The 71,189-nt window shown below is 33.9% G+C and overlaps 7 protein-coding genes across 9 annotated transcripts in view; 1 reads left to right on the forward strand and 6 right to left on the reverse strand.

Moving 5' to 3' along the window:
* The first annotated feature begins 3,166 nt into the window (after window positions 1-3,166).
* On the forward strand, window positions 3,167-9,024 carry LOC115953358 (ubiquinone biosynthesis O-methyltransferase, mitochondrial-like). Its single transcript, XM_031070981.1, has 7 exons — window positions 3,167-3,640; window positions 3,768-3,858; window positions 5,844-5,892; window positions 6,143-6,192; window positions 7,489-7,638; window positions 8,574-8,654; window positions 8,764-9,024. The coding sequence occupies exons 2-7, from the start codon at window positions 3,805-3,807 to the stop codon at window positions 8,869-8,871; spliced, it is 492 nt and encodes a 163-aa protein (XP_030926841.1). The 5' UTR covers window positions 3,167-3,640; window positions 3,768-3,804; the 3' UTR covers window positions 8,872-9,024.
* Window positions 9,025-18,496: 9,472 nt separating this feature from the next.
* On the reverse strand, window positions 18,497-20,838 carry LOC115952427 (protein FAR-RED ELONGATED HYPOCOTYL 1-like). 2 transcript variants are annotated; one of them, XM_031069603.1, is made up of 4 exons: window positions 20,575-20,837; window positions 19,158-19,537; window positions 18,912-19,019; window positions 18,497-18,700 (listed from the first exon to the last, which is right to left on the reverse strand). In XM_031069603.1, the coding sequence occupies exons 1-4, from the start codon at window positions 20,610-20,612 to the stop codon at window positions 18,627-18,629; spliced, it is 600 nt and encodes a 199-aa protein (XP_030925463.1). In that variant the 5' UTR covers window positions 20,613-20,837; the 3' UTR covers window positions 18,497-18,626. The 2 variants fall into 2 exon arrangements, with proteins under 2 accessions (XP_030925463.1, XP_030925462.1); XM_031069602.1 differs by having other exon boundaries at window positions 18,912-19,537; window positions 20,575-20,838.
* Window positions 20,839-27,117: 6,279 nt separating this feature from the next.
* LOC115953967 (probable protein S-acyltransferase 16) lies at window positions 27,118-32,761 on the reverse strand. 2 transcript variants are annotated; one of them, XM_031071805.1, is made up of 7 exons: window positions 32,290-32,760; window positions 30,272-30,364; window positions 30,087-30,188; window positions 29,749-29,826; window positions 29,535-29,633; window positions 29,350-29,445; window positions 27,118-27,880 (listed from the first exon to the last, which is right to left on the reverse strand). In XM_031071805.1, exons 1-7 carry the CDS (start codon window positions 32,560-32,562, stop codon window positions 27,761-27,763), a joined length of 861 nt encoding a protein of 286 aa, XP_030927665.1. In that variant the 5' UTR covers window positions 32,563-32,760; the 3' UTR covers window positions 27,118-27,760. The 2 variants fall into 2 exon arrangements, with proteins under 2 accessions (XP_030927665.1, XP_030927666.1); XM_031071806.1 differs by lacking the exon at window positions 30,087-30,188 and having other exon boundaries at window positions 32,290-32,761.
* A 3,040-nt stretch (window positions 32,762-35,801) lies between these two features.
* On the reverse strand, window positions 35,802-39,155 carry LOC115951188 (laccase-17-like). Its single transcript, XM_031068372.1, has 6 exons — window positions 38,931-39,155; window positions 38,682-38,833; window positions 38,295-38,539; window positions 38,005-38,133; window positions 36,894-37,856; window positions 35,802-36,145 (listed from the first exon to the last, which is right to left on the reverse strand). Exons 1-6 carry the CDS (start codon window positions 39,057-39,059, stop codon window positions 36,015-36,017), a joined length of 1,749 nt encoding a protein of 582 aa, XP_030924232.1. The 5' UTR covers window positions 39,060-39,155; the 3' UTR covers window positions 35,802-36,014.
* Window positions 39,156-43,138: 3,983 nt separating this feature from the next.
* LOC115953593 (laccase-17-like) lies at window positions 43,139-48,446 on the reverse strand. Its single transcript, XM_031071327.1, has 6 exons — window positions 48,273-48,446; window positions 47,858-48,009; window positions 47,521-47,765; window positions 47,141-47,269; window positions 45,852-46,832; window positions 43,139-43,443 (listed from the first exon to the last, which is right to left on the reverse strand). Exons 1-6 carry the CDS (start codon window positions 48,399-48,401, stop codon window positions 43,313-43,315), a joined length of 1,767 nt encoding a protein of 588 aa, XP_030927187.1. The 5' UTR covers window positions 48,402-48,446; the 3' UTR covers window positions 43,139-43,312.
* Window positions 48,447-59,937: 11,491 nt separating this feature from the next.
* On the reverse strand, window positions 59,938-61,690 carry LOC115952190 (aspartic proteinase PCS1). Its single transcript, XM_031069267.1, has one exon. It carries the CDS (start codon window positions 61,408-61,410, stop codon window positions 60,064-60,066), a length of 1,347 nt encoding a protein of 448 aa, XP_030925127.1. The 5' UTR covers window positions 61,411-61,690; the 3' UTR covers window positions 59,938-60,063.
* An 8,748-nt stretch (window positions 61,691-70,438) lies between these two features.
* LOC115952189 (amino acid transporter AVT1D-like) overlaps window positions 70,439-71,189 on the reverse strand; it is a 4,966-nt gene continuing 4,215 nt past the window's right edge. The window contains exon 11 of the mRNA XM_031069266.1: window positions 70,439-71,117. Coding sequence (XP_030925126.1) covers window positions 71,022-71,117 — 96 coding nt within the window. The 3' untranslated portion in view covers window positions 70,439-71,021. The remainder of the gene's footprint in view (window positions 71,118-71,189) is intronic.

Consider the following 71,189-nt stretch of genomic DNA (forward strand, 5'->3'; position numbering starts at 1 on the left):
TTGACGACTAAGGCCTAGCTTTTCAAACCCACGCTCTACAAATGATGTTGTTTGGGCCTTTTTACGTGCGAACACAACACTGTTACGGTCCGTCACGAATCGTGTCCTTACATATATATATATATATATTATCACAACACCCTTTAACAAATGTGCCAGAATTTTGATTGTATTTTAAAAAAATAAATATTCTACACTGCCATAATATCCTTTCTAAGGCTTTTTGAAAATAAACCACATAGTTAAAAATAAAAGCAAAGGCAAAAGGAAGATGCAAGTACGGAGCCAAAATTCTTAACTTGGGGGGCTAACCTCTAGGACCAAAATAAAATTATAAAAAATTCAAATCACACGCACGTATACACACATAAACACACACACATACACGCAAGGACATAAATAATTGTGTGTTTACTATTCACCTAAAAATTTGAGCAAAATTTTCATATTTGGTAAGAGATAACTAAACTAAAATTATTGAGAATTTCTTAGTCTAATTTCTTCTTTTTAATTTCTATAATATTATATGTTTTATTTAGATACTATCTTTCATTTCTCAAAAAAAAAAAAAAACTATCTTTCAAATTAAATTGTATAAGTTTTGATTATATATATATAATATCAACAAATTTTATATAAAAAATTGAATATAAATAAAGTATTTATATGTTATTTGTAATATATTTTTAACTTATTATGAGATAATTTTTTCTTTGCTTAAAATTTTGGAGTTTAATTTCAAAAAAAAAAAAAAAAATTTATTTACCACTCACAATTCTACAAACTTGTAGAATATACTAAAGGATTAACACACTCTAAAAATGATATATATAAAAAAAAATCAATTTTCTTTTCAACCGATATCTTATGTGACTGTGCGCTCTTTTCTATCCCATAAATCAATTAAATACTATAAAAGTAAGAAACATAACAAGAAATTGAAGAAAATAAAATTTAAGTACTCAAGAAAATTATAAAAACTAAACATATTAAAAACATAATTCAAAGTGACAAAAAATAGAACTCTCTAGACAATATTTATTTATCATACCAAATAAATATTTTATTTTGGATTTAACAATAAATTTATTTCCCTGCATGCCTTAAATAGAATTATATTATAATCACTTAATAATTTCCATGTATTATTTTCACAAAAATAAGAAATTTGAGTGGGAGATTTATTAAAATTACCATCTATTTGTTTTTAATTATATTAAAACACTTTAAAATTTTCATACATTATTAAAAAAAAAAAATTTGAATAGAGCTTTTTATTAAAAAAAAAATATATATATATATATATATATATTCTATTTGTTTCTTTTTTTTGGGGGGGTGGGGGGGCGCATGGCTCCCGTTGGCCCTAGTGTAACTCAGTCCCTGAAAGGGTGTTGAATGTTGTGGATTTTGATTTGTGTGGGAAGGGGTTGGTTTGATTTGGTTTTGATCCGGGTTCTTTTGGTTTAGTTGTAAAAATAGATAAAAGAGAGAGCTCTTTGGATGATGCATGAATTTAGAATAGAAAAATTATTATATTCCCATATTTTGGTTGAAGTGTAGAGTTGTTGCAGGTGAATGGATTTCCAATTGCTTTTATGTTTGTATTCTAACACCATTTGCAAAATCTGTTGCATATAATAATGTCTCACTATTGTATAGTTTTTAAGACACTTATTCCTCTAACTAGGTTGGGTCTTTTTTGGTGACAATCAATCTGAGGAAAATGTATTTAGTATTTTGGAAAAATTCTTGGCTATTTTTGGAGCACGAAAAAATTGTGCTCATTACTCTCACATTCGTAATGAAACCCAACATAAATTTAATGAGTGAACTATACTATAAATGTAAGGTGAGAGAACACAATTCTCTATACTTGGGAAGTATTTAAAAATTAATCAATATTTAGACTTATATCTAGGCTTTTTGGATTTTGAACCTTGGGTGCTTTTTTATTTTCTTTTTTCTTTTAAACTTTCCTTTGTTATTTTTTAGCAAGATTTATTGTATATTGTTGGAGCAATTTTTTTTTTTTTTTTTTGTTGTTGTTGTAAGATTTGTTATGTATTCTTTAATGCAAATAGATTTGATTTATGAACTTTACATAGAGAGATAAAGTATAGTTTTCATAAGATTCTTCAAGCAACTTTCACAAATACCATTTTTAGATCTTTATTTTTCTAATTTTTTTGTCATAAATGTTTTTGCTGAATAAAGAATATTTGCAATAGTGTATAGCTATATAGGTATTTTAGTTACACCAAAACACAAAAAAAGATGGCTGCAGCAGGGGAGTTATAGCCAAAAAATTTGGCTTCTCCGGTGCATATCTAAAGAATATATTATTTTATTTTGTGTTCACACTGATGGTTATAATATTTTATTTTATTTTTTTCTTTCTCCTCCTTCCCCATTTCTATCCGTTGCAAGCTTCAATTCCTTCACTCACCGTCGACCCAAGCCCCTGCCCAGCGTTGACAATGCTGATTGATCTCTTCGTTCTCCGCTTCTATCTCTTTGCTATCTCATTTTTCCTTTACTCTGTCTCTCAATCTCTCTTCGTCTTAAACACCAAGACCCATGATCGCTGATTGTGGTTGGGTTCGGTGCCGAAACATTTTGTGGGTGGTCTCAGTGTCGAAACGGTTGAGGCTCTTCTTCCCTCACCTCCACTCTGCTGTTGGGTTCGTGGGTGGGCTATTGGGGTCGTGGTGTATGGTTGTTGTGTGGGTCTCTTTGGATTGCATATCTAGGTTTTAAGATTTCTAATTGTGTGGATTGTGTGCTCTTGGCTTGGGTATCTTGAGGGTGAGATTTATGGGGTTTTTTTTTTTCAATTGGTTGCTAGTTTTTTGGTTGAGCTTGAGGCTACTGTGATGGTGGTTGTGGTTTGGTTGTGCTGCGATGGTAGAGGTGGATTTTGTTGTGGTTTGGTTATTTTGTTCGGTTTGGGTTGAGGAAAAAGATCGGGGATTTGGGTTGGTGGGTTTTTTTTTTTTTTTTTTCCCTACTGTGTACTACTGGTGGTGATGGTGATTGTGGGTGTGATTGTCGCTGATGGTGGAGGTGGTTATGATTGGTAAGTTCCGGTTGTTGGAGTAGGTCTTGAACGAGTCGGGTCCGCCGAGCCGATCGGTGCCGTAGTTGGTGAAGTTCTGGTCCGCGTACCCAGCAAAGTTTGAGTCTTTGTCGTGCTTCTCGAGACTCGGCGCTAAATCGGGGAAGCAGAGGAGGTTCGCGGAGGAGCAGAAGGCCGGGAGGTGAGTCAGAGCGAGTTCTGGGCGGCGAGTTTGGAGAAACTCGCTGAGTCGACGGTGCTCAATGGGGACGCCTTGGATAACAAAAAACCCGGGTTGGACTTGAGTTTTCTTCCCCAAAACCAAAATTCATTCCTTCAAGCTTCATTCAGACATGGCTTCTAAGCTCGTAAGGCATAGCCATCTCAGAGCCCTAAGCTCCTCCATCTCCATCAACAATCACATTCGCTCTCTCACTTCTCTAACCCTAACCGAGCTCCCCTCAGCTTCAGCTATAAGCTCTTCTCCAATGCCTCTTCTTCTTCCTCTACTGGAGGATTCCAACGAGCTTCCTCTTTGAAAGACCTCGAGCTCGCTAAATTCGCCTCCATTGCCGAAACCTGGTCAGCCTTTTTATTTCCTCTTTTTTTTTTAATCCTCTGTTTGGTTGGTGAGAAAAAGAGGAAGAGGAAAATGGAAGAAATTTCAACTCGAAATTTTGAATTAACTTAGCTTCGGTGTTATGAATAGGTGGGATTCTGAAGGGCCATTTAAGCCATTGCATGTGATGAATCCTACAAGACTTGCTTTCATTCGCTCCACTCTTTGTCGACATTTTCGGGTAAATTTTTCTGCTTTACATTACACGTATTATGTATATAATTTTTTTACTCCACCAAGTTTCTGTTGGAAATATAAATTATTGGTTTTATATTGGGTTTTGTAGTTCATTGGGTACTCTTAGAGGTAGAGGAAGACTTAAATCTAGGATGCACGGACACAGTATGGTACAATATGGTGACACGGGCAATTTTTGAAATATTATAACATGATAAAATAGATAGGACACCGTTACTTCATGGCTACGGCACTCCAAATGAAGTGTTGGTGCATCTAGCTTAAAATAACACTAGTCAAAGTGATATAAAAGGAACATGTTTATTAAGGAGGTTGTAGGAAGTATGATTTCTGATAGAATAGAATGGTGGAGATATATGCAGTTGACCCTGATTAGTTTGTTGAGGATTTATTGCCGACACTAAAAGTTTTGGGACTAAGGTTTTGTTGCTGTTGTAGTTCATTGGGTATTCCTCGCCTCTCTATTCTCGTATTTAGGTAGGCTTACTGGATTAGGTTCATCAAGTACTTGTCTTGCTAGTTGTATGATTGCTTATTAAGCTGTAGTTTAAATTTGGGTATACAATGTGGTTACCCTGCAAATTGTTGTTTAAATGGTGACTGATGTGGGAGTTAAATTTGTCTTATAAGTAAGGGGCAGAGGGTTTTAAATATGTAGAGAACATATGCCATTGGGCTTTCGATAATTTACAATTTTAGTTATTGGAAACCTGGAGATACTGCATTAGTTCAATCAGCTCTTATTGTCTTTCTCTCTTCATCATGTCTTTGTTTTTTTCTAGCCCTTTTTTCACCCCTTCTTTTCGCAAATCTCTCACCTTCTTTTAATTGGACTAGGGTTTCTGAGAGAGGAATTTAGTTAATTCTTTTTTCTGTTTTAATTTTCCTATTATATCTCTATGTTTTATTCTTAAGTCCTACATTTGGATAAGAATATAGCGACCCTTGTTAGGACTGTATATGACTAGACTAGATAAAGAAAATGACCCTTATTAGGACATTTATAAAAAACCAGGCCATAGAATCTGACGCTGATAGTTGTCATTTTAGTTTCATCAAGCATGTAAATTGCACTTATCTATGAGTATGCACTTTCATTGCAGCCTATAATAAAAGATTGTCCTTTAGCTTTTTATAAGTATTAAGATATTCATGCTAGGGCTTTCATTGGAAATATGCTGTCCTCCACAGCTCTCTCTTTTATTGTTATGTGTGTATGTGATGGTACAACAACAATTTCACTTCCACCTCCCCCACAAATAAATTCTGATTAGTTACCGGAGGTTTATTCCAGGACTTTTCTTTTCTGGAAATATTTGTGTACGGTATTTTTTTGACATCGTAATATGCACAAATTCTGAAATTATTTGATAATGTGAACATGGTTTCCAATTTTTGCAACAATCTCTTATAATCCACTGTATTGTTTTGTACTTATGTGGGCCAAAGATGACTAGTAAAGATTTTTTCAATTTTTTTAACCCTTAATTCCCAACTAATTGAGGTCAGCTTGTCATCCCAGATTCTAAATCTATATTTTCTTGAAGCTTATGGCCTTTTTATTTTTTTTTTATTTTTTTATTTTTTTGTATTTTAAATGGTGTATGAAATTTTTTTAGTGGATTGAGAATATCTTGAATGATTATTCTATAACGTTCGGAACTATCTTTTGGTGCTACCCTCTCTCTCTCTTTGCTTCTTTTTACTTGTTGTATATTCTTGAATTCTTCCGAGCAGAATATATTATGATAATGTATTTCTGAATTATTTCCAATAATTTCCTGATTAATTCTTGGATTGCTAATTGCTAACAGAAATAACTTTTGGAGATCTTAACAACTTGGTTAAAATGTATCGTTCATCTATGAGAAAAATCTTAATAAATTGCAATTTGGGTTTTCAAGGATTACATTTGTTTTGTTCTTCTAGATTGTATAGACTTTAACATGGAAATTTGTTAACACGCAGGATTTGGATCCAGTGACTTCAACTATTGAGTACTGTTGCACAACAGCTGGTATGTGCCCAATCTTGTTTACTACCTCTGTAGGACAGGCTTTATGGTAATGTCATTCCCATGGAGCATTCAAATTGCATTGCTTCTCTGTTGTAAGCTGTGTCATCTTTTACAATGGATGGTTACATCCCTTTTCAAGTGGGACTAAGTGGCTATGTGACATAGACTAAGTAACATAATTGACATTGTTTTGTTGTGTCATATTATTGCAATCTGGTATAAAGTTTTTCTGAATTTGATTTTTGGACAGAAAAGCTAGTAGAGGAAGACAGGAAGTTTGATGCTGTGATTGCTCTAGAAGTATGCTCTCTCTTTCTCTCTCTCATTCTTTCATATATATGTACACGTGCTTGTATGTATAAATATTATTATGTAGTTCGTTATTCATACTGATTACAGATACCCTATGTAATTGTCTTACTTATTTTATGTTGGATCTAAAATCAAGTTCGTTTTACCTAGCACATTTGCTTCTTTTTGAAACATTTAAGTGATATTGCATATTATGTGTACTTCTACCATATATTTGCCCTGCTATAGTTATGATATGGCCAAATGATTGGTTGATATCCATTTATTTCTGGTTTTGCATATAATCTTGGACTTCTTCCCTTCATTTACTTATCATGATGAGCATACAAGAGTATTGAAGTTGAAACTTGAAACTCAAAATTCATGAGTTGCTGGTTTCAAGAGATTTAAAAATACAAAAATGAGATTTTAATATTAGATGGCAAAGTCCTCTCATAAGAAATTTTTTGTTGTTAAGTCTTCTCTCAAGACCTTTTGAAAGACTATTATGCTAGGATTCAAGTTATTAAAGGTGATCAAAGAATAAAGCAAAAGAATACTGTAAACAAATAGCAAGAGGATTTAAGATCTATCTCTTTTTTTCTTTTTTTTTTGGACCATGCAATAGTATTTCTGGGATTCAAGAAAATAAGAACGCAAATCTGAAATTTTACCATTGGATGGAAAAGTTTCTAGAAAAAGACTCTTCAAAGATATCGCCCCCACTTTTCTCCTTGATTGGTAAGTTACTCACACACCTAATGGGTCTTGATCCCCAGGCCTCATCCACCATCTCATTAATATGGTAGGAACAAGTGCCAGTTAAGCTATAGCTCATTGGCAACTCTTCAAAGACTATATATGCTACATTTTGAGATACTTCATGATACTAACCTTAATAGTTGATAGTACTTGATACATATAGCCTTTTAACATTTGACCTTGAAGCTCAATAAACGTCAAGCTTGTTACATGATTCAATGCTCCTGCATTATCAAATTGGATCCCGTTTGGAAGTCCTCTGTAAATACAGGACAGTTAAACATAAATTATGCAAGATAAATTTAGATTTCCGCTAAAGATAATATGAGTATCCACCTATGAAATTGAAATTGAAGGTATATTTGTGATGATTAATGGAAAGGTTTAACAAAGGTATAAATATAATGGTGTTCCCAAAACTTTGGGTTTTTCTTAGTACACTTTTCTTCATGCTTCTCTAGAGTGTATTCAAACTGTTTTTAAGTTATGTGTTACCTATTTTTGACCATATCCAATTTGTTTGCAATTGGAATTTTACTTAAGGTAATTGAGCACGTAGCAAATCCTGCTGAATTCTGCAAGTCTCTGGCAGCATTAACTGTTCCTGATGGAGCTACTATAATTTCAACAATTAACCGTTCTATGAGATCATATGCAACTGCCATTGTTGCAGCAGAGTACCTCCTCCATTGGGTATAGTTATTTCCATCATTCTACAGCTTAATATAGCTTCTTGATTATCTATGTAGCACCTCTTGCACTGCTGGATATGCCTTATTTTGAAACTTGGTGACATGCTTTGAAATTTACTTGTGTCTATTTGAGATCCACCTTGATCTCTATATATGTTGATTATCTATTTCAGAAATAGGTGTTATCCTTAAATCATACTACAGGATACATGCCATAGTGGTAAACTGGTTCTTTATACTTGGCAACAAGTTTGTTTTCCTTAAACAGTTGAGGTTTTGTTTTTAACAAGTTGGTTCACGTTGATTTTTTTGAGTGTATTCTAGATGACAAGAACTTGATACATATGAGCGTAACGTGGATGATTCAATGAAATGAATCTTTTCTTCTAAAGATTTGAATATTTTCATACAAAGCGTTCTCATCTATGGGTCTGCCGAGGTCATCCACTTTTCAGTTTGATCTAGATTAAGTTAGAATTGATCCATACTATTAAGGAATGTTACAATGCCCATGGAATTTAGATTGTTCCATTTTCATTGCCTTCACAGCAACAATTAATAGAATTTCAATTAGTCAAATCTGGAGGTGAACTCCACTTGCAAACGGAAAAGTAGATAATTTTTAGCTGGAATTGATAGTCCGCTATCAGATTATCATGAATTTCATGTAATTTGGTTTTTCAAAAATAAGGCTAAGAAAACGATGAAGCATGTTTTCCTAATGCTGCAGAAACATTTCACGTAGACTATCTGTAAAAGTTTGAGATGCTTCTTGGGTTAACTTGGAACTGTGGTTACCTTATGAAATTGTTAGTACAGTCAAACGCGTTCAATATACATTGGTTTAATACCTTAGTTAACTGATCAAGTTGTTTATATTTAAATTCTGGATTTCGCTCCTATTGGCACCATTTTGATAAACTTAATATTTTACAGCTTCCTAAAGGTACACATGAATGGTCAAGTTTTCTCACTCCTGAAGAACTAGTCCTGATCCTTCAACGTGCCAATATCACTGAGTAAAATATGTTCATGATGTTTCATGAACATCTGCCTCATGTTTTAGCCTTACTAACCTCTGCACATTTTAGTAAAGCTTGTTTGCTGTCTGGTTGGCTTTTTGCAGGTCAGGGAAATGGCTGGATTTGTTTACAGCCCCTTGACTGGAAGATGGTCTCTATCTGATGATATTAGTGTAAATTTAATTGCTTTTGGTACAAAAAACTGCCAATAGATAAGAATATACCATTATAATTTTCCTAGTTTGTTCTCTTCTTTTTTGGTTTTTTGTTTTGGTTTTGGTGGGGGAGTGGATGAAATTTTTGTACTTGTTCATACAAATAATGATGGGTAGATCCAACACATTTACGACAAATATTGATTTTTATACGGGCCATTATTTTATCATGAATAATGCTAAAGATAATGCAACTTTTATTACAAGCAGTGGTGACTCTATCAATTTTTTTCATGATGTTTGTTGAGAAACTTAAATTTTAAAATAATAATAATAATAAAACTTAAACTTAAATTTTTTTTTAAATTAATAAAAATAAAACTTGAACTTAATTTTTTTTTAAATTAATAAAAATAAAATATGAATATATTGGCATCGCAAAAAAAAAAAAAAAAAAACATGTAAATACATAAAGTATAAAATTTTTCATTCTACAGTTTTCATATTTTGAAATTATTGTGTAATAGTTTTATTATCAATGTTATCAATTACATCTTTTTCAATATGCATAACCGATCAATCATTCATCTACTTCTACTAATCTCCTATTCAATTATCAACATCTTATTTAAATAAATAACAATATAAACAAAATATGTTCCAACCAATTTTTATATTCTTTAAACCAATCAAGATTAAACAGATGCAACGCTCCACTATTTTTATTTTTTTTTGGTTGGGAAATCATGGCTAAAAGGTACACAAGAACCTATTTGTAAATATACTCTTCTTATTTCATCCTAATCATTAAGATGAAAATATGAGACATTTTCTTATATCCTAAGATCTAAAAGAAGATTATTCAAGTTAATATGAATTCGCTTAGAAGATTAATCTTGCAATACAAGTGATTTTCTTAACCATGACATTAATTATATTCAATAAAGCATTCAGACATTATTTTAGTGCATATATGTATGTACAAAATGAATTACATAAATTCAACAAATCTAATAATAATAATAATAATAATAATAATAATAGGTAAAGCTAAGAGAAACTCAAATAAGAATTCCAAATTAGAGTTTCAATTTTGCGCCATGTGTCCTAAATATTTATTCTTAAAGAGTTTTATTTCTTAATTTTAGAATCAAACGTGGGACAACGTTATAAATATTCATCCAAATGAGTTATTAAGTACAAAAACCAAAGAGTCTAGAATAAATGAATTGTAAAAAATTGTAAAAAAAAAAAAGTGCTTCACAATAATAAATAAATAAATAAACATGGACAATTTACATTTTATACCTAATAATATCCTTACAAAATTTTTTAATGAGTTAACAAAATATAAAAATGACTATCAATAGTATTTAAATTATATATATAAGAATTATATTATGCATCTTGTTGTATATTTTTAAGTGTATCCATGTATATACATGGGGTTACAAACTAGTTTAGTTAAAGACTAAAGCAAGTACTAATAAACTAGATATTTGAAAAATGTGTGTGTGTGTGTTTATTTTTTTTATATAAAAATAAATAGCAATTTTAAAATATGCCTTTTGAAAACAAAATTTTAAAAATCACAATTAAACTTTGATAAAATTGCAGTTTGACAATTGAACTATTGACCTAAATTTGCTGTTTCAATGCAAATTACTAAAATTAACCTTCAAGCTCAACAGACCAAAATTTTGGAGAGGTTAAATTTTATTTTGAATGAGTTCAAATTTTTGTTTAGAGTGTTCAAAGTTTGTTTTAGGGTGGTCAAGTTTTTTATTTATTTATTTATTTACTATTCTGGGGTGTTCAACAACTCATTAATTTTTTTTTTTTTTAGAAGAACTCATATTAATTTAAAATCAATTTTTAAAGGTCTTGTGAGTGACCGCAAAATGGGGTGTCTATAGGAATGTAAATTTTTTTTCACCAAAACAGAGCCATCCCTGATTACATAGAGTTTACAAATTGATGTATTACCAATCACCAAAATATATTTTAAATATTCATTTATTATATTTGAAGTCCACCAATCATTATCACATAAATTACCGTATTAGTTTTGAAGATTTTAAAGTAGTTAAACCTTTGTTTTATATATAAACTAGTCATCATCCCATGCGATGCACGGGATAGTTAAACAAAATTTATACACATTCACTTTTATTGGTATACGCTCATTTGAAAAAGCAATTCTAACTAATACCCAAATGTAAGAAACGCATTGACTCACTATTTAAAGTAGCCTTCTGAAAAACATGATTGGCTATACAAATCTCATTGTTGTCATGCAAAGGATTTATAAACTATTAATCCCAAAAATATGGGCTTATTATGTCATTAGAATTTATACATATTGTGCAACTAAGCCTTAATTTCTCATGAATGGTTAAAAATATAAACTGAAATATATAAATAAAGACCAACCATGAATATATAAATAAAGACCATGACTTGAGGGGGACACATTAAACTTCAAATTAGAGTAATAATATCACTTTCTCAATCTTTACTCAGTTGTAAAAATAATATAGAGAAAATTCAAAACATGGAAAGAAAATAAAAATTATAACAATTAATTCCATTATCTTTTATGCAATACTTTGCAATTGTATGACATTAAGTCAACTAACTCAACTCAATTTAAGTAGTTGTAATAAAGTTGGCTTCTACCATTCCCTATTCTATAGCAATATGAACATATCGGATTTCTTAAATAATTACTAGTATTGCAGTAAAATGATTTATTATTGACAATAAGAAACAATCAAGCTCATCCCTTAAAAATTTATCTCTTGCACTTGTATGATATGGTTTTTTCTATTCAAACTTTAAAATAGATTATGTGTCTTACCTGAATGTTTTCCTTGTGGTGAGGACAAATAAAATGAGACAGGTGCTTCATGACCTTCAAAGCAAAAAATCTTTCTTCTAATCAAATACAAAACTCATCAAGAGGAATAAGAGAGAGAAATTACTCAATGAAAAACCATGGTGAATGAAAGAAAAGAATTCTAAGCTTCCAAAGATCCACGCAAATTTCAGCCATAGGTGCAAAATGCCAAGTTAAGAAATATAAATATTGATCTACAGGTGCAATTTTTTAATAGACAATAGCAATTTCATGGACAATAGAAATTTTTTAATACTTATTGAGAAAAAATATATTCTGAGATTTTTCTTAAATTTTTTTTATAAGTAATGTAATTTTTTTCCTAGATTAATGGAATTATATCACAAACAAAAACTCTAGAAACCAATGCCATACTTTCTTTTCTGCTTTAAAAAAAAAAAAAAAAACAAATAAGCAAATAATTTTTTGGACCAAATAAAAAAACTATAACCTTGATTTGATTTCTCATTTATCAATGATGGTGACTGGAGAATTATTTAATTTGGTCTATAAGAGTGGCTTGAGTAATTGCCAATGGCAAGTGCCAAAGATAGTGAGTAAATCAATTCAAAGAAGGAGAGTATAAACTACTTCACGAAATCAAAGATCTCTTTACATCCCATAAAATTTAAAATATAAAAAAAATCTCTTTATAGCTTAAGAAACACAATATACTAAAATTAAAGAGATAGAAAATTTACTGAGAACAAAATATTATAAATAATTTAAAAGAATTTTGGTTTAAATCTTAAACATCACAACTCCATAAAATTCACACCAATAATAGTATTTTTATGATTGCACAGTTAGAATTTTGGTTTAATTTTTGAACACTGACTTGGAAATTGATTATAAATATATTAAGTGCTGAACAATGTACTACTATGTTTGATTTATAAACAAAACTAACCTTATAAAAACTGAACTTTATAAGTTAAAATCTATTTCCTTTTTTTTTCTTTCCTGAATTTGATGCAAAGCATGACATGTTAAAATTAACCTAGTAATAAATTTTTTTTTTTTTTTTTTTTTTTTTCACAATTATTGAAGTGTTTTTTTTTTTTTTTTTTTAACAATTATTGACCTAACTTACATAACATGTTGCTTTCGGAATGAAGATTGCCCAGCATGTGGCCGTTCATCTCAGCGACTCTAAGTCTGAGTGAGGGATGAACGAATTCATTTGCTCTTTTTGATGTGTCTTTGGTTTTCCCCTTTTGCTACAGAAAGAGTGTGTGGCATCTCCATCTATTTATAATTTTATATAGAGATAGGTGGTCTATGACTCTTTGCAAGGACTAATGGATGCATAGCTAATGTACGTGGGTGGTGGGTGGAGGGACCATCCTCCAACCAATTGCCCCTCCCTAGAGGGGTAAGGTTGCTAGGGTTTTGAGGTGGGAAGAGAGGAGTTATAACATGAGTCTTTGTCTCTTCTCTTTTGAATCCTTACGCAAGTCTTTTTTGTGTTTTAATCCTAACGTGAGTCTTTTTAATATTTTAGTCTACTTAATTGAATCCAAACACGAGTTTTATATATATAGATTAATTAATTAGTATTATATTTATTTAAGTAATGCTGACGTGAAAAATTGTGGAGAGGTCAGGAGCTTCGGTTATATATATATATATATATATATTGACAAGTAGTTAAAATTAGAGTAATAATTTTAACATTATCTATTATTATCCCTATCACATTTAGATGTCAAGCAAAAAAAAAAAAAAAATACATTCAAATGTGAATTTGGTTGGGTCAATACTTACTGTTATTGGAAACAAAAATTGTAAAGTGGAAGGCGTCGGTCATGGCATTATCCTATGCCTTATTTAGAGCATCCACAGTAGTAGAGCTAAAAATTTAGTTTTTTAACTCTACCAAAAGTTACTTTTTCTATTTTACTTACACACATGCTGTAGCAGTTGATCTATTTCAGCTTTCAACACAATAAAATAATATAAACATCACAATAAAATAATATATCCATTACAATAAACAACAATCACAACCACCTGCAACCGCCACCACTACCGCCGCTGCCGCTGCCACCGCCACTAGGACATAAAACTAGGACAAAAACTTCTATTACAAGAAAACCACACAACAAATTCCTGCAAACATAAAATTCCCAATACATTCCAATACAAATACATTCTGTCCATTCATGGAAGCTCTGAATCAAAACGAATGGATGCTCTGAGATCAAATGACAGAACTTTTCATTGAGCAAGAATAGCAAAAAAATTATTGCATCTAAAATAATAAACTGAAAGAACAAGAAAAAGAAATTATTGAACACGTTCTTTGATGTTATACCCAAATAAAAAATCCCCCATTCTTTGATCATATACCCATTCTTTGTGTTATACCCAAATCAAAAATCTCAAGCATCCACTACAAAATGACAGAGAGAACTCACTTGAAGTGGATTGGCAGAAGAGAAGTGGGTTTAAGGCAATCGGCGGTGTGGGTCTGAGGCGGATGGTGGCGTGGGTCTAAGGCTGATCGGCGACTTGGGATGGCTGGTGGGTCGGTAACGTCGAGCTTTGGTGGGAGTTGAAAGAGTGAATTGAGAGACCGGAGTTGAGAGAGTTTAATCACCGGAGTTGAGAGAGTGAATTGAGAGAGATGAGATGAGAGTGAATGAGAGAGAGAGAGAGAGGCACGGATAAAAGAATGAAAAAAAAAATGTGCAAGTGGAATTATTTTAATCACCGGTAGAATAAAATAGTATTTTTTTTAGCTCTCATGAATTGTGCACATCTATAAATAGATGTGCACTGTAGCAATGAAACAAAAAAAAAATAGATTTAGCTCTACTGCTGGAGCATCATTTTGGTGTTTGAGGAGCTAAAATATAGCAATATAGTAATATAGCACCACTGCTGTGAGTGCTCTATAATTATATCTATATCCCCATGCATTGAACCTTGAGCTTCTGGAAATTGACTAATCGCCGCGTCACGTTGGGCCCCACTTCACAGCTCTCTCTTTCCAGCCAATCCAATTCCAAATCCTAAGGCCCATTTGGTAGCTTATTTTGAGCATTTCAAACACACTTATACACATTTTCACACACATTTTCACCCACACATATATTAAAAACACTCAAACAATATTATTCAAACTCCTCTACCAAAGAAATTCTGAATTACGTTGCGCCCTTTGGTCCTTCGGGCAGACCTACATTGCACCTCATTTTCGCCCAATCTAGACCGTTTGTTGCATTTATGACTGTCTCACGTTGATCAACAATAGAGCCGTAAACGCCAAACAGGCCAAGTTTTTTTGAATAATGCATGTTCAAGATTGGCTCGTTAGAAAAAATCAAAAGCTCAAATTTGATTCGAGTATGTGGCAAGCTTAAAAATGATGTTTGAGCTTGAGTTTGTGGGAAAGCCAAAAAGTTTGAGCTTGACTTGGCTTGATTAATTAGTCAAGCCAAGTTCAAACTTAATATCAAGCTCAAACTCGAGCTCAGGTCAAACTTTTGAGCTTAAAATTTAAAAAAATTACATTATCAATTGCTTAAATCTCTAAAATTAAGAAGGAAAAAAATAGTTTACTCATTTTATCAAGTGTCTAATCCTACTAATGAATAGCTATTATTTAAGTTAAAAATATGCACAATTAAATTCATTTATTCATCCTTTCTTGTCTAGAGTTTTAGTAATTGTTCAAAATACAATTTTTACATTCATGTTAGATGGTGAAGAGCTAGAAAATACTTGATTTTAACTATTATGAGTGGGAAAATATTAACATGTTTCATGACATTATATTAGATGATTGATGGGGAAGAATCATATGTGGAACACTTAATTAATTAATTTATTTTTAAATATAACTAAAGTCTAAAGTGGTTCTTGGTGAGTCTAGAAGGAATGAAAAAATTAAGGTAATGGGTAGTGGTCTCATGTTGGCCATGTCATTATTAAGATATGTGTAATGCGTATATTTAGCTAACACATATAAACTCATAAATAAGTCTATACTTGAATTGTTTTGTATCAAGCCTTATAGCTAGGGTTGTCCACGGGTCGGGTTTGTGCCTAACCCAGAACCGACCCGCTGGAATCGGGTGGAGAAAAAAGGCACCCGCTGCCGACCTGCCAGAGTAATCTGGTCGGGCGGTTCAGAACATCAATGGGTGGCGAGCGAGTCGGTCGGATTTGGGACGACGAGAAAATGGTGGAAAAAACACAGATTCAGCGAAAATCTCAACGGATTCTATGAGATTTCGCTAGATATAGCGAAAATCTCATCGGATTCGATAAGATTTTGCCAGATCCGGTCAAAATCTCATCGGATCTAAGGGAAATAGCGCCGAAATCTGGAAAAATATCACCGAAATTTGGGTTTTTTCGCCGGATTCTGGAAATTTTGGGCCGGAATCTAGAAATATTTCGATCGGTTCGGGTTTTTCGGTTTTAAGGGAGGAAAACTGAAACCCGACCCGCCAGAATCGGTTTTTGGTGATGAAGACCCGCCGCCGACCCGCCGGAGTAGTCGGGTCGACCGGTTCTTCGGGTGGGTCAGGTACTTGGATGAATCTAGACAGCCCTAATTGCATGCTTCTTCTTAAAATTTTAAAACAAAACAATTTTACGACACACTTTTCATACCATATTTGGAATAGGAAGGAATTTAGTGTATCCAGCATGTCAAATTGCTCAATTCCAAATTGTATAATTTATTTTTTCTAAGTAGAAAGGTTAACAAATGCTGACATTAATTTAGGAAATATTTCTAGAAATTTTTTATGAAGGAAAAAAGTAATTAATTTTTTTTATACAATTTTTATACTTCTCATAAAAGTTGTATTAATTTTTTTTTTCCTAAAATAGTTTGTTAGTAGGAAAAGACCGGACACAAAAAATGGGCCCACCATATGAATATATTTACAAAAATGCCACCATCACTCTGTTTTCATAACTCAAAAATACCTAAAAGTTGTTTTCAGTTTTGCTAACTTATCACTCAAAAATCAGAGAATTGAGTGATGGAAACAAAACTTGAAAACACAGCCAAACAAACTCTCTCTGTGGAACCCACCAATTCTGAGTTATAGGTGATGAAACAGAGTTATGAGCGATGAAAACTTGCAAATCCAAACAGCCCCTTATAAGTCATAATTTCAATGTAAATGAACTTCCACTTAGCTATTTGGACCCTCTAGATAAAAATGTATACATATAGGTGCAAAAATTAAATAAATAAAAAATCGTGTATTTTTCTTCTTTAAGAACAACCAAATTTATGTCCAAAACATAGAACCACTAGAGAGAAATTAGACACTAATAAGTCACAGGCCCAAATGACTTCCATATTGCTTTGCCAGCAAATTTTTAATCATGGAATCAACAATAATTAACTCAATAGTTATACACTCAATTATCATAGAAAATCTTGTAAAGGCTGCAGTACATAATCTACCCCCTTAAAACATACCCATAATGCTTCTTTTATAACTTCATAGTATATAGGATGCCTTATGTAACAACTCAAATCACTTGTAGCAAGTGCAATATCATCTACATATAAGACTAGGAAAATATAATTACTCCCACTAACCTTAAGGTGATATATAGTATCAGAGCATATAATATATTTATTGCTTTGAGGTTTGTTAGTAGCAATAAGTCATTGTATGGGTTGAAGCAAGAATCTCGACAATGGTTCTCCAAATTCTCATCCACTATTTTGAGGTTCACTAAGATTGCAGGGACCTTCATTGCTAATAACAATCCTCAAGCAATAACTGCCTTAAAATCTCTTTAGTCTGCTCCGATACCAAGTCAAAAAATAGAGAGTGATAAATAAACTTCTTAGTATTATTAATGTGTATTAATTACATCAATTTTTATATATATCTTTCTCAAAAAAGAAAAAGAAAAAGCATTCTTATATATAAAAGAGGTAGCCTAAGAAAATATGATTAACAATCAAGAAAATATCACTAACAAACTAACTAATTCTAACTAATTATAAATCACATGTGGAAAATATAAAAACATATGGAAAATGTGTAGAGAAAATTACAATCTACAAAATACAAAAACTAAACTAACAATACAAATTCTGATAAGAATTTCTCTCTCAAACTAAAATTAGAGAACAATAAAGTTTGAAGGAAGCTCAAATATCACAATGTAAGAAAAATTCATACAGAATAAACATAGCGGGATAGTGGAACATTTGTTCAGCCATAATTGTTCAAGTGCTTGAAGAACAAACCCAAATTTAGAGAGAATTCTTCTTATCTCTATTTTAATGTTAGTCCTTTGTAAGCTTCTTCCATCAAGGGATTAGTTATTGACACTTATTTAATGTGACTTTTCACAAATAATTGTTCACCACACAATTGTTCCTAATAGGATGAATCATGGATCTTTATTTATCACTCATCATGATTCATGACTAAGCATGAATCTCCAAATAGAGATATTTACATTGGCAACAAAATGACTGAGCAAGAAACAAAAAAAATTATTTAGATGATTTTTACCTCCTTGAAGTGCACCCCAAGGGACCAGCATTGTTGATGTTCACTTTTACAGCTTCGGTGAGAAGACATTCCTCATTGGAGGAAATAAGTGGACTAGCCCAGGGCTTTGAGTTTGTAGGTGTTTTCTTTTATCAACCTCTAATCTTAAGGAGAAAAGGGATTCTTGGGAAAGATACCTACATAAAGAAATTACGCAAGTACTGGGACACAAAAAAAAGAGTTTCCTATACTGTAACACATGCAAGCAAGATCTAGGATGAGTAAGGCAGGGGGAGGGGAAAATGTAAGAGTAGTCTAACATTGATCATTTGGAATGACCAAAAATAGCAAGCTGTTTACATATTTTTGTCAGTCACAAAATTTATATACAGCAGATGCATATAATTATTTCAACATAATTGCTGCTACAGCATAAGCATGGAAAAGTACTGCTCGAATTCTTGATCAATGGTTGGTTTCCTAGTGCCTGATTGAGCATCTGCATTCAAAAAACGAAATTATTTCTCCACACCCTAAAAAGTATAATATAGATCCTTTATGCAACAAATTACATATAAATACTAGCAGACATGACTGACAGGAAGAAGATGGGATGGTATGAACCCCCATACAAATGCACATCACAGGCATGATCACATATATTGAGCTCCAAGCCACACAAATACACTTCCTGTTGAATCCTAAATTACCTTGGTTTAGGTTCCATCTTCCAGATGAAAGAACATACTTATTTGGGTTAGCCCCATTGGAGTAGAGAATATCTTCAATACTTTCTCCATATTCCAAGCAATTGTAATCTGCATCATAGTTACCAAATTCTAGGAGGTCATCCTCGGCATTCTGAAATGCTTGTAATCCATCGTGATGGGAAGAAGGATTCCCTCCACTCAGAAATGCTACTTTGTCTTTTCTGGAACCCAAAGAGTAGTACTTACCACAATTGCTCGGACAATTAACAGATGAAGTGGATGGCCCATCGGATAGATGTGTGTTTGCATACTCTGGTTGAAGTCTAGCTTCATCATATGTAGACATGGCAGAAACCAAATCTTCAGCAAAGCTATTGCTACCTTCCCCTGATTCAGGTTCTGACTCATTGTTGACCATGGTTGCTCCCCCTGTTTTCCTGTTGATTATGTTTGTACATAAGCTCTCTGCTTTAGGAATTTTTTCAAACACAGTGACATCTTCGGAAGCGAAGCTGTGATCCCAGCATCCATGCTTTGGTATGGGTAACCCCAATTGCTCCGCATGTAATTTTCTTTTCTTGTTGAAGCTAATAACGTTATTCTTGAAAGCTTTATTGACTTGGAAGCTGAAGATTGATAAGCAAGTATTAAAAAAGATAACAAGAGGCCCGTGCTGAAAGCTATATGTAGCAATAATTTAGTCAAGTAAAAATAGGCAATGCACATAATATAACTCACTTTAGTCTTCACAAGCTCAAAATAGAAGAGAGAAATTGAAGCTTGGTTTGTTCTTCATTGACATGCTTATCCCAATCTTAGGTTTGGAAACTAGACCAAAAAACCCATGCTAGATAACATTTAGGAAACAATCACTATATGTGAACCCAATCACACTGGCCTAGAATTAGTGATGCTCTTTGTTGCAAAAGGAGGTAAAATTTTCAACCAAAAAAAAAAAAAACACGAGGTATATAAATAACGTGAGGCCTTTAGTTATAAGCACCAGTAAACTCATTGGTAAATAAATGCAGGACCCTAATACAAAATTTTAAGAATATTAATTTGAACCAAATACAGAATGAGAAAAATTATCTTCAGTTCGTGCGGAAGAACCCTGATAAACTATCATTTGTCCCAAAAACTTAAAGTCATTAGGAAAGGGTTAATTGAGTCGCTTAATCGTTATTCTAACGCTTCCCTTTATGTGTAGACTCAAAACTCATACATACCTATTCTGATAGTCCCTTGTTGTTAAGTTAAAAATTAATCCCACATATATAGTCCTTTTGACAAGGTATCAATTGATAAGTATCATAGTTTGTTGATCAAAATAGGTTTTACTTATAGAAAATGTGAAACGGCCTGAGCACATGGCATAGAATCAACCATATAAATTCTTTTTCTGAACTAAGTGCAAGGAGTAATGGCATAGCAAGTAGTGGATCCAACAAAGAGATCCATTAATCCCTACTCAAAATTACTCATAATTGCACACAAATATTCTGCATTAAACACAACCCAAGACAAGAATACACTCCTAATTTACTTACTTTCAGCTGATTTTCAACAATAAGTACACATATAAACAAGCTGGAATCATCATATAGGTTCATTAACTCAAAAATATGCACTAACTTCAATAAATAATAACAAAAATAAAAACCTGTTAATCTCTGATGGGTTCTCGTTATATTCATTCATCTCGACCCAGAACTATAGGAGCTAGTCTCTGAAACCCAGAACTATCGGAACAGTTTTCTCTTCCAGGATATCCCAGAATAAAGTAACTTTCTTTTAGTGTGTGAGTGTCATCTTTCTCTCTCTCACTCTTTGTTTCTTTCTTATTCTTTTTCTACTTATCTTTGGCATGTGAAACTATGAGCTGCTACACAGCGCGTGTGATCACCAGCTTCGTAGCATAAAGGCCATTTATGTTTCTTTACGGGTTCATTATGAATAATGAAGTCAAATTTTTACTTGGTTTGGTCGTGGAACCGAGAAACATTGTTTGTCGTACATGTTTGGTGGGGGGGCGCGTGATAAGTTGATGCTGACTTGGATAGCACCACGTCTCGTCCACGTGATTTTGGCGCGAGGCTCGTTGTTTTGTCGGCCCCACGCTATCCTTCTTTTTTTTTTTTTGTTTTTTTTTTTAATTTTCGATATTTTGTTTTGGTACTGTGTTTGGATGGAGGTGGAGGTGGAGGTGGAGGTCGAGGTGGTGGTGGAAAGAAAAGCAGAGCATATTAGATTATCAATTTTGTCGGTAACTTATCAAATTTAGATTCTCATCCTCTATCTTTTCATTGACCATTGCATTCTCTACTCAAATTAAGATCATCCTCCATCTTCTCATTGCCTATTGCATCCTGTGCTTTAAGATCTCCTAGAATTATTAGAGCTAACTCTACAGTAAAGTTCTTATCCAACTCATCTTAAAATAATTTTTATTTTGACAATTTACATTGCAAAATTATCATTTTTGACCTATCATGTTTAATTTTGTTATTTTATTAGAAACGCTGTTCATTTTCATTAGTAATCTAGTGACATTTGGTGTTATATAGGTGGTGTGGCTTAAAAGACATCACTTAGAGTATCTTCAACCATCTCTCCAAATTTTTGTACAATTTAGAATATGAATAATAATTTTTATCTTTTATTTACTTCCTTTTTCATATACACTTTCTAACATACTTTCTATCTTTTTTCTATCTCATTAAAATATTATTTTTTTCATTATTTCTTTTTTCTTTTTTTAATCTTACTTCATCCATTTATAATGATTATATTTTTCAAATTCTCAATATCCATATTTTTTAATCTTCCAACAGTAATATTTTTAAATTTTCCAATAATGTTTTTTTAACAAATATCATTGAACACTTGTTACAACAATATGAGTTATAAGATCATCTAATTTTAATAAGAAGTGTTACGTTTACAACATTTTTGTAATAATTTCACAAAAGAATCATATGTGGTAAGTTGTTACTAGTTTTAATTTGAACCTACTACTGAAATTATTATTTTTACTCATCAATATTAGCTAAGAACAATCTGTCACTTAAGATTTATTACAAAAATATTGTGGTAATATTTCTCAATTTTGATTTCTTTTTCTTTATTTTTTTTCCTTTTTTTTTTCTTTTTTTTTTTCATCTATACGTTTCTTCTTCTTCTTCTTCTTCTCCACACACGTATATCCGCTCTTCGCTCTCCTCTTTATCTTTTCACTTTTGTTTTTGCTTTTCTACTTTACTCTAGAACACCCAGCTCTCACACTCTCTTTCTCTTTCTCCTCTTTCTATCTTCACTTTTGTTCTTGTTTTTCTACTTCTTGTACTCCTTGATAGGCCAAGAATGTATTGACCCTTGTGATGAATTAATCAATTTATTAGCCAAGTTAATTAATTAATCCGATTAACATGCAATACGCGTGGTAGCACAAATAAATCACGAACTAAGTTAATATGCAGCGGAAAATAAAGTTGATACGGTAATTTGTTTACGAATGGAGAAAACCTCCAATGCAAAAATCTCACCGGATGATTTTAAGATCACTACTTCAGAGAATCCACTATTATCATAACAAGCGGTTACAGGTAAAGGAATCCTAGTACCTTATACTAACCTACAGTTGAACCATTACCCTAATACTTAATTGGACTTGTTCTGTAGTGATAATCTCTCATTTCAATGCATGGCTCCCAATATGTGACTAACCAATTGATGTACAGATTCAAGTACATGACTAACCACCAACTTGAGAAGGATGTTGGCTGCAAAATTCTTCAGTTCATCAACACGATGAAGATCACGAAACTCCTTGGTTACAAAACCCTACGGCGTACAAACGCAGCTTCTTCAAAAGAAAGATGAACTAGGGCATAAAATGTCTCCTGTCACAATATGCTTGTGAAAAACCTTTGCATGAATTTGCACTTACTGGCTTCAGCTGTGACGGCCTTTAAAATAATCTTTATATATATTTAGTATTATGAGAAAAGAAAGCTTAAACAAATATACACGAATTAGTGTGAAATCATATCTGAAAAAATGATTTTCGTAAATCTCGAGATATAAGTTATCTATCAAGCAGCTGTTGAGCATCGGGCTGAAGATCCCTTTTAAACCTCGATAGATGCTATTTGTCAAGTTAGCTGTCGAGTTTTAAAATGCAGCACTTCTTCACTTGTTTCTTGGATAGATTTACATGGTTTTAATACTTGGACTTGGACTTGAACTCTTGTTCCTTGAAGTATTAAATATATTCTAAATCTACCCAATTACAAGTAAAATGCGTTTTATCAAAGGATTAGCCAATTCTAGATAGCATATGTTCCTAACATGATTCACATATGTCCTAACACTCCAGACAACATATAGTTAATTTCTCACACATACCTCTTGCATAATTTTACAATTCCATGGACCATCACAAACCAAAGTTCATAATATGAAAAATCTCATTTGAGAGAGAGAGAGAGAGAGCCGTTGGAGAACAAAAACTAGATGGGTCTCCCTCTTTTCACCTTTTTTTTTTTTTTTTTTTTTTTTTTTTTTTTTTTTTTTTTTTTTCATTTGGTTTATGAGAAAAATTGTTTTTGTGTTTGGATTGTGTTCTGTGTTTTGTAGCCGTTGAGATAAAGAAGAGAGAAAGGGAGTGAGGAAGAAAGAGAAATGGAGGAAAGAGGAAAAAAATCATTTTTTATTCAACCGGGTGATTATTTCAAGGGATAATAATGTTTAGAGTTGCTACAGTAGCTCTCTTGAATTGCTAAAGTGCACTCTTCTTCAAGAGAGCTACTGTAGCAACTCTTAAAAAAAAAAAAAAAAAGAGTTAGAGAGGTTGTTTTTTGTGTGTTTACTCTCCAAAATTGGCTTTAGAGAGTCTATTGGAGATGCTCTTATTGGCACTAAACAATCAAAATACTAACAAAAATGATTAAAAAAAAAGAATGTAAAAACGAAATCAAACATAAATAGCCTAAATGAAAATCTTGCAATGTAAATGACCAAAATAAAAATAATCCAATTGTTGAAGCCCACTTTTGACAAAGGGCCCAATAGTAGAAGAAGCCCAACAATATAGAAAGGGTGGGAAAGGGAAAATAGTAAAGGAATAAGGAAGCAAACCTAGCAGGCTGAAATGATAGGATTGATGGCCAGTCAGCCCACAAGAATCAAAAGAGGTAAGGAGGGAGTAAATGGGCCGAAGAAGCTTAAGAAATGAAGTAAGCTCTTGGGAGCAATAAGAGGTAAATAGGAAGTAAATAGACCAGGGAAGCCCAGGAAATGAATTAGTAAATTCATTGGGTTGGCTTAAAGGCCAGTAAGACCAAAAAGTAAATAAGAGGTAAGGATGTGGTATTGGATCGAGGAAGCCCAAATGATTTAGCAAAAAGCCCATGAGAGTAAAAGAGGTAAAAAAGAAGTAAATGAGCCGAGAAATAAATGAGCCGAGAAAACCTGAGGAATGAAATAGGCTGGCACTGCAGGAATGTTGGCCAATAGAGCCCAAAAGAGGTAAAGATGTGAAAAAGGGGCTAAGGAAGCCCTGAGCAAAAGATTGATAAAAAAGTGGGCTAGCACGGCAGGAGTATCAGCCCGTAAGCCCATGGGTAACAAGAAATAAAAAGAGAGGTAATGTTATAGCAAGCACAATGAAGTAGTATGACAGGATCCACAACCAAGAGGCCCACGGACACAATGAAAAAAAGAATATGGGCTCGACAGGAAGGTGAAGGCCTTCACCCAAGGAATGCCCAGTACGAGGAAATGATGATAGGCAGGGAACATGAGCCCAAAAGCCCATACATCCTTCACGCCACAAGAGATAAACACTAACCAAAACGTACAGTAGAATCAAACAAACACAGAGGCAGTAGAAATGGTGTGAAGGCTAGAAGGAAACAAACTCAGACGGAGTGGACCATGTGTAGGGAAATAACCCGAAATTCCCAACCTATGAGAAACAAAAAATAAAAAAAACACATGCCAAAGAAAAAATTCAGACGCATAAGATAGTATTTACGTGGTTCGACAATTTGCCTACGTCTACAGAGTTGCAGGGATTTCACTATTATCAAGAAAAAATACAAAGTGCAGCAATACATTTTTTTCTCTCTCTCAAAAACTACAACAACAAAACCCTAATCACCAAAGCTGCGTTTTCTATATCTTACACACAAGATTCACAATAGGCTACAAAACGGCCCAAGCCTCCGCTTCATGGACCAAACCTCAAAAAATCTCCCATTAAAAATCACGCAACATTATTTGAATCGGGTTGGGTCGGGTCGTCAACCGGGTCAACACATAACTAGACTCCACAAAGCCCAACAACACGCATAAAGGGCAGGGCACCACTTACTTGTACCCAGCCAATACATGAAAGGTGAGCCACAGGTCAAGCCATTCAGAGGGTGTGGTCTGATGGTAGGGAGAAAGAAGGAGTTTATTTTGGGGTTCCCGCTCAAATTTCTTTGGGGAGGAATGTCCTGCTGGGATAACATCTCACCCAAAAGAGGTAAAACAGGTTGGGACCACTTGATGCATGCCATAGAGGTAGGTAATGGAAAGACTTAATCCTCATCCAGATAAGAGTAGTGAAAAATAGAGAGAGGTAAGAAACAAGACAAGCAATTTTGCCTGGGAATGGGTAGTAGTGCAACCAACACGCTTAGAGCAATAGTAGTGGCTGAACAATCGGTAGGCTAGTGGGCAGTCTCGGAAGGATGCCCATAAGAAGCCAAAAGCAGTCAAGGGGTAAAAATGGTAAATCCTACCATGACAGATAGTATAAAGAGCGATGGTTATGAATAGTAAAGGCGACGAATAGAGAGAAACTCAGAAAGGAGGAAGAGGTAGAACAACAAGAAAAAAAGAAAAGAAAAAAAAGAAAAAAATAAAAAATCAGAGAAACATGAGTGGTAGGAATAGCGGTATGAATCAATAGACTATCCATTTCTCTCCTCAACATACCCACTTAAAACCATTTAGGTCATTTTTCTAAAGTGCGTAACTTCTATCGTAGAAACCTTCTCTGAAGTTACTCACATTGGGGATCGATTCATTTCTTGGATTTCTATCTGCTGAGAAGTTAAGCTTATTTTCTATGGTAGACAAGTTGTTATTTTGTGCTCGCGGGGTGAATAGTTTACTGTGATTAAACTGCTTGTTATAGTGTTATTTTACTGTTATATTATTATCTCGCCGTAATTTTACCAAGCTTTCTTTTCTTATTTAAGTCTTAATGTTATTTGTTTAGTATTTTAGTTATTCTACTGTATTGTATTCTTGCTATAACATCTGTAAGAGCTGTTTTTGCCGTAGGCACGCTGTACGCTCAATACCTCTACCAGGACACGTCCATATTGAGATGGATCAACTTGTACACAAACTGGCCTAAAGTGAGTTTCATTTAGGCCAGTCCCAACTCTCTTACCTCAGATCTACGGGTTGCAGTGCAGTAAGAGAGACCTAAACCCAACAATACAAAAGGCCCACCACACCAATCATTAAGGATAAAAAGTGCACTAAAGGACCAAAATAAAAATCATCTCAAACATTGAGGATAAAAACTAAAAAGTGTGTGTGTGTTTTTTTTATAAGTTGGCTATCACATTTTAAGTATCTATATAAACTATTGATTAGGTAATAAATTTAATCCACTATAGTTGCAATTACATTTTTGGTATAGAACAATCATAAGGAAATATTAGCTTTTGAGGTAGCCTTATAAGACATCTCTCTCACAATACATGTGAGAGAGAGGTCTTACCATAAAATCCCTTAAGTGACCTCTTGAGTTTGGCAAGAATATGCTATTCTAGAATAGACGAACTAACCATAATCGTTCCGTACATCACATGTTTCCTTCAAATCATCAAATGCCATTAACTGACCCTAGCATAGAGAATCGTGGTCTAGAGATGGGAATACAGGTGCTATTACCAGTTCTAAAATTTTTGACTGCCACTTGTTCAGTTTTTTATTAGGTAACAATCTAGCCGAACACTTTTTTTGCTGAATTTTTTTTTTCAAAAATAAATATAATAAAATTTTAACTTATGAATAAACAAACTCAAATAATAATTACGTTTGAGAAAAATGAACGCATTGAACTATAGTACACCACAAATTTGTTTGCCGTTTGATAACAAACCAGCTGAATAAATAACCTCAAATAAGAATTATGTCATTGGGAAAAATGAATGCATTGAGATATAGTACACCACAAATTTGTTTATTTTTTCAAGTTACAAGAATTGCAACTCTACTAACCTAAAAAATAAAAATTAAATTCAATTACAAATCTAGGTTACATTGATACTACTACAATCATTTCACAGACATAAAACATCTCTAGATGAGACTTTGCTTGGCAAACTGGGATTCTGGTTCCCACTTTATATGAACTTTTATCAGCTAAGTGCCTCTTAAACTCTGTATTATCCTAAGGTCAACAAGTAAAGAGGAGGAAAAAATTTGAAAAAAAGAACCTGTACGTTAGATGATGCAAAGACCAGTTTGGCTTCAGTTATTAACAGCAGTCCTCATACTCAAATCATTCCTGAAAATCACCAAGCAAACAGCTTTTACATCTCCTAGAGTGTGGTTATGATGGGTGAGACATAGATCAAGGTTTTTTTTTTTTTTTTTTTTTTTTTTTCTCCTTCCTGAACTATCCAAGCAGGTATTCTACATGCCAGGACACTTACAAGCAGACCACCCAAGTCGTCAACTCATCATCTCAAGATCAGCACTCACCCACCCCTTCACAGTTTAACTGTTAAAAAATATTTCTGATATTACCAGTGCAATGTCAAAAAATCAGTAACCAATCAACTTCCTTTAGATGTTGATGCACCAATAAGATTATCATAGGCAGTCTGGAAGCGAAGGCCAGAATCAATATGTTTTGAAGTGGGGCATACCCAGCTGAGGATATTTGGACCCAAAACCTGAAGCAATAAAACAAATAGTTAATAAGATGGGTGTGAATGAGAACAGAATGCATAAATACATGCATACAGACAAGCGGCAGTATCCCCGCATGTTTTAAGTGTGATGTTGGATACATCCGAAACATTAGATACTTTTTCTACAGATCCGTAGCAGTATCTTGCATCCCAGTTTGGACAATGTACAAAAAGAAAATAGGCCACAGAGAATCTCTGGCCCTTTGTGACACAATTCTTCCCCCACCATCGCATTGTTTTATTTCTATAGCTTAGAAGGAACATAAGTGGGTTGAGGGTCTGTGTGGCTGAAAACTGAAGTAGTCGTAAACTTAGGGTTGATGTTGGCATAACCATAATATGCTTAGAAACAATATCCTCTTTAAAAGCCTACGGTCACGGTAGTTTTTTTTTTTTTTTTTTTGAGTAAACAGTAATGCTTATTAGAACACACACAAAAATAGTAATATTAGTGTTTTAAACCAAGTTTATAATATATTACATAATCAGAGTATACTACAAAAGGGCCTAACTTTTGTAGTTATAGACTGGGATTATAAACAGCGAACACTAGACACATACAACCAATGTGGGATAAACATTATTTTTTTTTTAGTAAACAGTAATACTTATTAGAACACGCACAAAAATAGTAATATTAGTGTTTTAAACCGGGTTTAAAATACATTACATAACCAGAGTACAACTACAAAAGGGCCTAACCTTTGTAGTTGTAGATTGGTAATTAATTAAGTTTTATATTTTATATTATGTTTTATTTGGTCATTCTAAAGCCAAGGGTATTTTAGTAATTCTACTATTGTTGGTTATGGGCCATGGGTTTTCTTTTATTAATGAGTCTTTTATGGGCCTTTTGGTCAATTCAATTAGGGTTTGGATTACTAGTCTAAATCCTAGTTCTTATTGCAAGAAGTTAAGAGTCTTATCGTACCCAAAACAAAAGAAGTTGATAAATAAATATTAAATATTTTGAATATTGAATGTTGAGGCACGTTGGCCTTAGTGTTCTTTGTCTTTTCTTTCTTGCAGTATTGTTCATACTTTAGTACTATTCAGGGGTACTAATCATATATATGTGTGTATTCTATTTTATTTCTTTCACTCTCTTTTCAACCATAAATCATATATTCTCTCTTTTGAACCCTAACCCTTCTTCAAAAAGGTTCTAAACCCAGAATCCACAAATTCTCCTGACAACAGGCACTCGTAGAAAAATTCCTCAATTTGTCCTACACAGCAATGTCGAAGCTTTCCAATTTCAAGAAGATTCAAGTGCATATTTTAGATTTTCCCTGCAAAAAAGGGGAAGGGGCATGCCAATAAAATGGTACCTCTCATACCCTAAGCATAGCATGGAAAGTGTGATTGTGATTCCGGGTTCAAGACCCACCAGATGCAAAACTTACCAATCAAAGAAAAGGGAAGAAAAAGAGGAGGGAGATGGTTCTTACTGTTGTAAGGTTTTCATAGGCACCAAGATCATATGGATGGGTATAGACATTCCCTCCTTTCTCTGCAAGCCACATAGCTCGAACTCCTTCATGGTACTGCAAGAAATGCCAAATAAACAGCGCTCATCAATTATCCATCAAACACAGTGGTTGTGAAACAAACTAATTTGTTGACTTTTTATAACCTCAATTGTGGTCTTGTTATGCAAAATGAGGTAGATATGCCAACCTAAAAGAACACCCAGTGCCACACATAAGGGGACTAGTAACAGCCCCGAAATGATCTGTAAAATGGGATCAATAAGCAAAATGATTTACATGCTGAGTTGTACTTAAACCAAACAGATTTTATAAATAATAGTATATCACTTGTCAAAAAATAAAAAAACAGTATATTACATATGCAGTTCTGAAAGAGTCTCCACTTTGCAGCTCATCCTTTGGGGGGTCAATTGTTAGACTACCCACAAGCAAGACCTGAAAATTTAAGAAGGAAAAAAAAAAGAAAAAAAGAAAGTTATGGTCTTGGAACCTTCTCCATCTGGTGATTACAAAAGGATCAACCAAGTCCAAATAATGAAAAGTGACAATAATAAAGGTTCAATGCCAGCAGAAAACAAAAGAGTAAAATACAAGCAGGTTAATGCATACCATAACAAGTTAACAACATACAGAAAAGAAGTTTTGAAGCAGAACAGAAACTGTCAAAATCTTGGACATAAATAAATTAAACATACCAGGGAATAGATGCATGCAATAACAGCATACACGATGAAGATGAAGAACACCTTATAGTTTGCATGCCCAACACAATTATTGATCCAAATGCAATGGTGATCCTTTACAATCAAGAGTCAGTACTTTCACACATTAAACAGGACATTTGAGATAATGCAGGAATAAAAACATAGATCATGCATACCATTCGCAAAACACATCTTTTGCAAACACGGCAATGATGTGCACGGGGAGGCTTATAGTGAGAACACTTTTGACAATATCTCAAATCCGCACTCTGCAAAAACAACAACAACAACAACAAAGCCTTAGTCTTAAATTTTTGGGATCGGCTATGAATCCTCAACAAATAGTCAAGGTTGGCCACATGTAATTTTTTTCACTATTCTATTCTATCCAAAGTCATATTCTCTATTACTTCCTTAAATGACATGTCTACTGCTAATGTTATTTTTGGTCTTCCTCTACAATCCCCCACACCCCCCCAAACAAACACACACACACACACACACACACACACACACACACCATGCAAAAAGATTCCACAACAAACCACACTGTACAACTGTAGTATCCCTAATATATAGATAATTGCTGGAAACATATAACTTTAATAAAGGAACTCTAAAAAATAGAAATTCCACAGAAGCTGGATTCTCTTCATACAACTGAAAAGCATCTGAATATATAAAAGGAATAGACTGCAGCACAACATCTTAGCTGGGCTGAATATGAATCTATCAGACTTATGAGATGTATATTCAGCTGCAAGGGTTTCCATAGGCACATCAAATTTAAGAGATCAATTTAGGAAAAGGGCATATGTTTCCTAAACTGAGGATGCAACATCCGAATATGCTACCTATTGAAAGATAACCTTTTAAAAATAAACAATTAGGACTAAAAGAAGGAATGCATCTAGGAAAACCAGACCGGTTTAGTGAAACTGGAAAGGGAAGGGGGATCTCTTTTACAAAAAAATCAATTAAGGGATTACGCCAAACAAGCAAGGGTAGTCCTACATCAGCTGGCATTCTCAGTTAGCTGCTTTTTTTTAGCACAGGAGGTAATGTGATGCAAGTCTTACACTCATATTGGAAGGGACTGAACTCCGCAACGTATTAGGAGTAGGGGCTTACAGTCCACGCATTAAAGCACTTATTTTGGTGCATCCTTAGAGGTCACAATTTTGAGAAAAAAAAAAAAAAAATCTGGTCTTGGATTGACAAAAATTCTTCATTCACTTATGTGAGATGTAAAAAAAATATTGTCCTCTGATTACTATAGTTTGAGCATACACGATGCAGCGAAATACAATAAAAACTCTTTCCACACGACAAAAATCAGATTCACTTAATCTTAATGGAAGTTGTTGGGAGCCAGGTTAACCAACTTCAGTAGTTGAGATCCATGTGAAAAAAGTAACATAATGGCCAATGAAATTAATCCATGCTTTTCAGCAATCCGTTTGGAAAAGGAAATGAAAATGGTGGTGTATGACAACAGCTGAAAACGACAATAAAACTACTAAATGTAAGAAACACCTTTCCTTCAAACCCTAACAGCAACTCTAAGCATCAACTTGACCCAGATCATGGAAATGCAATAAAATTGTCTTCCTCTTTACGCAAGTATAATCGAATTCTGGCATCATTTCAATGGTTTCAAATATTAACAAATTATTATAAATCATTTCATCTAGTCATAGAATTGAATGCTTGCATTTAAGAACACTATCTATTATGGGATATTTGGATTACTAAAAGTTCAAATAATTCGATAGTTGAGGAAGGGTGGATTTGAACCCTGAACATCTCCGTTGGAACCACCAGAAAATGCCAATTGAGCTACGAGCTGTTCGAGAATTTGAGATCTTTTGATACAAAGAAGAAACAAATTCATTCATCAAGGCTGTTCCTCAAACATAATTGTATACATTTCATTGCTTATCAATCCTTAAAGTTTTAGTTTTTTTTTTTTTCTTCCTAATTATAAGTCAGTAACAGTAACCAAAAAAAAATAAAATTTTCTCGCAAATAACAGAAAACGAATTTCTGCCCCAAAAATAGCATTTCGAGAAACTCATTGTCATAGCAATAAATCAATCAGTAACTAACAAATCAAATTCCAATTGAGCTCAGAAGACGAAAAAAACACAAAATTCTATAAAAGGAAAATTTGTGCGAAAGAAAAAGAGAGAACCTTGCGCTTGATTTCGTGAATTGGGTTTTCGGTGTCTTCGATATCGGGTGCGTAGGTGGCGGGGACGCGACCCGGATCCGTGAAGACAGAGTCGGAGTAGGTGAAAACGCACATGAGGGCGATGAAGGTGAAAGCGACGGCGTTGAAGACGCCAGGGGAGGACATGAGGCCGAACCAGCGTTCTATGAAGATGAAGACTGTGGACAAGTATATGTACAAGATGGCCAAAACGACGACGGTTACCGGTACAGAGAAGCTGGAGCGATCCTTCATTGTTTTTGGTAGAGAGAGATTGAAGTGTCGGAGCCCACCGGCGTCAAAACGACGGCGTCTCCGGGGGCGGAGGTGTATTTAAAGTTTGCTGAAAAAATGAGAAAGTTTGGATGGTATTGTTGGTGATGGTTCTGTGAATCTCTAGATAGTGCCGATGTATGTCGTTTTACTGATTTCGGCTTTTCTTTCTTCTCCTTTTACAAAATATACCCTTTATTTTATTTTGAAGAATTGATCATTTCATTATAAATTTATAATTAAGCTAAAATGGTTTTTTTTTTTTTTTTTTGAGAAGAAGCTAAGATGTTAGTATATCTAGATTTCTAGATATATTTTCCTTCTCAAATTTCTAAATATATATTATTTTTTTTAAGATAAGATTAAATCGCATTCTACCATGATGATGAAATGCTTTGAAAATTAATATCAAACTAATATTTCATCAGGGCTCATACTCATCTAGATAAAGAATATCAATGAATCAATATCAAAAAAATTGTAATGAGAAATAAAAATAAAAAATTTGGCTCATTGTTTTAATTTTCATAAAATTCAATAGCAACATAAAATTTAAGAGTGAGATTTCATAAATTCTAACAGAAAAGTGCACAAGCGTTATTATTATAAGTTGTAACCACACACGTACAGACAAAATTGTCCAACTCGAATCAATTGGAACAAGTATAATTTTTGGTTAGAAAGGCTAGGATTTGTATAATTTTATTATTAATGAACAAATATAAATATATTTATATAAACTATTTCTTGTCATGAGAGAATCCAAATTAATGCATTTCACACATATATGATTTCAAAAAAAAAATTGTTTTCCAAAAAGAAAAAAAAGAGTCAACCTGGCCCAACCCGTTTGCCTCATCTACCTTCATTCTGACTCTTTAGAAATAGTTATTGATATAAGATATTTTTGGAAATTTTGCGAGTATGAAAAGCATAAAAAGAAGAAGAAGAAAAAAATTAGTAATTTAATTATGGTTTTGTCAAAATTCACATAAAATTAAAAAATAAAATACAGACTAATATATTACAGATTGAAGTTGGCTTTTAAACATAAAATATGTTTGCAATGTGATAATTGAAAACCCAATTCTTTCTAAAGAAAAAAAGAAAAAGAAAAAGAAAAAGAAATGCTTCGATGTACTAACCTCACCCATCACCTACCACGCACCTGACCACTATACCCTTGCATCTTGCAACAGTCCCTAACAAGCCATCACTACCCAGTGCCCACCCAGGATACCTCAAATGGATCTGATATTGAATTAGATTAAACTAATGTGTGTTGTAAGATCATGTATTGATCTCTACATCAAATGAATACGATGTTCATTTGAGAATTGAGAAGATAATCGGAGAGAAATATTGTGCCTTATGTCAGTTATGTGCATTGTCCATTAGCATTAAAAAACACGATTATTACCTTTTTTTTCTTTTTAAGAAAAAATGTTTTTGGAATATAATGTGTCAAGAATTGTCTGTTTCTTGAGATTTAACGTAAAATATAATTCCCAGTAGTCTTCACTCTTCATAGTTTCTTAGTTTTATCTTATAGTTTGAACACATTATTTGCACCCATGCACACGATTCTGATTAAGTGGCAACTTGTAGTTTGAACATTGTAGTTTCTCAGTTTTAGCTTCTAGATTTAACGGTAAGTCATACTAAGTGGTGTGAGTGTGTTCTAAACACTTCAACTATTATTGTGAATCCCACATTTTTTTTAATAAGATTGGAAGTCCCACATTGATTTAGAGTGAACTCTTTTTATCTTATAAGTTATCTTCATTGATATTTTAAAATAACTCGTTTGGTGTGCCCTTTGGCCTATCTATAACACATGTGTATCTCACACATGTGTTTTGTTTTGGACTTTTATTTTATTTTTCTCTTTTCTAGCACATTTGAGCTTTTAAGAGCTATTTGTGATCGTTGAAGATTAGCTTCCTTAGTAATTTAACTTAATATTTTATTGTTATATGACCAACTTAGTGGCTTATTCAAAAAACGATTAGAACACTTTCCCATCAGTTGTTATTGTCTCTTTCTAGATCAAAACAGTAACATTGTTCTTTTCTACTCTTGAAAGTGTTTTTCCTCAGCACATAGTTTTCTCTTGTGCAAATATTGTTTATGCTTGTGTAATTGGCTTGTTTTAGTCAATTGAGAATAAATGAAATGCATAGTTTAGAAGGTTGCTCTTGAAACTTTGTGTGTGGAAGTGCATCTAACACAGAAGTCAATGTTATAATTTGATTTTGGGGGTTGTTCAATCAATAGAACCAGTAGCATCAAATTTTATTCTAGGTGACACAAATTGACGTTTAAGCACAATACATTTGTCCTGATTCTATAGTATTATAAGATCATTTTTAAACTCTCTTTTATTTATTTATTTATTTTTTTTTTTGAAGGGGAAATATTCATTCAATTATAATGATAAAGAGTCATGATACAAAGCTTCTAAGGTTGGTGGGGGAGAATCCTCCATCCAATACAAATCTGCATCTAAAGAATTTCTAACATATTGAGCTAATGCATGAGCTATCTTATTTGCTCCTCTTCTAATATAACAAACTCTAGCCCACTGTAGTCCCCTCAACAAGTGTCTGATATCACTAACAACATTCCCAAGCAGTGAAAAGTTTTCTGAAGAAGAAGAGATAGATTGGATCACATTACTTTTATCTCCCTCAATAGTCAACCTAGAGAACCCATAGTCAACCTAGAGAACCCAGCAGTGAAAACTCTCTTTTATTTTCTATTGTTGCTTATTATTCTAATATTGTTGTTAGATCAATATTTGTTTTTTCACTAAAGTTTTTCCAATAGAGGGATTTGATTGTAAACTTTTAGGTAGATTCATTCCCCTCCCCCATTTTCCTTTTTTAAATGACAATTTGGATTTTGAAATTTGGATCATTGAAGTCTCCGAACTCGTAAAATAAGCAACATGTCAAAATGTTTGTTGTGCACGAAAGAATGTGTTGACGAAAATTTATTAATGAAAGATCATTATCGCCGCAAAAACGGAAAGGGAAAGGAAGCAAAGCCTTTTTTTGGTGCATTTGATATAGCAATATTTAATGAACTTTATCTATACTTTTTCTCTTTTTATTTAACTTATTTTAAAAATGAGAAGTACAAGAAAAACATGAAATTATCATTGTGTTTGATTTAAAAAAAAAAAGAAAAAAAAAAGAATAGTGTTTGAATCCTGATACTCGAACTCAAAATTCTCACTTAATTACTTTAACGAATTGGGTACAAAAATTCTTATGGAAACAATTATCATAGACTAAGAACATAGAGAAACCTTTTTCCATCCCTCTGAATATTAGAAGGAAGAAGAATGATAAAAAATAAAAAAATAACTATAAAAAAGAAAAAAAAGTACAAGTATAAATGAATCATGGATCTGAGATAGAAAAATGATTTCAACATTTGGGAAGATCGGACGGTGGAGGTGGTAGCTTTTGCTTGGGCCCTTTTCCATCCTGGACTACCCAAGCCATTTTCAAGCCCCAGCTTGTGTGTACTTCCAGATGGCAGTGCATAAACCAAACACCTGTTTGTCCACAGAATAAAAAATCGGAACATGTTCAGTTATTATGGATTTGGTAAAAAAAAAAAAAAAATCACTATAAATTTATTGCAATGTTTACAAATTAAAAATTTTTTTAAAAGGTATTTTTTACAGATTATAGAATACTTTATTGCAAATTCTTTAACACATCATAAGCATTTAGAATTAGATACATTGGAATTGGTTTGCTCACAAATCAACATTAAGATGGAACAATGAATAATTTGAACTAATACTTAAAACATTTCACATTGCAGATTCACTGAATTTCAGAATGAATATGTTTATATGTAAAACAAATCTAGGAATGTCAAAATTAGATAATTTGTCATCATGCCCGGTACCACTTAAGATACCTTGGAATTTCTAAGAATTCAGTATTAAATGTAGTCAATGGCTTTGACCATGTGAAGCATAATAAACTAAACCTATGGGAGATCCCAAAACAAACAACAAATGGAGCTAACTAAGTCTAGGAATAATTGGATTTTTAATTTATGGTGATGTGAACCTGTCACACATAAGCCTCTCAACAAACTATACTATATCTATAACTACCAATTTAATTAGAAAATACTAATTGATGGTCTTCTCCTACTCCAACCAAGCACTGAAATTTCATCATTGTCATCATAACTTGAAGATAATAATTAGCCCACATATACTGCTCCATTACAAACTAATTTTCCTTCACATTAATATTATTAATTGAATTCAGTTGTGTACCAACCTGGATTGTCTGCAAGAAAGCGAATTGCAACCCAACCACCAGATGGTACGCCTATGGTGTTCCTCTCAGCTGGGTCAACGAGGTTGAACTTCGCAGGGTCTTTCTTGGGGTCAAAGTTTCCAAAACCTTGAGCTAGCACAAAGAAATTGAAGCCATGGAGGTGAAGAGGGTGGCTCTCTGCACCAATAATGCTAGTGTCCTGTAATACCAACTCCACACTAGCATTAAATGGTAGCACCACAACTTTAGTACCAGTGTTCATCATAATGTTGTTAGGTGGATTGCCTGTATAATTAAATTTGACCAATGGGTTGGCAGGGAAATCCGTGGTGTAAACACCTTTAGATTTGTTAAAGAAGTGGGCTTGAAGTAATGCTGTGCTTGGTTGCACAAATGACACGTTGTTGATTGAAGCAGCAACCATGGTGTTATTTGGGCACGTTTGGTTTTGCGAGCATTGGATTATACCTAAACCTACAGTGAAGAAGAAGCGTCTATCAACAGTTTTTGGAACCTTTGCTGGGAATTTTGCTGAGTTCAAGCTACGGATTTTGTTGCTGAATTTCGTAGCAAAGGATGTGTCATTGAATTGTGGAAGCACTGGTTTGAGAAGCTGTAGCTTCTTGTTCTTGTTTTTGGCTTTTGAGACTGAAGGGTTTTCGTATTCGAGCAATCCTGTGGCTGTGGTGTTGTCAAAGGTAGCAGGCCCTGTAGCGTAAGGTCTAGCGGCCATTATGAAAGTGGCATTTGGGGATTTGGATTTGGTTCTGAGAAGAACATTGGTGGTCTGTCCTGGGGTGATGAGGACAGTGTGGGTTTTGAAGGGCTTTACATATACTGCATCGGCTTCAACCACAGTGAGTGTGTGGTTTGCAATGCTGAAAAAAAGTTCATCGTTGAGTGCAGCATTGATCAAACGGAGAAGATAGGTTTTCCCAGGCTTCACCTTGAGCTTGAATGTATCTGCATGCATGAAAATTGTTCAATTTGTTTTTCATATTCCCTAAAAAATAATACAAATGGACCATAATACCCTTGTTCTATTATTAGAATCCTTTTTATTTTAAATTTATAATGCATTATTTCAAGTAAAATAAGGAGAAATGAGTACCTTTGGCTGAACAGTTGTGTAAGGGTCCTGGAAGACCATTAATAGTGAAGGCATCAGAGAGATTTGGTGCTGATCCTGTACTCATGGCTTGGTTGATCATTTTCTCTGTGTCTACTTTCCACCATTCTCCTGCAATGGAAGGAAAATGCTCATAATAATTAATTCAATATTTAAGAAGCTATAGTACCTTTACTTAAATATAGATACAAGTATACAATTAATTAATGCTATTTATCTCTTTCTTCTTGTTTTTTTCTACTTCTATTTTCTAGAACAAAATCTTGAATTACCAAAAATGATGGGAACTTCTTTTTCGGGTTGAGGAAATGGGTAGGACGCATGTCGTTTTGGGAGTATGACAAGTGGTCCATAGAGAGTTGCCCTAAGCCATGAGATGTGAGCATGCCAAAACAAAGTCCCTCTTTGGCCTGTAAGGGTGAAATTGTACACATAGACCTGGCCTGTCTGAATAGGGCACTGTGTAATGTAAGCTGGTCCGTCTGCCCATCCACTTCTTAGTTGCCTCACTCCATGCCTGTCCTCCAAATTAAGCCAACTTTCATCAGATTTCAAGTACATGCAACTAATGACTATTAATATTCATTAATTGCAAACAACCAATGAATATTAACATCATTAATTCATCATCAAGAATAATGAAGCTACAAGTATCATACCAATGGATGGTGATATTGTGTTGGACATGGTTAACCACTTTAATCACGAGCCGGTCACCTTCCCGTGCGATGATCCGAGGCCCGGGGATCTGCCCGTTAACTGTCACAATGCTCTTTGTTTGGCATAGTCTGGTCACATTTTGTAACTTGATCTGTAAAAGGTTGACAAATCGATAGAGAAATTAACAAGTTGAACCGATTTCGAAAATATAAAAACTTGGAACACTTATAATGAAATGCAACACGTACATCAAACTTGTAGTGTCTGGTTGTGCCTGCATGCTTTGCGAGTACCAGCTCAGGCAAAATCCACAATGCAATCGAAGCAAGAAAGATGGCTCTCAAAAAGGCTGGTGATGGAAGAAACCTAGAACCCATCTTCACTCTTTTGGTGGACAAGACGATAAGCAGTACTAGAGACAATAATGTTGTTGTTCAAATGACTCAAAATGCTTTGGATGCATAATAGAGAGCAAGTCTAACGGTTTATATAGTTCAAAAAAGGGGATGTGTGGAATTTGGATAATATTAATTAGGTGATTGAGAATGAAATTTCATTAGAGACAGCCCATGCCTTCAGCAACAACTTGCAAACTCTGATCAAGCTGGAGCAGCTGGTCAAGTTTTACTTTAGAGTATTGTTCAAGACACATTAAATATCAGAATTCATTCCTAACGGTATCATTTAAATTCCATAATTGCCCTTTATTCACTGTCAATTAAATAGGTCAACTGGTCCCCAGTCACTGGACTAATAGTGGGTCAGACCAAAATAATGGATATTCTCATAAAAATTTACACTTTTTCACATGGATCCAGTTAGTTCTTTCTAAATTTCTTTTTTCTGAAACTTTCTTTTCTAAAATTTTAAAGTAACCATATTAATTGTAAAGCAACATAAGGGTATCTAATTGTGATTTACTAGGGCAAATTTGTCAAATTAACTGAAAGCTGTATCCATATATAGTTTGAGTAGAAAAGAAATTAACTTACTTTTAAGCACTGAAAGGTATTAATAATTTGTCGAAACTAGCTAGGGTTAGATGGAAATGGTTGCCTGCACGTACCCTTCAACCTCCAATGGTTGACACTTGTTAATCAAGGAAAAAAGGAGGGTCGAGGGTGTTGCGCCATCTTGTACGTTAGCTGTCGGTTGTTCCATACTACTGTACAAACTCTAACAGCTTGTGATGTTACTGCCATTTCTTTTGGATTCTCGATCTGTTTGATTTGGAGATGGAAGATCGATAATTCTAAAAATCTTAGTGAGTAGTGACCACTATGCCAAACTCTGATAGCACCATCTCATGAGATCAGATGGTTTGAGGAACAGAAATACTACATCATATTTTTTGTTTTCTTTGATAGGTACTGATCGAGATACTACATCTGGTGTTCACTACGCCAAATTGCCAATGGGAGTGATCCTCTAGAAAGTCTCTATCAGACCACTATTGAAATTGTTCATATTATTTTGTATTAATCATTTTTTTTTTAGTTAATGAATTAATCATTAGTGAAAGTTAATTAGAGCATCATTGGATCAAATGACTTCAAAAAAAATCAATAATTAATTTAAGACAAAGAAAAACCAAAATTCTTGCATGGTCAATCTGTTAGTTACCGCAAGGCTAATTAATGTGCTGATGTATTGACAACAATTTAATTTGGATTCATTTCCTATTTTGATGTTCCTCCGCCTGAGGTGGAAAGTTTGTTAGCTTTTGGCTGACAAAGCTGATATGTTTAATTTGTTACAAACTTTTTAACTCCTAAATATTATATATCTTCTGTTTAACCCAAAAAAAAGGGCTGCCAGAATTTGCTTGCTATGCAGAAAACAATATTTCTGAAAATATATATTGCAATGGTAAGCTCAAATAATTAGAAGGAAATCATATATTATACGGCTATTCAGAAAAATTCATATATATACATATATATATATATATATATATATATTCAACTTATATATGGTGTAAATTCTATGAAAATTACATATTTTTTAGACTATAGTTTTAAAAAATTCTAATGGCCAAAAAATCACTAAAATTCATGTCATCTTTAAAATTTATAAATCGATAACCATATCAACTAACCTAATTAATTTGAGAGATTATGATATTATTTTCTTTTATACTTTCTTTCTCTCTCCCCTAATTAATACATCCCTAACCTTGCACAAGTGCCTATTCTTATTGTCTTAAGTTGCATATTTTCTTTCTATTATTTTTAATGTTCTTAAGTTGCAAATCAATGAGTTGAAATTGCGGTCCCCAATCATAAACTAAGGACGTACGTGATTCATAATAAGAGAACATAAAATACATAATATTTGTGTGGCCTAAAAAAAATTAAGGTTTGATGGTGAGGTAATAGACACCCACCAACAACATGAAGCCCATGTTAAGGCAAAAGCTTGTGTCTGAGGCAACAATACATACACGAAAAAGTATTGTGGAATGTTGTTTAAATATTGTGGAAATATGTGTGGATGAAAAAGTATTTCAAAAATATGTGTATTGTTGTTTAAACAACGAAAATTGTTGTTTAAACAATAGTACCAAACAAACCCTTATTGCTTTAAAACTTTGAAGTTTAAAATATTAAACCTTTCTTTCCAGCTTTTTTTAAAAAAAAAAAAAATTTAAAAGCTAGTTTTTAAAACTAAAAATTACTTATGTGTTGAGTCTCTGCCTCTTTGACTTTTGCAACTAAATATTAATAATTGCTTTTGCCAAGAGATTTTGAGTTCCTTATTAGTTGAGTTTATAAATGTGAAAGATTTTAAAAAATACAAATTCGAATCTGGTTTTGTTTTTATAATGAATCTGCTATTGTTGATGAATGAGGGGTCATTGTTTTAAAACGCAAATATGACATCATTTTATGAGAAAGGAAGTAAAATACTAAAGTGTAATTTCAGTGGAGAGGATTAACGAAACGCAGAGATAACAGCAACTACAATTCTTTAGTTTTTCTTTGCCCCAAAAAAAAAAAAATTAAAAAAATTAAAAAAATGAAGAAGAAGAAGAAGAAGTGGTGGTGCATGATTGCATGTGCCCTTTAATGAGGATGAATTTGGAAAGCAATAAATAAGGAGAGAGAGAAAAAATACAATTAATTAAGTAAGGATGTCAAAAGTAATAAACATTAATGACGCATTTCTTTAACTAATAGATCTCTCTCTCTCTCTCTCTCTCTCTCTCTCTCTCTCTCTCTCTCTCTCTCTCTCTCTCTTCTCTCTCTCTCTCTCTCTCTCTCTCTCTCTCTCTCTCTCTCTCTCTCTATATATATATATATATATATATAAAACAAATTAGGAGTTCATGTTATATGCGTATGGGTGTATTGATCAAAACAAAGACTTGTGCACTAAAAAAAAATAAAATTCTCCAACGATGGGAGGGCATCTTGTAAATATCCATGGATTTTACGCTTGAATTAATTGAGATGTTTGTTAAAATTATCAAGCTCAATCCAAATTAGGCACAAGCTGAATCATACTTAGTATGCAAGAAATATATGTTATTTCCCTCGTGGACATAGACCAGTAGACCGAATCATATAATCTCTCTCTCTCTCTCTCTCTCTCTCTCTCTCTCTCTCTCTCTCTCTCTCTCTCTCTCTCTCTCTCTCTCTCTCTCTCTCTCTCTCTCTCTCTCTCTCTCTCAACAATTCAATTTCATATTTGTGTTAAGCCCCTTTCACTCTGTTTGATTTTTTCCATATAAGTTAGTTGTACTCTATTTAATTTATCCGTGTAAAAAGAAGTATAGACCACTTATATCCAATCTACACTCCACTTTAAACGGACATATGGATAGTATCATTAATTCTTCCATTTACAATTTGGAGTGAGATAGTGGGAGGTGGTAATCTCATATGTATGACGTATGAGACTTATGTCTCACTGACATGTGAACAATGAGACATAAGTCCATACACCATACGTATACAAGAATTTTTTGGGATAGTAGTATATTATATGTTTCTTGAAAAAATTAATAGTAATATAAGTGGTCCATTGTCCACATTCCTTTCTTTTTTTCTCAACAAAAAAAAGAAAGAAGAAGAAGAGTTTCTTTGTTTTTTTTTTTCTTAAATTAAATTTTTTGTCACCTTGTAAAAAAAATAGTTTTTATTTATTTTTAATATACTAGTTGTTAACACAAAGTGACACGTTGCAAATTTGGATTTAGGAATCAGCCTACAGAAAAAAAAAAAAAAAAAAATGGAAGTAGGATGGCCTACCTTTTACCTCTCTCAGGCCTTATAAAGTGAAAGTTGTGCCACTTTTTTCTTTTCACTAGTTGTTAACAAATAATTAAGTTTTGGGGAAAAAATCAAATAAATATATAACTAATTACTTTATTTTATTTTATTTTAAATTGAGTCTTATATAACTAATTACTAATAACTAAATTTATAAGAATTTTTTTGTTGGAATCAACAAATTTATGAGTCAAATGCAATATACATTAGTTTAAATTGTCCTCAAAAAGGAAAAAAGAAAAAAAGAAAAAAAAAAAAACATTAGTTTAAATGGGCCAAGGCCAAAAAGTTGAATTGAACATTTTATTCCAAGCTCATTCCTGCAAAGTCTCCAATCAATCCGGAAATTGTGAAACTCAACATTTGGGAAGATCTGCTGGCGGAGGAAGCAGCTTCTGATTGGGAAGCTTTCCATCGAAGACAACCCAAGCCATTCTTAGTCCCCAGCTCAAGTGGGCTTCATAGTGGCAATGCATTAACCATACCCCTATTTTCACACAATGTAATAATCACCATTAGCTTCAAAGATTCAGTGAACAAATTTCAATTAATCAATTAAATGCTCGTTTCTACTTTCTACACACACACACACACACACACACACACAGAACAGACTTGAATTCTCCATTTAAAAATAAATAGTGAATAGAGCCATATGTTAGTATAAAAGTTTGAGTGTTATATATATATATATATATATATATATATATCAACTACTCTCCAAATTGTGATTTCAATACCTCTCATTTATCTGTTTAAACCTTGAGACCCTCTTTTTTAGACTATTTCATCTGGACCTGACAAAATTGGATCCGGATTTGCCAATCCACTCAAAGCCCAATAAAAAAAAAGTATGGCCAATATAAATAGAAAGCTTTTGTCCTTGACTCGTTTTGATCCAGTCTAGTCAGGTTGTACCTAACCCGACTCTCTCAGCAAAGCCTTTATTGTTAAATTAATATTATAAACTTAACTTTTTTTCTTGACTCATTTTCAATTTATGTTTGTGTCCTTAAGTTATATAAAATTTTCAATATTATAGATGAGAATACTAATGACATTAGTCATGAACTTAATGAGCAATTATCAAATATAAATGTTTTTAGTGTTGGGTTCACTACTAACATTGAGTAGCTTTTTTTGTAAGTTTATTAGATTTTCTTCATTAATTATTTATATATTTTCTTTAACTATCATGTTATGTTTTATTCTTAAAGCTTATGTATTGTATGAGTTTTGGATTAGTTATTTGTTTATGCAGCATTTTAAAAGCCTCCAGTTTTTCTTTTAAGGTAAATTACACAATTTTCTCTTGAGGTTTGGGAGAATGATACTCGACCTCAAATTTTAAGTAAAATAGCACTCTCTTACCTTAAGATTTGAAGAAAGCAATACATTAGTCCTCCTATAAATAACATACACACAATATTCTAAATTTTAATAAGATTCCCTTGACCAAACCCTAACTGTGCTTAGTTTTTTTTTTTTTGGTTAACTATTGTTCCTTCTCAACAAATCGTGGTTAGGGTTTGATCAATGGGATCTTTTCAAAATTTGAAATATTCTATCACTGTTATTAATGGATGAACTAATTTCTCTAAATCTCAAGGGAGAGAAATATCATTTCCCTTATAGTTTAGGATTACAACTATAATTTTAAAGCTATACATATTGTATAAGTTTTCAATTAGTTTTTACTTTTTACTTTTTATCTTATATTCTTTCTTTTCAAAACCCTTAAAGTACAACTATAATTTTTTCAACTTTTAACAAATAAGTAATTAAGTTTAAAGTAAAAAGCTAATCCAAAAGAAGAGATAGTTTATAGGTGGTTTAATATTTAAACATTCAGGATTGAAGGATAAGATTTACTACTCATGTTAAGGAACCAACTTCTACTTGCCAATGGGTGATCTAGAAGGAATAATGAAATAAGGAAAGCGTTTATGATTAAATGCTTAAATTCACCTAATAGCTTGTCATATTTAGTATATAAAACTCTCAATTTTGTGAAGTTCAGGAGAGGTTATGATAGACAATATTACTCTCAATTTATCAAAGAGATTGATTCCCAGATTAGTTTAAGTTTTTGGTACAATCAATTATTAATTTATCATGATATCAGAACATGACATCTTGAATTCGATAATTGCCTCTACTTTATCTCTTATTTAAAATGTTAAAAAACTCATGTGTTAGGCCCCACTAATCAAAAAGGATTTTAGGCCTACACGTGAGAAAGAATATTAGAATTATGGTTAAATAATTAAGGATAGTGTTTGTTACATAAATTTTTAAACTCCAATTTTTAAACTAAAATCGTGATGAAATCATGTCTTCAACTCACATTTGAAATCATATTTTCAACTCATGATTTTAGTTAAAAAAATGTGAGTAATAGTGTGTGCAATAATTTTTTATTTTTTCAATAATTAAATTCATTATTTACTAATAGCTTAAGTTTTGTGGATAGTCAATGATTTATCAAAAATTACTTTATTTTTATCATAAAAGATTTACAAACTAATATAATAATGAATATAATTAATGAATTTAACATTATAATAAATATGTGTCTAAATTACTTTTTTGTAATTTTCTCCACATCACACATATCTACCTATACTTTTTTGTAATTTGAAAAAATTTTAAAGTAAAATTTATAAAATGTTTGACATCACTCATGAAATAAATATCTACCTATAGCAGATATCGGACGTAATTTTTAAGTTTTAACAAATGTGTACGAACCACTACCTAGAATAATTAAGAAGTGCGTTGCATGCAGATGCATGTATCTTTTTCTGTCACCTAATTAGGATTAAATTCTATTAAATGAAATATATTGACTTATCAAAAAAATATTGACTTTTTTACAGTATTGATGTTTCTCACCTGGATTGTCCGCTAGAAACCGAATTGCAACCCAACCGCCGGACGGCACACCCACGGTGTTCCTTTCAGTGGGGTCAACAAGATTGAACTTTGGAGGGTCATTGTTTGGATCGTAGTTCCCGAAACCTAGTCCAACTATAAAGAAATTAAAGCCATGCAAATGGAGAGGATGGCTCTCAGCCCCTAAAATGTTAGTGTCCTGCAGCACAAGCTCCACACTAGCATTGAAAGGAAGAGTCACTACTCTGGTTCCATTGATAATCCCTGTATTGTTCGGTGGTGTGCCTGTATAATTGAAAGGAATGATCGGGTTGCTAGGAAAATCAGTGGTGTAAACACCTTTTGATTTTCCAAAGTAGTGAGCTTGGAGGAGGGCTGTGGTTGGAAGTGTTGAGAAAGATATATTATTGATAGAAGCTGTGAACTTTGTCACATTAGTAGGTCCTTGACATGTTTGTTTTTTCGGACATGGGTTTGTTCCTAGGCCTACTGTGAAAAAGAAGTGCTTGTCCACACTTTGTGGGACATTAGCTGGGTATTGAGCACTCGCTAAGCTACGGAGTTTGTTTGTGAAATTTGCGGCATAGGAAGTGTCATTGAGAGCTGGTAGAGTTGGTTTGAAGAGTGGAATTTTCTTAATTGAGGTTGTAGAATGAGTGAAATTAGATGATATTTGTTCATATTCAAGGATACCTGCTACAGTGGAGTTGTCAAAGGTGCCTTGGCCAGTTGCATATGGCCTAGCAGCCATGAGAAAAGTGGCATTTGGGAAGTAAGGTTTGGTTTTGAGAAGAACATTTGTGGTTTGTCCAGGGGTGATGAGAATGGTATGAGTCTCAAAAGGTTTAGCATAGACAGCATCAACTTCAACAACTGTTAAAGTGTGGTTTGCAATACTGAAGAAGAGCTCATCGTTGAGTGCAGCATTGATTATGCGGAGAAGATAAGTTTTCCCAGCTTTCACCTTCAGCTTGAATGTATCTGACAAAAAAAAAAATCTATTTAATTATATGTGTAGAATTGAAATGTATATTTCTCTGTGGAATATGAAAGCATGTTTATTTTTCAGTCATAGTGTGAGATATGAGCAGCAAGATCCTTTCCATTTTTCTTGAAAATGTGAAATGAAGAAATATTTTAATTCTTGGACCTGATAGTGTATAGACTATCAAATCATTTAAAGTTTTAAATGACATGACATTAAATACACTTTAGATTTGTCATATGTAATTCTAACTATGAAATGGATTTATTTCAAATGAAAATGATTCTTTTCCTTAACGTGATACCTTTGGCGGAACAATTGTATAAGGGTCCTGGGAGTCCATTGATGGTATATGAATCTGAGACGTTTGGACCTGCACCTGTTTGGAGGGCTTGTCTAATGATTGCCTCAGGATCTACATTAAACCACTCTCCTGCAATCCACATTTAAACAATTTAGTCACCAAGGATGCAAAGTAATGGTAAGAAGAAATCAGTTAGTCATTACACAAAATTATACAATACTTCAGACGTACAATAATATTATACTCGTTCCTCTCACACTAATAGTAGATCTAACTATGAATTTAATTTGTTGAATTTATTATTACAAGAAATGAGTGATTATGGTATTCTTGTACCCTTAGAGTATTGTATAACTACCTACTATTACTTATTTAATTACCAAAAATGATGGGAATTTCCTTGTAAGGTTTGGCAAATGGATATGGGATGCCATGCTTGGGTCGAATGATAATGGGGCCATAGACAGAGGATCTTAGCCATGAAAAATGGGCATGCCAAAGTAGAGTCCCTCTTTGGCCCACGATGGTGTAGTTGTAGACATAGGTCTGGCCACTTTGTATGGGGCACTGAGTTATGTATCCTGGCCCATCAGCCCATCCACTTTGAAGTTGTCGAATTCCATGCCTATTTCAAGGAGAAACACTGTTACAATTAATTTTGAAAACCTTTGAATTATGAAATTCCTTAAGCTTAACTTGTTAGGTGAAACTTTATACCAGTGGATAGAGATATTGGATTGAATATGGTTAACCACTTTAATTAGAAGACGGTCACCCTCCCTAGCCACAATGCGAGGCCCGGGAAATTTTCCATTTACAGTTACTATGCTCCTCGTGTGGCATAGGCGTGTAACATTTCGCGATACGATCTGCAAAATATTTTTAAAATTTAACAATTGGAAGGGGGGGAAAAAAAAGCAGAGAACGAAATAGGTTAAATGTAAGTGTTAGAATTTGTAACAACAAGAGCTAGACAATATTAGTGCAAAGGTAATGTAACAAACATAACTTAAAAACAAATGGCACACTAATAGCCTTTTTAGCCCATTAGTATACCTATTCTTCTTTATTATTAGAACAAGGATTCAACCCCCTTCCCTTACCCTCAACCAAAAAAAAGAAAAGCACATACATCAAATTTGTAGTGTCTGGTTATGCCTATTGCCAATTCAGGAAACAGAAGAAATGCTATGAATGGTAAAAGAAAAGCTTTCATGTTTGTTGTTGTTGATGCAAGAAAAGAAACACCCATTTCTCCCATTCTCGCTGTTTGGAGAAGGGGACGGAGCAATGAGTAAAAGTCTGGCTTGGGTTTTGAATCACCAAGATTGTACACATATATATAACTAAATAAAAAGTGTCAGGGTTACTCCACCAAAAAAAAGAAAAAGAAAAAAAAAGAAGAAGAGATTCTTAATTTAGGGTGGTAGCTATAATATGCCTAATAAGATTATTCCAAAAGATGAAATGATAGAATGCTAGTTCAAGAATAACTTTAGAGTGTGGCCCAAGAAAATCCACGCTTCTTGAATCTTGACCAACATTAATCCGGTCCTGTCAATCTACTCAAACATTTTTCCTCGTCATGATGCCATATGGACAAGGTTCAAACGAGTAGACTCCATCGCGACCAACCTCCATTTGCATGCAAACAAAGATAACTTTTTTTTTTTTTTTTTTAATTTTCTTTTTTTGGATAAAAAATATAATATTTACCGTTCTATTTTTATTTTAATTATGAATTTTAGTGGACTGTTTCATATAACACCAAACGGTTAGCAAGGGTCCATTAGAAACCCGAAAAAATCGTCAAACAGTCGAGCTATAAGGCTCTTGATCTCTTTTATAAAGCGTTGAATAGAAGTTTTTTTGTTTTTTGTTTTTTTTTTTTCACACTATATGATGATATTGTCTGTGTTTGTGTTTGTATGAAATGGGTCAGTTCAAAAATAAGTATTATTTTTAGTTTTATCACACAGAAAGACCTAATTAATTCCTCTTGATTTCCAAAACGTGTGGGAGCATGATACAAAGTGAAGCTAGCATCTGAACTGTCCATTTAATTTCCACAGTTTAGTTTGACCATATTTCTAAAATTCAATTACTTTCATTATGATTAAGGCATGAAAAGCAATTTAACATTTTCAAGTCTTATTCTTGGTAATCAAGCAAATCAAGAAGTCGGTTGTTTTATGGTCGAGCATCAGTAAGCTTTTTTCACATTCAAGGACACTACTATGGTTGGAGACGATTGTTAGTTAAAGAATCATTGTTTTAAGCAGTTTCTAAGCAAGCGAAGCATAGTCAATCTTTATATTGGATCAAATCATGAAATAAAGCACGTAAATACTACCTACTAATAGAAACAAGACTCCAACGACTAAGCTCAAAGTTTGATTAAATTGTAGGCAATGTTCATAAATTTTCATCCACTTGCGAAGCACACTAGCTTTACTAGTCTTTATAGTTTCACCAACTACTAGTCCTTGTAGAGATCCCCTCTGCACCAGCAAGACCTCAACTCAGGTTTTCTTTCTTCCAAGTCAGCAGTGTTGGTGACGGTGACGAGGACCACGGACCTGAACTGAAGTCGTTTTCATTAGAACAATATGGGCTATTAAAAGGCAGTCTCAAGGCCTCTTAAGACTACATGAAGTGGGCCGCTCAATAGGATATGGACAAAAGGACGAGCCTAAACGGCTTTTTGGGTTAAACGAAGCTGTTAGAGTCTCACATATATATCAAACCCCAGTCCATAATTCATAAGAAATTACGTACTTGAGCCCTGTCGATTTACGCCCACTAAGAAAATCCTTGAGGGTCACATAGTTAATAAAGAGTAATGTTACAGACACAAATTAATTTACAACATTTTTACAAACTGCTGATGTGATTTTAGTAATTTTCAAATAACTATTGATAAATATAAATGAAATGTTAGTGGTGGATCCATATTAGAACTAATAAGAATTTGCCACATCAATAGTTTCTAAAAATGTTGTAAAATAGTTTGTAGCTGTAGCATTATTCTTTAATAAATGAGTAAAATATAAATCTTATATTACATTGAACCCAATATAAAGTATTTATAAGAGGTTAAACCCTAGACTAATCATACATCAATTATAATTAATAGACTTATAATACAAGTATAAGATTATTGAACTTGATGTATCTCTAATAGAAAACTAGATTGGGCTTTTATAGGGGGAATTGGATCATCTCCATTTCATAGTGAAATGGAGATTGTCCATTTTATTTATTTATTTATTTTTGATAAGAGGAGAGTGTCCATTTTAATGAGGTGACAAAATCTAAACCTTAGATTTATTCAATTTTAAATCATGGCCTTGAAATGGACAATTTTCATTTCATTTAAAGTGGAGTGGATCCAAATCCTTTGAGGGGCAATTGGTCAGCCTTAACATACATCAAGCTTTTGTATTACAATTTCCATTCTTTTTTTTTTTTTAAAAAAAAAAAAAAAAAAAAACGAAAACCAATTGAAAATCCTATGTCCCCATCTAGAGTGTTCCATTTTATGCCCTATTAATTTTATCTTGTCACATATAATTTTTTATTTCCTTATAAAGTAATTAAAGTTTAAAATTGGGGATCAAACTAATGACATTGCAATCAGAGGAACGTAAAGTAAAATACTAAAAGTGGAATATAGGATTTATATGTAACAAAATGTCTTTGCTAACAATTTTGTAGTTGTAGGTGACTAAATTCCTTGGTTCGAAATGAGTCAAATAAGTAAAATAGTTTCACAAATACGAATTTGTATTGATGATTGTGTGGTACAATTCTCTGTAATTACAAAAGATTGATCCTCTGATTCGATCTCCTCGAAAGATTTGTTGATTGGATTTGTAGTAATGTGATTTTGATTCGAACACCCAATATACTTCAATTTGGCTAAAGAATGGATCGAAGATCTTTGGAACAGAATTACAATGAATCTCTGGCTATGAGCTTGTTGGAAATCCTTTGTTCTTCACGTTCTTCGTGTTCTTCGTCTTCGAAGGTTTGTTGTGGAAGTTCTCCGAGGTTTTAGAGGCTTGAATCCATGGAGCTTCACTGATTTGTGGTTGTTTGAGGTTTCTGGAGGCTTTTGAGCTTGATACCAATGACCTTTGAGATCTAGGCAGGTAGTTTGGATGATTCTGTTTCGAATGTTCTTTGTATTCGAAGGTTTGTGGTGGAAGTTCTTCGGGGCTTTGGAGGCTTGAATCCGTAGAGCTTCACTGATTTGTGATTTGATGATGTTTTCGGACCTTTGAACTTGATTCCCGCAAACTTTTGGATCTAGGCAGATGGTTTGGATGATTCTGCTTCGAATGTTCTCCGATTTTGGGGTTGAAGTTCATGAAGTTCCTAGAGGCTTCAGGGCTTGATTCTAGCAGAGATTTTTCACTTCTGAATCTTGGTCCTCCTAAATGTCTTAGGAAGGCTTTTATTTATAGGAGTTTGGGGGTGGGTGAACGACATGTGGCGGAGTCTGATTGGTGACACATGTCACAGCCTGATTGGTCCGCTTATGTCATTGCTTACACATGCTGGACTGCTTGTGTCATCGCTTACACGTGCGAGGTTGCTTGTGTCATCGCTTACACGTGCGCTGATGCGTGATTGGTTTTGCATGACACTTGGCAAATTTCTGTTGGCTTCTGAATAGTGATAGCAAAACCTAGTAGCAGTACGTGGTGCTTTGTAATTATCTGTATTTTGTGGACTTGGTAATGTGACGTGTCAGCTTGTGATAGGTCGGGAATTTCCCCTCTCTACAGTAGTCTTTTTATATAATTACAATGGTAATGGAGAAATTTGAACCATAAATATCTTTATTGAAAATGCTCAGAGTTGACAATTAAGTTACAAGACTTTTAACAACAGTTTTATAGTTTGATTGGCAACTAGCCAGTCCATAGTCCCCTTATGCCAAAAGAAAAAAAATCTCTTCGAACAAATCAAACTTTTTTTTTTTTCTGGATTATATTTGTTACATGCTTTTTATTAGAAGCCCTAGTCAAACTAAAATTAGGTGGGATGGCGAGAAGAACGGTTGCAACGCCCTGAGATTTGGTTTATGAAGTAGTATATTTAGAAAGTTGTACTTAAGCAGCATGCCATCATACTAAAAATGAACCATATCTTAAACTATGGACCATCACAATCCACAATAAGGGCTGGGTTGAGGGGGAGAGAGGACGGAAGGACTTTTAGTCTGGGACCATTTCTCTGGACTAATAAATACCCAACAACTTCGCGTTGAAAATTTACCATACCATTTACTACATGTGTAACTATAGACTATAGTACATGACAAAGCATTAACCTTATGCTCATGACAAAACAGTGGCGATTCCAGGATTTTTTTCTAGGGGGTCAATAGTAGGAGAGTTAGGAATTTATTATGAAGGCGATTAAAAAATAAAATGATTATTTATTTTTTGTATATACAACTTCCATATTATATACAATTTAATATAAAATACAACTATATCATGTAATAGTCTAAAAAATTAATTAATAGTTTAAAGATCAGTAAGACAACAACCATTGAATGCATAAAAACTTATTATATTTATATGTAATATTAATTAAATAAAAATATATGATAGAGAAGAATAATAACAAATCTAGGAGTGGGATTAGGAGTAAATGTGAACTAAGAAAAAAAATAAACTGATATAAATTTTTGCTTTTGAAGTGTACGGTTTTTTAACCATACACATGGTCATTCTCTTAGAATTGGAGCAAACAGAGATTGTGAGGACACAATTCGTGGCGGACCATAACAGTGTTGGGTTCGCACGTAAAAAGGCCCAAACAATATCATTTGTAGAGCGTGGGTTTGAAAGGCTAGGCCTTGGTCACCAGACGGTGGGTCTTTCATGGTGTTCATACATGGTAAAGTTTCCTTCACCCCTGGAGTCTTTCTCCTGGAGGTGGGCTGGGAGGCTCTGGTTTTTGGTCATTTTTCCCAGCATCCTCTTTTGATTACTTATTTTTCCTTTTATGCTCGCCTACGTCCACTGTCCTTCGTTCACGTATAGGGTTAACCTTTCCAAGACTGATACTTGTCCCATCAGCCCATGCTCAAAGTCATTGGGGGTGGTTGTAAAAGCCGGAGAATACGGCTCTGTCAGGCGCAGAGTATTAAATGGCAGTAAAGGCAGCTTTCCCTGGATATTTTAGATTTTTCCCTCAAGTTTAGTCCTATACCGCTTCTACCCCTCTTTCCGGTGGGACTTTGGGTCTGCCGAGGACTGAACTGTCCTCAGCTGTATCCCAAGACCATCTTGTGCTTTATATTATCGAGCTTGGGCCATAACCCTCCTCGGTTTGGGCATTTGGATTCCCCATGTGTAAATGGGCCTGGTCCATAAATTATCTAGGCCCCACAATAGCCCCTCAAAACCCTGCTGTCCAACCTCTTGGTTGGAAAAGGGGGGTTTTGGTAATACCGAGCCTTTATTATGGCCCATCTAATTCGACCTTTCACTAATGCTGGCGGTTCTCCATCTACCCAGGAGATGTACCGGTCTACGAGACATTCTTTTGATCTTACTCTTGACGCGTTTTTGCCGTTTGGTTATCCAAGACGCGCTTTTAATGACTTCTTTTTACAAGACTATTTAAATTCGACGGTTTGTTTGATGAGGTGGGGAAGTGGAACGGATACATCTTTGTTTACAGGTTCTTCTGGAAATCTGGACGAATTTAATACCTTCCGTTTTGCCCTTCCTATAAGAAGGCAAGTAGGAGGCTATCGCTCTCGTACAGAGACCCTTTTTGCTTTTCTGAGATCTGAAATCCTTAGCCTCCCTTAGCGTTTACTTTACCCACTAGTTATACACTAAATCATAATACGTTCTCCGAATCAACGAGTAATGAAGGAACCATACCCCCCCCTCGGTAAACACCACATTCCAATAAAGCTCGTAATGGCTCGGTCAGGGCAGGGATGACGAAGACTCAAAATCTATCTCACCATCCTTTCAGCCAAAATCCGAAGCAAAGACTCGTCACGTCCAACTTTCGGTGTGACTGAGTTGAGAACACTCATCATCAGTACCAACCGCTCTCTCACGAGCATACCTAACATGGCACCAGCGTGTTAGGAGTCAGGACTGAGGCAGGGGCCAAGTGCCCCTGCTTCTTCCTCTCTTCGTTCACTGGTGCCTCCTTTTGCCTCTCTTTCTTCTTCTTTCCACCACCAGGTCCATCCTGGTGCTTTTCCTTCTCCCTCTTTTGCTTATTTTTCTTTCTTTTCATCTCTTCTCTCTTCTTCTCCTCCTTCTTTTCATTCATCTCCTCCATCTTCTTCATTCATCTCCTCCATCTTCTTCCGAAGAAGGTCCTTCTCTCAATATGGGCGCTACCGAGAAGAAGGTCCTTCTCTCGATATGGGCGCTACCGAGGTAGAGTTTGGAAGGACTTCAGAGACGAGTTTAAAAAGAGATCTGACTGCTCACTTAATGTATTGCTTTTTTTTCTTTTCTTTTTTTTATTGTTTTAGCAATCTACTTTTTGTATAGGCTTGTTTAAGCCCCTCTTTGTACAATGTAATACATCTTTATATTAATAAAATTGTTATCACTTTACTTCACATGTTCTTTCTCTATATTTTCGAGATAATAGCGCAATGCATAGACATACAACCTTGTGAATTCTTTTTACTCTTAAACCGTGGCCGACGTCTAGGACCAAAGTCCCAGTTAATAAAAAGATCTTACTCTGTGTTTATAAAAACAATCCGGCTTAATAATAATACTGAATCGAACAAATGATACTTAGGGCTGAAACTCCCATTAGACAGGAAAAGAAAGGACATTATGATGAGCTTATTGGGTCGGCCTAGCACAATACCGCCGACCTTAGAGTACAATACTTGGGGGCCCTAATCCTTTATCAAAGAGAAGGGCACTATTATGAATTTGCAAGTGTTGTTCGGCACAATAATATAGCATTTGAATCAATGACACTTAGGGCCGAAATGCTTGCTAAAAAAGATATCACCATAACCTTAATAGAGTTGTTTGGCACAACAATGCCGACCTGTGAAAAACGATACTTACCCCAAAACTAGCCGAGATGATAGCTCAATGCCCGGTGCAGTGTAGGAAGTAACCATCCGAGGACATATCACCCGCAAAATGAACTGCCCCCCTATGCTACTGAATAGTGGGGTGTTTCTCCATCTTCTTAACACTCCTATTGGCATTAACCTTTTACAGTATTTGAGCCGAGGAGGAAGTAACTTAGAATTGTTATTAAGTAGCCAACCTTACAAAACTCAATCTTTTTCTCATCCAAGTAGTTGGTTTCCCCATAGGCTTGAGTCCGAGGACCATGCAATGCCTTGGTTCTGTCCAAAACTCAGTTTTCTCGTCTAAGTAGTTGGTTTCCCCATAGGCTTGAGTCCGAGGACCATGCAATGCCTTGGTTCTGTCCAAAACCCAGTTTTCTCATCCAAGTAGTTGGTTTCCCCATAGGTTTGAGTCCGAGGACGATGCAATGCCTTGGTTCTGTCCAAAACTCAGTTTTCTCATCCAAGTAGTTGGTTTCCCCATAGGCTTGAGTCCGAGGACCATGCAATGCCTTGGTTCTGTCCAAAACCCAGTTTTCTCATCCAAGTAGTTGGTTTCCCCATAGGCTTGAGTCCGAGGACCATGCAATGCCTTGGTTCTGTCCAAAACCCAGTTTTCTCATCCAAGTAGTTGGTTTCCCCATAGGCTTGAGTCCGAGTCCAAAACCCTAGTTTTCTCATCCAAGTAGTTGGTTTCCCCATAGGCTTGAGTCCGAGGACCATGCAATGCCTTGGTTCTGTCCAAAACCTAGTTTTCTCATCCAAGTAGTTGGTTTCCCCATAGGCTTGAGTCCGAGGACCATGCAATGCCTTGGTTCTGTCCAAAACCTAGTTTTCTCATCCAAGTAGTTGGTTTCCCCATAGGCTTGAGTCCGAGGACCATGCAATGCCTTGGTTCTGTCCAAAACCCAGTTTTCTCATCCAAGTAGTTGGTTTCCCCATAGGCTTGAGTCCGAGGACCATGCAATGCCTTGGTTCTGTCCAAAACCCAGTTTTCTCATCCAAGTAGTTGGTTTCCCCATAGGCTTGAGTCCGAGGACCATGCAATGCCTTGGTTCTGTCCAAAACCCAGTTTTCTCATCCAAGTAGTTGGTTTCCCCATAGGCTTGAGTCCGAGGACCATGCAATGCCTTGGTTCTGTCCAAAACCTAGTTTTCTCTTTGCGTGGGACCTTGGCTTTAAGGGAGTTAGCTCCTCGGCCAAGCCCCTAGAGTTATCCACGCGATTAACGCCACCTAGCGTAGCCCCTAGTCAAGAAGCGTAGCCCCTAGCGGAACTTTACACTAAAACTCTATAACCAGTGGTTAAAAACGACAAAGGAACTCTCTCGACCTACCGCCTATGCCAACACACAAGCCTCCCCACAGACGGCGCCAATTGTAAGGACTCGATTCGTGGTGGACCGTAACAGTGTTGGGTTCGCCCGTAACAAGGCCCAAACAATATCATTTATAGAGCGTGGGTTTGAAAGGCTAGGCCTTGGTCACCAGACGGTGGGTCTTTCGTGGTGTTCATACATGATAAAGTTTCCTTCACCCTTGGAGTCTTTCTCTTGGAGGTGGGCTGGGAGGCTCTGGTTTTTGGCCATTTTTCCCAGCATCCTCTTTTGATTACTTATTTTTCCTTTTATACTCGCCTACGTCCACTGTCCTTCGTCCACGTATAGGGTTAACCTTTCCAAGACTGATACTTGTCCCATCAGCCCATGCTCAAAGTCGTTGGGGGTGGTTGTAAAAGCCGGAGAATACGGCTCTGTCAGGCGCAGAGTATTAAATGGCAGTAAAGGTAGCTTTCTCTGGATATTTTAGATTTTTCCCTCAAGCTTAGTCCTATACCGCTTCTACCCCTCTTTCCGGTGGGACTTTGGGTCTGCCGAGGACTGAACTGTCCTCGGCTGTATCCCAAGGCCATCTTGTGCTTTATATTATCGAGCTTGGGCCATAGCCCTCCTCGGCTTGGGCATTTGGATTCCCCATGTGTAAATGGGCCTGGTCCATAAATTATCTGGGCCCCACAGAGATAAAAGCTAAGAAAACTACTTGATCATACAAAGAAAAAAGATAAGAAAACACAAATTGGAGAAAGAGAGATAGAGAGAATGAAGAAAGAAATCACAAATATAAATATAGATCAGTTGGTTGGAACGGTAGTGTAATATTTTGCTAATGAAGAAGAAAAGTGCAGGGAAAAACAACTTCATTTTGTTGTCAACAGAAAAGTAAGCTAGAGTCCCAAATAAAAGATTTATTTATTTATTTATTTATTTATTTTTAATGAATGAGCAAAAATTTGAATTTTTTTTTATTATAAAATTAATATTTTAAGAGTAGTGTTGTTGACACAACACTTGCACAAAAATTTCACAAGAAAATATAGGCGGCAAGTTGTTAAAGGTAGGTAAAAAAAAAAGTGATACATTAGCAAAAAAGAAAGGTAAAAAAATGATGTCAGTTGTGGATCAAAATAAAAACTAGTTACAACTTGTCACTTACCCTCCATTGTGAAAATAACATTAAAATGATCATATTCAAGTTTATTTTAGCTAGATTTAAACAAAATTTTATGGTCAAGGTGTTCAGATATTTATTTTAGAGGAGTCAAAACAATTTTTGTAATATATATATATATATATATATATATTTATTTATATTTATATAAATTTGCCAGGTCCGGGGGTTCATTTGAACCCCCTGGCCAGCACGTAATGCCACCCCTGTGCCAAAACGGTAAGAACAAAGAAGTGGTTCTTTTTTTTTTTGTAAATTGTAAAGTTCACCCCTAAAGTTTGATGTTATTTAAATTTTACATCTTAAACTTTTAGAAATTAGATTTTATACCCTGAAATTTGGTTCTATTAGCAAAATTCCACATTCCATTAATTTTGGCTGTCTAGTGACAAGTTAGCGTGCTTATGTGTATTTTTTGTTGTTGTTGCCAAATCAACCTCCCAAAAGGGCCAAAACTACTATAAAAATCATATTTTAGTTCACACTTAAACTCGTTTATTTATTTTTAGGTGAAACATTGTTTTGGGAAAATAATTTGGCAAAAAAAAAAAAAAAAATACACATCAGCATGCCAGCGTATCACTTAACATCCAAACTAACGGAGGGTGGGGTTTTGCTAATAGAACTAAACTTCAGGGTGCAAAATCTAATTTATCAAACTTTAGGGTGCAAAATCCAAACGACCCCAAACTTTAGGGGTGTACTTTACAATTTACCACTTTTTTTAAAGGAACGCTATTACTTTGTGTGTTTAAATAAGCTTAAAATTTAGTTTATTTTTAATCACTTATTTATAGTTTTTTAAAGTCTCAACTTTTTTTTAGGTATATCTCTAGTTCTAGTTTTACTATTTCAAATAGATCATAGAATATTTTGTGGTTTGTTAATGAGTCTTAAGGATGGGAGATTGATATTTAACCTCCTTATAGGCGATAGTTTATATTATGAGAGTAATTGATAATATATATGAGCCAAGAGCCTAGTATCTCAATTGGTTGACAACTCTTGATATTTTCAATAGAGACATTCATATTTTAAAATCCCCATACCCTAACTATTGAATTTAAAAAAATAAAAAGGATAATGTATATGAGATTGGATAACAACTAAACTTTAATAAGATCATTAATCATAATCAAGCTATTTATGCCAAGGGCCTTTAACTTAACTTGTTTGCAACTACTTGTGTGTCCAAAATGAGTATCTATGGTTCAAATTCCTCTCCTCCCTCGTCTAACGAATTATCACCAAAAAAAAAAAAAAAAATGCTATTTATAATTCTCTTAGACTATGAACTATGGTGGATTCCAATATTTTTTGTTTTGTTTTTATTTTTTTATTTTTTTATTTGAAGAAATGGGTGAATTCCAATCTAATTAGTTTAATCGGTAAAGTTCTTTGTTATCAAATAGTGAACTTGGGTACAAAAATTGCTAAATTATAAAAAGCCATCATTATAGGGTAGATAACATAAATTTAAATATATTATTTTTATTCCAAAAAAAAATTGGAAATTTAGAGTTTATTTAGATTAGTTTTTTTTCCCCAAGCTTTATTTTAAAATTTCAAAATAAAGCAAAATATTGTTATTGCGTAAAAAATTTTTGTAACTCAATTGGTTGAAACCTCTTAATATTTTTAATCCACGGTTCAAATCTTCTTACCATTATAACTATGAAATTATTGAAAAAAAATGTTGAAAGCTCGATGTATAGCGAAGATATTAGGAAAAAAATTATGTTCACAATATTTTAACTTTTCACAAAAATATCTTAGGTGATTGATTGTTACTTATTATTACTGGTAGAAAAGTAATAGATTCAGATTAGAACTAATAACAATCTATCACGTAAAACTTGTTACGAAAGAATTGCATATCTCACTTCTCAAAAATCAGTTTCACATCTCCATTCTCTCCTTCTCATCCTCTCTAATCAGTTACTATTGACTTCCGTTTGAAATCAAATCATGGCTTGCCACTTCTTTGATTTGGTATTGTGGACCATAGATCCAACGGTAATAATCCCCTAGGACAGCCATAATTGCATGGCCCAAGGACCATATTAATAATCTAATTATCTAACCACCAAAATGCTTGGAATCTAGCCCCAAAAAAAAAAAAAAAAAATGCTTGGAATCTATTGTTGCCAGCAAAGCCTGTCGTATCCAATCCCAAAAACAAAATTAAAAAGAAAAAGAAAAAAGAAAAGCATATGTATACAACTTTAGCCCAAGAAAAAAACATAGCATATGTATAAAAGATTGATCAGTCCAATCAGAAAGCTTTGTTAAGGAAACTAGCTCTAAGACCGTGGGACCTACTGTCCCACACTAAATCTCTGACCCGCCAAATCACATCTCATTTGGGCCAAACCAATCCTAGACTTTTCAAGATCAAATTCCATCCACACATTTTGCTGATGATGATGACCAATCACAAAGGCCTCCACACCCAATAAATCAGAGTTCCCAAAGGTCAAGCAATGCACTGAATCACTCCCTCTTACTTGACCCGGTACCCGGTACAAGATCCAATCGCCCGATACAGTCATTTCGGCCCCCCGAAACATTAAAGTCACAGTTGGTAATCGTGGTAATTTCGGTTGATTCAGTGGGACCCGGTAACACAAATCCATAGCTCCTTGGAACACAAAATTCGGATCCTCCAAGACCCGCAAAATCCCTGCGGTTCGGTTCAAGAACTCGTTCCTTAATGCGGTGTAAACCGGACCCAGTAAGAACGTGAACTGGGTCCCAGAGTCTACCATGGTCTGACCCGCCCCGGTATGGTCCGGTACAAATACAGATTTCGGTAACGATAGCAACTTATCCGAAACTTTAATTCCTTCAAGCTGCACCGTATAAGCGACTCGGTCAAAGTACGGTAACGGCGTTGAGATTTGGATCAACGGCGTGTAGTTTAACGGAGTCAACCACGAAAAATTGGCCTCGCCGAGCAACAAAAGGCCCGAAAAATCGGACCCCGATATGCAATACGAAAATTTCGGAAAACGCATTTGAGAAACGAAAGAGAGGGACCCACGGTTCATACCCATTAACCCGGTGCTCTTGGAATCTTCGTCGGAGTTGGAGCTGAAGCTTGAATCCATGCAGCCAAACACCATGCCCGGAATATCGGAGCTTCCGAAATAGAACGTATCGGAGGCGAGGTTTCCTTCTGAGGAGGACGCGTCAGCGTAGGAGAGAGTTGCGTGGCAGAGGTTGTTGTTGTCGCATGAAGCGGGTATCGGGAAATCCTGGGTCTGGGTCGTGCATGTGGGTGAGGAACACGGTATCGGAGAGTAAGAGGTAGATCGGGCCGGGTCGAAAGTGGTGGGAAAGTTTGGAGTTTTGTTGCAGTGAAGCCAGGAGAGCTCGCTTCCTGTGTCGATGACCATGGAAACGTTTTGAGGAGGAGTCCCAACAGTGAGAGAGACAGTGAGGCTCACGTTGTGGTGGAAAGGAAGCTTGTTTGGAGGCCTAGGAATGGACCCAGTTGGAATTATCTGAGTTTTGAGTGGCAAAACAAGTGTCGGTGTTTGAGATGAAGAAGAACAAAATGCCGCAGCGTAGAAAAGAAGAAAAGAGAGAGATTTGAGAAATGGGATTGAGAAGGAATTGGAATTGTAGTAAGGCATAAGGTGAAGAAGGTAGTAAGGTTTCATGGTGTAGTGTTGGAAGTAAATTTGAGATCGGAACCGAACAGGTAGGTGTGAATAATGAATATAAATGAAATGCTGCAGAGAAATAAATACTATGAGTGAATATGAGTGAGTGAAGGCTTGGCTCAAGCTTTCATTTTGCAACTTGCAAAGTCAATATTTGGGTTTTGTGTGATGTACTGATCAACTTCTCATGTGCGAAACCTAGTAGGTTTTAGGGACAGTATCAGAAAACACTACTGAAGAGTGAAGTCCATTGACCGTGAACTCCGAAACACGAAGCTTCTGTTCCATTTATTTGGATAGAAAAAGATATTCTTGGGAGGGAGGGATAGATCTACTAGGAGAGTTAAACGGTACTGTGGGTAGATTTCACGTGTGTTAAAATGCTAAAATATTTATAATTGGAAAATTACTAGCTCTTTTAAAGTCTTTTGGTTAAAAATGGTAAAAAATGAAGTTTATTGTTATTATAGGTACTGTTTAAAGTTATTTGACAAAATGAGGAGAAATATTGAATTTCGGCAATGATGTTGCCAAGATCGCAAGAAAAAGTACAATGTGTTAGGGGAGAGAGAAAATTGAATTTCGGTAATGAGATTACCGAAATCCTTATCTTACCTATACTAACCAAAATGAAAACCAATTGTGGCAATGACATTGCTGAAAATGGGAGGAAAAAAAAAAAAAAGAATTGTGGCAACTAAGTTGTAGAAAATGGAGGAAAAAAAAAAAAAAGATGCAGCGTCCATAACATTTTTCACAACAAATTATAGGTAGTTAGTTATTATTGGTTTAAATTTGAATTTAACACTAAAATTACTTTTTTGCTCCAATAATAATAATCAGTAACAACTTGCCACTTAGGATTTGTTGTAAAAATGTTGTGAAAATATTGTGGACGTATCATTTCTATAAAATAATAAAAAAAAATGTGGTGCCGAAATAGAAGGAAAAAAAAAAGTGGCAAATTGTTTTGTGGCAATGGCATTGCCGAAATAGAGGGAAAAAAAAACAATTTGCCACTTTTTTTTTTTTCCTTCTATTTCGGTACCACAATTTTTTTTTTTAGAAATGATACGTTCACAACATTTTCACAACATTTTTACAACAAATTCTAAGTGGCAGGTTGTTACTGATTATTATTATTGGGGCAAAAAAGTAATCTTAGTTGTAGGTACCAAGAATTTTTGCCTTTAGCTTTGGCTTTTTTGGCTTGATTGTCTTGCCTTGACTTGGCTTGAATTCTTAATCCCACATTTGAAAGATGATTTCCCTCTTTCTACCTTATAAGGCATGAACTTAGCCAAACTAGTGGTACTCTTTCTCATTGGTTCATGCCTTATAAAGTAGAAAGAGGGAAGTCATTTTTCCAATGTGGAATTAAGAATTCAAGACAAGGCAAGGCAAGACAATCAAGCCAAAAAAGCCAAAGCCAAAGCCAAAAATTCTTGGTACCTACATTAGTGTTAGATTCAAATTTAAACCAATAATAACTAACCATCTGTAATTTGTTATGAAAAATGTTGTGGACATAGCATTTTTTTTTTCCTCCATTTTCAGCAACTTAGTTGCCACAAATTTTTTTTTTCCCCCATTTTTGGCAATGTCATTGCCACAATTGGTTTCCATTTCAGGCAATGCGGGCAGGACAAGAATTTCAGTAATCTCATTACCGAAATTCAATTTTCTCTCTTCCCTGACACATTGTACTTTTTCTTGCAATTTCAGCAATACCGTTGCTGAAATTCAGTCTCTCTTCTCATTTTTCCAAATAACTTTGAACAGTACCTATAACAACAATAAACTCCGTTTTTTGTAATTTTTAGCCAAAAGACTCAGCTCCTTTATTACATGAAAGTGTATTCCATCACGAGTCCGTCAATTTAATTAAACCACATTGTTGTACATGCAAAGTTGATAAATACTCTTTCCAAGAGAAATGATACTTTTTTTTTTTTTTTTTTGTGTGGAGCAAATTACAACTTACCTACTTGTGATTTGATCAAAATTTAAATTGCTTATTGGTAGTTTGAAATTTGACAATTTACTCATCTAAGTTTTGATCAAAATTTAAATTGTCTACCTGTGATTTGAAATCTCATGATAAAAGTGTTCTATTGGATTTTTTTTTTTATTATTTTAATCTTATTTGATCTTGTATTTTTATAGTTTTTGGAGAAAGGTGACATAAAAGTGGAGCAAAATTACATATTTAGCCATGTTTTTAACATATACATATGTTATGGAACTCTAATTGAACTAACCTTAGATAGATAAAGTGTTAAAATTCAAACCATAAGTAGGCCACAACATTGCTCACTTTAAAAAGCTGTAATTAATTTAAAAATTCAAACGGTGGAAAGAATGAAATTTCATTACTTAGAAACAACACATAAGTAGCATCCAACACAGCCCTCTAATGTTAAAAATAAATTAAAAAATTAAAAAAAAAAAGAAAAAAAAGAAAAATGAATAACTAGCTTCCACTTTGTAGCACTGTAGCGTTAAAAAAAAAAAAAAACCCTCCCCTCTCTTCTTTCTTCTTCTTTTTTTTTTTTTTTTTTTTTGTTTTTTTTTTGGGTGAAGTCAAATACGATGATATAATATAGATTATAAGCAAATTATTCTATTAAAAAAGAGCTCAGCTTAAAAAAAAAATAACAAATTCTCAACTCCAAGGGGTTAAAGTTGTATACGTATTTGGTTGCTGGGATTACAGAGATAGGTGTGTCATGTGCATTGTTGTCGGTATCGTATGATACATGATACATATTGTACGAGAAATATCATATTGTGTACAAAAAACTCCATATCATAAAGGTGTATTAGAAATGCTTATGAATCATACGATACATAAGTATGTATCATATGAATCGTATTATATTGTTAAATCATACATATAGTACAATACATAAATACGTGGGTTTAAAATGAGTCTTTTTTTTTTTTTTGGTTAAAATTTGTGATTTTATTTGAATTCAACAAATTGTTAGACTTTGTTTTTAACACAAAATTATTGGACTACTTAATTATGCTCAATAACATAACATGTACATGAGTTTTTTTTGCTCTTTTCTCACTAACTGTTACAAAATTTGGACGGCACACTTAAGATTTCACTTTTATATTTGCAAATTTCATTTCTATATTTTGATTAAGGTATTAAATGACAATATAATTACTTATTATTGTTGTTGTTGTTATTATTATTATTATTATTATTATAAATCTAAGAAGCTAGAATGCCAAGAAAAAATATAAAGAAAAATTATTTAAAAAGAAGAATAAGAAGATATAGTAAATATATGCTGATAATAATGAAGAAATAATTTCACAAGATGATGAACATTATAATAACATTATGTAGATGGAGATGATTATGCAAGATGATGAATTTGATTAAAAGAAATTATTATTTTTGCTCATATATCATGTATTATCACTTTTGAGTTTAATCAATTTGAACGTGTATGTTATAAACACATACATGCTAATTTGATTTATTTAGTTAGCTTTGTTAAATATTATTCCATAAGTAATTATTAAATTAGTTATTTATTGAATATATTTCAAATTTATAATTAATATACCCTTTATATTTATATTTATAATTATAATTTTTTTATATATATTTATTAGATATTTGTATATCTTATGATATACAACACAATATGATGCACGAAACAAAAAAATAAAAAATTAATTCCTGTTCTGACCATTGACAACTATGTTAATGTGTTCTTTGTTTAGTATCTAGAAAGATAAAATACTAAAAGGTTGGTGTGTGCTTTGCTTACCTTGGGAATAATTGAAAAGCATAAGATGATGGCACCCCCTCGTGCTAAAAGCAAGCTTCATAAATCATAAGGAACTTCTGCTGGTTGTTGGATATCCAAAGAATAATTTAAAAGAGAAGCACATGATCTCCTTTATATATTCTCTCAATTTTTAAATTGTTTTACTCCAAAAACGTGGTCTTTAACCTTCTCTGAAGCGTTCAAGCCAAAGCATTTTAATTACTTATAATTATCATCAGAGCTTATATAATAGATCCTCTCTCTCCAAGGGGAAGGGAAGGCGTTGATTTAAAGGTCTGGAGTTTTTGAAGGGCTCGGTTGTCTCTTGCATGCTTGAGTAGTTGTAATGTTTTTCTCAAAAGATAAAAATGAAAAAAAAGAGAGTAGTTGTAATGTAATATAGCCCTCTTTTTCAAAGCAAAAACAAAAAATACAGAATTGGAACACTTCCATTTTTCTTTTTCTTCGTGCACTAAATTATGTTTGTACCTTTCCATATCGATAAAATGAACAGACAAACTAATTAAAGCGGCTCTCTGACTTCTAAATTGGTGGCCAAAAGGTCACCTCACTTTAATATAAAAATAGTATCTACTTCTAAAATATGGATTTTAGAATAAAGTATTGCTCCAAGAATATTTGGAGTTATCTTTTTTTAATTTATTATATGGCAAATTATAAGATTATATAAATATATTATTTAAACAAATCACATAACTCATTAGAAAAAAAAGTGATTGCTACATAGTAAGTTTGAGTATGATAGTTCTAAATACTAAACATGTTTGAAGCCTAACTTTTTTTTAAATTATTAATTGTCAATGTTTTTTTCCATATTTTTTAAATAAAAAAGGAGGTCATCCTCTTTTTTGTGTCTCAATTTATAAAAAGAAAGAACCAATCAAAATTTCAAACTCAGACCCACATACATTTTAATGGGTCCAAATCTAAGACCTTCATTTTAAGAAAGGAGACAAACTTGGCCTCTACTTTTGAGGTGGAGGTAGCATTCACATGCATAAACGTGTGTGTTGGTCGATAGCCTTCGTCCCGAATTCTCTTAGCCCCTGATTTTGATTGGAAGAGCCGGTTGTTATGCTGAGCAATGTAACGTTTTGAAAAAAAAATTTACAATATTTTTCCACAACAGTTAAGTTAGTAAGTTTTATTAATTCTCATTTGAGTACATCATTGTCATTAGTTTTTTTATATGTTACTAAAAATTTGTCATATCAATAGGTAGGAAATTTTTTGCCTATAAACTCTCTTTTATGTATATGTCAATTGATGGGAATGACGAGATTACGTCTCCTAGACGAAGCCAACGCTCATGACGAAGTCATCCTGAATGACGAAGGAACCAGTCATCACTGACGAGGATAGGGAAATCATTTAATATAGTCAATTGATGACTTGGACAGTTACAAAACCAGCCATGCAGATCGTTGAGAGCCTATTAAAAGCCTCATTATTAGGCAGGAGGCGTTACTAAAAAAGGCATTAACGATCACAACGGCTAGCAACCAAAGTCACATATATAAAGCCCTCACATTATCAACAGAAGGTACATACACACTCTAAGAAACACCCATTATTATCTTGCTTATCTATTTCATTTCACAAAGTGCTTTTCTATTCTAACTTTAGCATCGGAAGCGTTGTGGTAGGCACCACACCGGTGACCATCTTAGAGGATACATTCACGCAGACTGGAGGTTGGTTCCATCTGCCTATTTCGATTGACGAACTCACACCTCATCAGTCAACAAGTTAAATGTGAAATACGAGGACAAAATAAGAGATTAAGAAAATTCTCACCCTACAAGGTTAACACAGGCTAATTAAAACAAGAAATAATTTTTTTTGATAACAAGACAGAAATTTAATTAGTCGTTGAGGTGCCTGTACTAAATTGTCAAATCTAATTTCCCTATAAAAAGTCAGTAAGTGCTTAATGTTATTAAAAAATAAAATAAAAATAAACAACAACAATAACAACAACAACAACAACATACCAGGCTACCAGCCAGGTGCATGCACAGCACATGTGGTGCTGCATTCTTCAAGGACGACACAGGATGACAGGATCGTGATTGGGTCCATAAACGGATCGGCTTGGGAAACGATTTTTAATTTTTCATTACTGAGTGGCTCAATTGAAATAGTAATGCTCCATCTTGATCAAATTTGCATTGCATATTTTGGGCTTGACATAAAATTAAAATTGTTCCAACATTAATTATGGGGTTGTCATTGTCAACTAAAAATGACCGTATCAGTTTAAAAGAAAATAAAATAAAATAAGGGGACACCAATCAAATTAAAATGGTCGTTTCTATGGTTGTTAGTATTATATGATATGCAATACGTATTGTATTGAGTGAAAAAAGTATCATATCGTAGATATGTATTGACCATACTCATAAATCGTACGATATACAAATGTATATCATATGAATTGTATTGTATCGTAAAATTATGTGTATTGTACGATATATAAATATGTAGATTTAAATTGAGATTTTTTAATTAAAATTTGTGCTTTGATTTGAGTCCAACAAATTAGACTTTGTTTTTATCACAAAGTTATAGAGCTATTTGATTGAGCCTAATAAAATAACATGTTCACGAGGACCTCCCCTCTCTTTTTCTCCTACAAATTTGAACTACACACCTAACACTTCATTTTCATATTTACAAATTTATTTTTCTATAATATGAATAAAGTATTAAATGACAATATAATTACATTTTTTAATATTTTTTTATTATTCTTATAGCATTGACTTAGATGATATTGATTAGGCAAAATGATGAAAAAGAAATTATAATTTTGGCTCGTATGTCATGTATTATTACTTTTGCAATTTGAATGTGGATGTTATAAACACATGTTAATTTGATTTATTTAATTAGGTTTGTTAAATATTATTACATAAATGATATAAAATTACTCATTAATTAGTTGAATATATTCCGAATTCATAATAAATACACCTTATATATATTGTAAAACTTTATTGGGTGTCTGTATATCTTATAATATATGATACGTTAAAAAAAAAAAAATAATTCACAATATGATTTACGTTTTGATTACTATAGTTGTATCTAAAAATAGGATCACATTTCTTAGGTAACTGAATTCCACATTCTTCTACTTGAACAATTTCAATCATCACTTTCTAATTGTTTGTGGCTTTTGTTAACAAGTATTCTAAATCCAAATTTTCAATTATAGAGAACAAAATCAAAATCACCTAAATTTTAAGTATGTAATTTACTATTTAATCAAAAAGTAAAGATTAATACTACAAACACAATATTCTTCATAATATTTTTTTTAAAAAAAATAGTTGAGTTAGTAGGTTTTTATTGATTCTAATTTAAACTTACCACTAACATCATGACTTTAATATTAACCATTCCCAACTAGCCATTTTGGCCGTAAGGGTTGTCCATGAGTTGGTTTGGGTTGGGTTTGTGCCCAACCCGCAATGGACCCGATCCAAATCAAGTGGGCAGTGTCCCAACCTGCAACCAACCTGTAACAGTAACGGGTTCATTGATTCAAGTTGCTGGTGGGTGGTTGTCGATTCCGATGAAACTAAAAATCGCCAGAATCCGCTAAAACGTGGAGAGATCTCGCCAGATCCAGTGAGATTTTGTCGAATCTAGTGAGATTTTTGCTAAATTATGCAGAAAAATCGTTGGATTTGGCCAAATCTAGTGTATATCATGCTAGGAATCGTCGGATTTAGCTGAAAAGGTAGTCAGAAATTTGGAAAAATTGCCAGAGTTAATGGTCTTTGTTCAAGTTGGGTTTCATGGGTTTTGGAGGAGGAGATCCAAAATTGACCCACCTGCTCAGGTTTTCGACGTTAGGACCCAAGTACGACTGCCGGAGCAGTCGGATCAAGTGGTTACGAGTCAGGTTTGGTTTGATTGGGTGGGTGGGTTGGACACCCCTATTGGCCATTGTGAAATAAGAATCTGATAATTTTGTCTCTAAAATTGGGCATATCTTTGGGTGGCTTCCTTTAGATATGATTAAATGAACTTCAATTGGCTACCTTTACTTGTGCACCTTTTGTTGTCTCATTTGCATCTTTAGCCCTTTGCCGTGGGAGAGCACTTAAAAGAGTTTCATCTTCCCAATATTGCAAAATAAAAAGTATCAAATTTATATATCGTATGATATATAAATAAAAAGTATCAATATTGGAAGATGTCTCAAAGATTTCGGTGATATTAACTCTACTTCCTCCCTATAAGGAAAACTCTTGTATTCCTGGGATCTAGGTCTACTCCACATCACTATATAAATAGTAGGTTTTCTCTTTTCCAAGGTATGCAAAAAATCCCTAGTTCTCTCACTATAAAGTTCTTGGAGATTTCTTATGCACTTAACATTCGGAAGGTCTTTAAATCTCCAATGGGTACCTTGGAGATTTCTAAGGTACCCATTGTAGCGTTCAGGGGTGATTAGCTCACTGACGATTTTTGTGCATCATCAAGAATAAAAAGAAAATTTCTTGTCTATAAATTGTTATTTCAATACCACACTAACCACAGTTGTTAACAAATTAAAGCCAACAAAACAATGTGGAATCCCAAAGCTGTGCATGGTTGGGAAACCACTCCCCATGATTACCATGCTGATAATGTTCAGAGAATGGAAAGGATGCTTAGTATTATCACTGATATTCCTCAATACCGAAATGTGCACAGGGCCTTGAACTACAAGGTCACCTGTGAAGAACCTTTTTCGTGAGCACCCTTGTTACTGCCGACATTTTGAAGACAAGGTTGAACTGATAGAAGATGAACAAGGTAGGATTGGGAACAAAAAAGACAAGGTTGAACTGATCAAGTATGAACAAGTCGAACATCATTAAGTATGGTAACAACAAAGTTTATGAAGTAGAGGTTGACAAGCTCAAGGGCTATGAGCTTCGCCAATATAACAGACTACAAAGTACATGGATGATAGCAACGACACCTTATTAGCTTGACTTGATTGAAGAAAAGGTTGACAATGAGGATGACCACACCTTATAGGATCCCATTGTAATTAATTACACGCATGTTTAGCAAATGACTTTATTATTAACTTGTAAAGTTTTGAATAGTTGTAGAGCTAGTTGGTTTATTATGACTTATGAGTCTGTCATTCTGTTTCAGGGCTGTAACGGCTAATCAGTTGATTAGTGTTAGCCTTTTTCAGTATAAATAGCAGAGGTACTTGTACAGATTGCAGTAGAATTGGTTTTCTCTCCAATTTTCCTATCTCAATTCTCTTTGTTTCATTTCTTGTATGTGCAATACTGCAATATGGTATTAGACCTGGTCATGATCTATGACCATGACTCTCATTGCAAAGAATAAGCTTTGCTTTGTTGATAAATCAATTCCTCAACCTACTAATGAGTCTGCACCAGAATTCAAATGCATGGATTTGCTGTATCAACATGGTGACAACAGCTGTTGAATTCCCCATCCAAAGAGAGAGCTTCCGCTTTTACAACACGAGTTCCGTTTAATAATACATGTTCAAATCCTTTTTGTTGGATTCTTTCATTAACAATTGATCTATGGATGCTAATGATTATACATATAAAGTGCTTAAGATAAACCATATCCTCTTGGCGCCACTGCATATCAAGATTCCTTCATCCGATCTGTCTTTGTTGGTTGAATCTCATTGAAATGTTGACGTTCTTTACTGTAGTTGAGAACTTACTAAGGCAGCTTTGTTTTCCGCTCTTCAGGATAAGAAACGAGATTAGACCATAGATATGCCCTGTTCTTTAATCAAGCTATTTTGCCAGCTAGTCTTGTAATTGATGAATATGTGCCAACGCAAGCACAGACCAAACCCACACTTATAACCAACATGCAACTTGCAATCTGAAAAAGAATGTCAAGAATTGATTTAGTCATGGAACGGGTTACAATATAAGACATAGAATAATTACTTCT

Source organism: Quercus lobata, chromosome 7 (genome assembly GCF_001633185.2).
Source record: "Quercus lobata isolate SW786 chromosome 7, ValleyOak3.0 Primary Assembly, whole genome shotgun sequence".
Classification (NCBI taxonomy): domain Eukaryota; kingdom Viridiplantae; phylum Streptophyta; class Magnoliopsida; order Fagales; family Fagaceae; genus Quercus; species Quercus lobata.

Bases quoted from the DNA above. Each gene is read 5' to 3' on its own strand.
- LOC115953358 (XM_031070981.1), top strand. From the start codon at position 3,805: ATGAATCCTACAAGACTTGCTTTCATTCGCTCCACTCTTTGTCGACAT. The intron at 3,859-5,843 runs GTAAATTTTTCT...GTTAACACGCAG, and splicing joins CTCTTTGTCGACATTTTCGG to GATTTGGATCCAGTGACTTC. The intron at 8,655-8,763 runs GAGTAAAATATG...GGCTTTTTGCAG, and splicing joins TTCAACGTGCCAATATCACT to GTCAGGGAAATGGCTGGATT.
- LOC115952427 (XM_031069602.1), bottom strand. From the start codon at position 20,612: ATGAATGAATATAACGAGAACCCATCAGAGATTAACAG. The intron at 19,538-20,574 runs GTTTTTATTTTT...ATCAATCTTCAG, and splicing joins AACCCATCAGAGATTAACAG to CTTCCAAGTCAATAAAGCTT. The intron at 18,701-18,911 runs GTAATTTAGGAT...TTTTGAATGCAG, and splicing joins AAGATGGAACCTAAACCAAG to ATGCTCAATCAGGCACTAGG.
- LOC115953967 (XM_031071805.1), bottom strand. From the start codon at position 32,562: ATGAAGGATCGCTCCAGCTTCTCTGTACCGGTAACCGTCGTCGTTTTG. The intron at 30,365-32,289 runs GTTCTCTCTTTT...TTGTTTTTGCAG, and splicing joins TTCACGAAATCAAGCGCAAG to AGTGCGGATTTGAGATATTG. The intron at 29,827-30,086 runs GTATGTTTAATT...TTAAATTTTCAG, and splicing joins TTGCATGCATCTATTCCCTG to GTCTTGCTTGTGGGTAGTCT.
- LOC115951188 (XM_031068372.1), bottom strand. From the start codon at position 39,059: ATGGGTTCTAGGTTTCTTCCATCACCAGCCTTTTTGAGAGCCATCTTT. The intron at 38,540-38,681 runs GTATGATACTTG...TTTGGAGGACAG, and splicing joins CACAATATCACCATCCATTG to GCATGGAGTGAGGCAACTAA. The intron at 36,146-36,893 runs GTTGGTACACAA...GTGGACAAACAG, and splicing joins CTTTCTTGCAGACAATCCAG to GTGTTTGGTTTATGCACTGC.
- LOC115953593 (XM_031071327.1), bottom strand. From the start codon at position 48,401: ATGGGAGAAATGGGTGTTTCTTTTCTTGCATCAACAACAACAAACATG. The intron at 48,010-48,272 runs GTATGTGCTTTT...AATATTTTGCAG, and splicing joins CCAGACACTACAAATTTGAT to ATCGTATCGCGAAATGTTAC. The intron at 43,444-45,851 runs GTGAGAAACATC...GTGTGAAAATAG, and splicing joins GTTTCTAGCGGACAATCCAG to GGGTATGGTTAATGCATTGC.
- LOC115952190 (XM_031069267.1), bottom strand. From the start codon at position 61,410: ATGAAACCTTACTACCTTCTTCACCTTATGCCTTACTACAATTCCAAT.